General features: G+C 42.5%; 1 protein-coding gene and 1 long non-coding RNA gene across 2 annotated transcripts; both read right to left on the reverse strand.

The window, feature by feature from the left end:
• Positions 1-22,133: 22,133 nt before the first annotated feature.
• Positions 22,134-25,604, reverse strand: LOC121461089 (alpha-1B-glycoprotein-like). Its single transcript, XM_041671853.1, has 4 exons — positions 25,139-25,604; positions 24,354-24,650; positions 23,271-23,558; positions 22,134-22,177 (listed from the first exon to the last, which is right to left on the reverse strand). The coding sequence occupies exons 1-4, from the start codon at positions 25,602-25,604 to the stop codon at positions 22,134-22,136; spliced, it is 1,095 nt and encodes a 364-aa protein (XP_041527787.1).
• Positions 25,605-25,868: 264 nt separating this feature from the next.
• LOC121461114 lies at positions 25,869-26,751 on the reverse strand. The gene is made up of 3 exons (XR_005976159.1): positions 26,730-26,751; positions 26,592-26,654; positions 25,869-25,934 (listed from the first exon to the last, which is right to left on the reverse strand). It is a non-coding gene; the product is annotated as an uncharacterized LOC121461114 (long non-coding RNA).
• Positions 26,752-72,089: the final 45,338 nt, after the last annotated feature.

The following is a 72,089-nucleotide window of genomic DNA, read 5'->3' on the forward strand; positions in this document are numbered from 1 at the left end:
GTAAAATCAACAAAATAGTTTGACTATAATTATCTTCGGGAGCAAAAGGTGTGTGTTTTTCATGTTCATTTAGGTTGTATGTGGATTCAGTATCTTGCAGTTGTGAAAGGGAATAGCTTCTACTGGATCTTAGCTGATAGAGACCACCCTCAGGTCCTTATCCTGCCTTGGAAGCTTATTCTGGTCAATAGAAATCTCTCTCCACGTGGGGACCACGGGAGAGGGTAGAGGAAGGGAGAAGAGTGGAGAAAAATAAATAGCTCAATAAAAACAAAAAGAAACCTCTCTCCATCCTGTTCAAATGTGTAGACCTATCTATAACATAATATAACAATGTGTTACATTTGAATGTGAAATGTCACCACAGGCCCGTGCATTAATTAAACACTGTCCCCAGTTAGTGATGGTATTTTGGGAGGTTGTAGAAACTTTAAGAGGTGCAGCTTAGCCCAAGAAAGTGGGTCTCCAGGAGGCCAGGCTTGAGATGTTACACCAACCCTCTGGACCATTTCTACTTTATCTATGATAGGAGGCAAGCAGCTTCTACAACATGGATGCTCTGCCTTCCCAGGTGCTCTGAATCAGTGGGGCAGAGCTTTGTGGACTGGAATCTCCTGAAGCAGGTGACAAAATTAACAATTATTCTAAGTAATCCTTTCCAATGTTTATTCTATATGGTCACAGAAAAGGTGACTAACATACCACAGGGCCACCATCCTATCACAGTCCCAGGATTTGCTCACAAGGGGTAGGGGATGAGGGATTATATATCAAGAGGTCTGAGAGTCATCTTAGAATTGCACTTTCCAGAGTCGTAATTACAAATTCTTGGGCATTCCTACTTGAGAGGTAACTTCCAGCTCTTTGCCTTTTTTGTTTGTTTTTTGAGTCAGGGTTTCTCAGTGTATAGCAGCCCTGGAACTAGCTCTGTAGACCAGACTGGCTTTGAACTCAGAAACATCCACCCATCTGCCTCTGCCTCGGGAGTGCTGGTGTTAAAGGCATGCGCCACCACTGCCTGCCTGCTGATTTTCATTTGTACCAGCACTGATTTATGTAGAAATTTTCACTTGAATGAATCCAACTAATTCAGATAAGACCCCTTAGGTATATGTTACAGAGGCATTCCTAAGCTCAATTTAGAGATCCAAATTATAAAAAAACAAAACAAAAAAAAAACAAAAAAAAAAACAAAAACAAAACAAAAAGACCAGGCAGAGTGTATTGCTTGTTCTAAGTACTCAGCTGTTGAGCATCGTGTTCACAACTCTGACTCTAAATAGGGAGACCTGTGTTCTGCTTCTACCAATCCGGCAGAGCAACGGCCAGTCCTCTTGCGCTCTGGTTTTGTTCACAGAGTATCTTACTACCTAAGTCCTCCTCAAGTGACTCTGTCTACTGTGCTATGTCTCCCCTGGGCTCCTGCACCTCCTGCCTGTGCGTTTGAGGGACATACCTGAGCACGGAAAATAATATTAAGCAGCAGTTTTGATAAAATGGAGTTTTCAGGGGTGAATCGTAATGAAAATAGCTGTAAAAGTCCATTTACTTCCAGCAATGTATTCTAGAAGCTCCTTCTGGCCCAGCTCAAAGCGGGCAGGCCGTCATCCCCTGCGGAAAGGAAATGGGATTTTTTATTTTCATTTTCGGAGTGCCTTGAAATCAGCAGTCGTGAGCCAGGCAATGGGACCTTGGTAAAGACCTCATCAGGAGGAAGAGCAGAAGGTTCTGGAGGAAGCCAGGTGTGGAGCATGCGTACTTTCACTTGAATGCGCTGGCTTTGAAAGAAATTAACCATTTACAAGCTGTCTCTCCCTGCCTCTGTTTCAATCCCCTGGTTCAATGTATCTAATCATCAGAATGAACGGAGTTCTCTAGCGGTGTAACTCAAGCCTTTTCATTACTTCTCTGTATATTGCTACAGCAGTGCAAATGGGTATCGTGTTCCTCATCAATTAAACTTTCAAATACGGGAAGGGCTTAAGGATGTTGGTTTCCAATCCAGGGTCTGGTTTCTGGCTTCTGCGTAAAGCCCCAGCTGTTGGGAGAAGATGTTCCGTTCTTCTTTAAAGACGTTCCATGTCCCAGAGCTCGCGAATGCGCATGCTCAACTAGAGTTCAACACTCACGTGCCCTTCAGCATCCTCCCTTCCGCTTCTGTCCGCACACTTCTCTGTCCTAAGGGAGCTCCCACTGTACCATAGCTATGCCAGGCCAGTCTCAGGTGCTGTTCTGCAGGCACTTCCCTAGACAGAAAGTGAAAAGGCTCTGTTGCAGCCTTCCTCTATGCTGAAGAAGAATCAAGTCCCACCTCTCGTCAGTATTTCAAGGAACTTTTATAGTCTTACTTCCTTTGCTTGTTGCTATTATAAAATAACCAGTCAAAAGCAGCGCAAAGAAGAGACAGTTGATTTTGGCTTACAGTTTAAGGTTATGGTTCAGAAGCAGCGACTTGGGGCAGCTGTTCACATTGCACCCACAATCAGGAAGTAGAGAGCACACTAATGCTCAGCTCACTTACTCTGATCAGTCCAGGACTCCAGGAAGTAGTCCGGCCATAACTAAGATGGGCCTTCCCACATCTGTTAACACATCCAGTTTAATCCCTCCAAGGCGTACCCAGAGGCCCATCTCTCTCAAGTGATTTTAGAGCCGGTCAAGTTGGCACCTAACACTATCACGTTTATATTTCAACTTTAGCTGTCTGGAATACGGTCAGGAGTACAGAAAATGACTGTGGATAACTTACCTAGATATGATAAAATGAAGGCTAAACTGTACTTTCACTATTCAGAAAACGAACAGCTTTGAGAACTTGGCAAATAACACATGTGACCAGCCCACTCCTAAATATGGGAAATACATGTTCCAAATCTTAATTTCCTTTTCTGTAGCAAAGGGGCCATGCAACATATTGCTAATTGGGTGACATACTCATGCCAACAATTATATATGTATGTCAGGTCCTTAAAAGTAGAACCACTGTCATAAAATCTTCATGTGACAGGAAGTACACTGTTCTAGTCAAGCTACAAGGACACTTTCTAGCTCTGATTGATGTCTAGATTTTGATCCTTTTGCTTTTTTTCTTCAAACATATAAGACCAAACCTTGTCCCAGCTTAGTCTTCCAAATGCCATGAAATCAGCAGTAACACACAAAACAAAGTTCATTGTTGGCTTCTAGTTGAGTTCTTCTTGGAGAGAAAGGCCGTGGGTTGCTATGCTAGAAGGGAATGTAGATTGTGGTTCTAGAGATACAGGGAGGTGAACATAGACAGTGGGTGATAGTTTTCTAGTGGACAGGTTACGATGAGTTCATAGATACACACCAATAGGCTGCTCCCTACCCCAGAGGACTGGAGAGAAAGGTGGGGGAGTGGTTACCCAAGCACACCAACACTCAGATGATGAGGAGTATGTCTCATTGAGTACTTTTTCTCCCCCAAGACAGGGTTTCTCTGTGTAACAGCTCTGGCAGTCCTGGCACTCACTCTGTAGATCAGGCTGGCCTCCAACTCAAGATCCACCTGTCTCTGCCTACCTAGTACTGGGACTAAAGGGGTGCACCACCACTGCCCAGCTCTCATTGAGTATTTTTATGGTACTCTCAGTTTTCTTGAATAAATGATGATAATTATTTTGTGGTAAAATAGATTGCAGGGTAATTCAAAGCATTTGCTATTACCACTCCCAGAATCAAGGAAAGAAGCAATTCTTGCCAAAGCCATACCGTTTCAAATCAGGGAGACAAGAACAAGTTAGAGTTTTAGATTGCAAGGCTGCTCTTCAGAGATGTTACACTCCAAAGTTCTAGTCTCCTTCTCCTTGGATTATCCCTGCAACCAGACTGTCTTCCTCAGCTTTTGGGGAACCCTTCTGACCTACTCTATATCCTTGATTTCTCTCTTAATGTGGTCTTAGTCCATGACCATAGCCTTAAGAAACTTAAAAGGCTAGGAATTTGAATTTCCTGCAGGTAAACGGGATAGACAGAGATAAGAATCTAGAATCTGAAGTGACAGAAAAAACTATGGAGACCAGACAAAGATAGTTCCCTGTAGCTTGGACTTCAACCTAGGCAAAAGAGAAGAGCAAAGTTTACAAGCCCTGCTTGGAACAGCTGCAGAATAACAAATTAAAGATGAGCGTATTATCACTTTAGCCCAATAAAAGCAGCTACTTTTTAAAGCAGTGCTTTTGTGTTCAAAGAAAGTTTTTAGCTGTTTCCCCAATGACACTCTCATAAAACTGACAGAGGGGCTAGAGAGATGGATTTTCCTGTGTAAGCTTGAAGACCTGAGTTTTGATCTTAGAACCCAAATAAAAAAGATGGGTGTGGCTTCAGTCTGCCTTAACAGCCCTGGGGATGTCAGAGGCAGGAGAATCTCTGAGATTTGCTGGTCCCAGCTTATCCAGGTTCTGTGACAGATCCTGAGTCAAGGGAATAAGGCACTGATAAATGAATATAGTTAAGGTTCCCCTTTGGCCTCCATGCATGTATATAGGTTTGTGTATTTACACACCTGTGTGCTTATAGCACAGACACATTCATCCCCCCCCACACACACACAAACAATCAGAAAGAAATAATTCTCTTTCACAGAAACTTTTCACAAGGCTACAGTCATGTTTGGTAGCCAAAGCACAGGTTGGTGCCATGATGGGAGGTGGTTATTAGGCAGTGGATGTCCAGAGAACAATGCCTTTTCATCTGGGGACGTCTTGCACTGGTATTGTATGTACCTGGATCTAGGTAGCCTATATCAGCAAATGTAAGTTGAATGATGAATCAGAAATAATATAAATAGTCGGAATCCTCAGAGGTTTGAGATCCAGTGATGCCACGAATATTATTGCAGTTCTGTTGCTCTTTGGCAGATGGCTTTGCAGGAAGTCCATTGGTGTTTCTGAGCTTCAGACTTCCCATAGAAGACAAGGAAGTTCCGGGTGGTGGTGGTGCATGCCTTTAACTCCCAATACTTGGAAGGGAGAGTCAGGTGGATTTCTATGAGTTTGAGCTAGCCTGATCCACAGAGTGAAGTTCCAGGATAGCCAAAGCTACAGAGAGAGACTCTGTCTCAAAAAACAAAAATGAAAGAAAGAAAGAAAGAAAGAAAGAAAGAAAGGAAGGAAGGGCGGGCAAAAAGACATGGAAGTTAAAATAAGTCCCTCTATGGTTGCAGGGCTATTGAGAAAGTCACGTACCCAGCTCAAATACACACCACATACCATAGTGAAATAGTGACAGTGGCCAGGAAAATGAAAACAGAGCTTTGCTTGGGGATGCTACATTGTTTTCCCGTCTCTATTATTTGAACGCCTTCGTATCTACACAACTCCCCCGAAGCACTACACTGGTCTTCAGCTTCCCACCTGAGAAGAAAGCAAACAAAACGCTATCCACGTACCAAGGTGACCTCTGTTATTAAAGCACACAACAGGGCATGCTCACTCTCCCCCATCTTCGTATCATAAAGAAGGGCTCAGAATCTATCTCACTGAGGTCCCTGAGGTAAAAACTGACTTTTAGGCCTTACTGAGCCTTCCTAAGCCAGGCGACACCTGGGATGTGAGCTGGATGCTTAAATAGTTCTAGGCTAGTCGCAATGATTTTTTTCTTCTTTTACTTTTCCACCTTGCCAATCATCTTTTCTCAACCTATGAAAGTTAATTTTGTTTCTGTTGCTCTCCCCTGTTGGAGGCTCTGATCATCAGTCTCATTAGTGGTATATGACCACTACTAATTTCTATAAATCCTGTTCATTTAGTGGTAAAACTGTCATTATGGCATTTATTAGAAAGAAACTGATTCCCTCTCCATGCTAAACTGAAGCTCCCTGCCTAATACACACCTCTGGCGTGACAAGAAGCCTGCAGGCGGGGCTTTTTTTAGGCTGTGTGCATGGATAATCCAAGATGTTTTTCTTTACATCTCATACAACCTGAATAGTGGAGGCAAGGAAGGATGCTGCGATGAAAGACATGGAGCAGAGGTTGTACAACCACTTTCCTTCTTCAAGGACCCTACAAAAAGGATGTACAGGACTAGGACTATGGTTAATAGTCCTGCTGCCCTTTTTCCATGCCTACATTCTTGTTCATGTCCCATAGTATTTTTTAAAATTTACCACGGATCACGAAAGAAGACCTAAATTTCAAGCATTTAAAAACAAAACAAAAGTTTGGAAAAGTGTGGGAGACTTTCCTAAGGGACCCTGCGGATTACTCAGTGTTCCAATAGGAATCTGGGGGCCACACAACAGAGACAATCACAGAGCACATGGAAAAGAAGATTATGGAAGTAGGCGTGGAGAACTGGAGCTCTTCATATTAGGTAAAATAAGCTGGAATCAGAAGCATAAATATTCCATGGTTTGTCTCATATGAAAAGTATATGTATATTATCTACAATATGGTTATACAATATAAAAACAGAAGAGAAACTATATGTGGGAAAAAGAGGCCTAAAGGGATCTCTTTCATACACACACACACACACACACACACACACACACACACGTATATATGAAAGCATAAGGGGATACTTTTTGTGAGGAAGAAGAGGAAAGAACCAGCAAGGAAAGGAATGAAGGAGAAGGCAATAGTGACAAAGGCAAAAAAAATATATATATGCAGGATAGATATGCTTGAAAATAGCATAATGGAATTCATTATTTTAAATGGTAATTTAAATTCTGAAATGACAATAAAAAATAAGTTACAAAAAATACATGGACTCCGTTAGAATGTCACAGTGACATGTGGTGGTTCAGCACTAGCTAGCAGCAGCACTGCACTATGGGATTATGGGAGAGGGATGAAGAAAAATGTGTTACGAGGAAGCTTGGGTAGGGCAAAAACTTTAGGTGGCAGGATATAGTTAGTCCCAAGTTACACCTCAGGGAGAAAGCTGTCCCTTCAAGGCAAACCCTGGTATAGAACAGATAACCCCAGAGTTTGTTGGAGGTGTTCCCACAAGTCAGTCTTTCTGTACAGAAAGGAGGAGAGTGAGGTTGACCCACACATTGGGCAATGGTGGTGACAAGCTTAGTAAATGTGGGAGCAGTCCCAAACCTCGAGCAGTACCTTGTTGATTGTTTCTTCATTTGTTATGTGTCTGATAGTTTCTTTCTTTCTTTCTTCCTTCCTTCCTTCCTTCCTTTCCTTTCTTTCTCTCTCTCTTTCTTTCTTTCTTTCTTTCTTTCTCCATGAACAGTCTTAGGTAAGGACTTCACTTATCAGTGCACGTCCGCTTCAAATATCCATGGGCACTCAGCAAAGCATTTTCATAAGGATCAACACAGGGAGAAAGTCAGGCTACAGAGAGGCTTCAGATTCACAGTGGTGGATGAGGAAAGGGAGAAACACACACATACACACACATACACACACACACACACACACACACACATACACACACCCATTATGATGGGAGGTAGTGCAGAAAGTTTCATACAGATGTGGCAATTCTTTCTCTCACATGACTTCTGAATCATGAGCCTCCTCCTCCTCCATCCCCAAGTCTTTTGACTGAGGCAGGACATAAGTGTGGTGGCATTTCATCTGCATTTTAATAAATAAAGCTTGCCTGAAGGTCACAGAGAAAAACAGCCCCACTGGCCAACCTAACAGACCAGGAAGTGGTAACACACATCTTAAATCCCAGTAGCCACATTAGTTTGCCATAACAACCGGGTAGTGCATGCGTGTAATCCCAGCCCTAGAGAAGATTCTAAAACAGGAGGATACAGCTCTCACAGTCTCCTTCTGAGATTCCTGAAGGCAGGATCGCCATTTTTGTACTGAGGTAGACGTAAGAGCTGGTGACTGGCTGCTTTGCTTTTCGGATCTTCAGGTTGAACCCCATTTTCCTTCTCTGAGTTTTTATTAATCATGCATCACATAGACCCCGGTCATCTGTGAACTGGCCCATTCTGGTGTTCTTTTAAGTTGAGTATGTCGGAAGACATCAGGATGGCCACAGTCCATCTCATGAAGCCCATGTTTCTCTTCATCAGTCTACTGCTGCAATCAGCCGTTTGTCTTTCAAGATGTTCAACACTCAACCCTCCAGATATCTCACTGCTTCCTTGTATTTTATTCCATTTGTTTGTCCATTACAGTGTTTACTGTGTGCGAATTTAAGGCTGGATTATCTTAAAAAAAAAAAAACAAACCGAACTTCTTTTTTAGACCATAAACTTCATGAGTGATTCTGTGTTCCATAGGACAGCTCAGGCTTGTTCTTGATGAGAATACAATTCATCAGGGGACTTAGATGCCTTGTGGGAGCCTTTGTCGTCATTCTGTTGAGTCCACACAATAACTTCATGAGAAAGGAATCCTCAGCCTTCATTTTTCAGATGAGGAAATTGAGGTTCTGAGGGTCTCATGGATGGCCTAAAGTCATTCAACTCTTGAGTGGCGGAGTGGAATGTGAGTCAGATGCTGTGGGTTCCGAGTCAGGGTTCAGAATGCCTGCGGGGTACAAGGCATCCTTCCAGTTGTCCTCTGCACATCCTTACCAGACAGCTTCCAGACCTGTTGATTCTTATGTGTTTGTCTGCTGTGCCTCAAAGGCATTTACACATTTAACTTGAGAGGCAGTACTGGGAAAAGCGCTAAAGGGGACAGAGTGTTCTTGATGCCACCACGACACAGATGAAGGTGGCAGAGATAGGACCAGTGGAGAAAGATCCCCAGGGTTCACCCCCATCTGCTGAATAGAGGTTTGGTTCCCACTGTGGCAGGATCACTAGGAACTCATGATCTTTGAGTAACCAGGCCATGGAGGCCCCACCCCCATGAAGGACAGAGAGAAGTTGTTGTGAGAACAGGGTATTTATTTATTTATTTATTTTGTGTGTGTGTTTGTGTGTGTGTGTGTGTGTGTGTGTGTGTGGTGATGTGTCTTTTCTCTCACAGGCATTAGCCTCCTGCACACACCCGCTTCCCCTCTGTATTCCTCAGTGCATGGAACAATAGAGAACTCCCACCAACAGCTGACCAGACAGCCCAGCAGACCTGAGTTCAATCCCCAGAACACACACTTGGAAAAAAAAAAATGTCTGAGCACTTCCTATCCCTACCCAGGGAATACCACCGCCACTCTCCCACTCACTCCCAATATGGACAGTGCCTGACATCCAAGCTCATCCTCTTGCTTCCACAAGCATGTGTGGGCACACGCACCTGCACGCACTTACAAGACTGGAGAGGTCCCATCAGCCTGGCCACAGGGAGTGTGTGGCTACTGCGGGTTTCTGTTTCCCGGCTATAGGGATAGTTTTCAGCACACCCAATAGGTGCTCTTTGCTGTAATTTTTCTCACTGGAAAAAAGGCCATATGAGAAAACATGAGTTACCTGTAGCCTTACTTCTTATTCTGTGGAGCCACCAGCATAAAATAAGAAATAGGCATACATGAAGAGCCAGAGCTGGCTGGGAACTGGCGAAATTTTTACATGGAATTCTGAGGCTTCCACCCAATGGACCCAGTGTCCAACTCACCTCTGGCCTTTTACATCTGGTCTTTCTCTTAGTTTGGTGACTTAAGCATATTAATTAGCCCCTTTTCTTAAATTGGTTTTGATTTTGCTCTTATGAAATACAACTAAACTGATCTAATCTTGGCATGAATTTATTGTTTCTGAAACCAAATACCCAAGGCTGCTAATTGATAAGATAAGGGGTTTGTTCATTCCTCCCTAGTTCTGAACGTCCGAGAATGTGCTGGGCTGTCTGGTCAGCAAGGTAAAATCTGTGTTAGGTCTCAAACCCAGGACAAGTGCCACTTAACACTTCTGGCTCTACCCCATACTCTAAGCCTCTCCCCGCCAGGGGCTGGGCTTCAGCCTGCCTTCCTCCAGCCTGGTTTCTATATAACTCAGTCTTCTGGACTATGCTGGTCTCTTAATCTCTTGGCCTGGGTTGCCTCTCTTAGTGGGTGGCTTCTCTCTTGCTCTTTCTCCCTCTAAGCTCTCATGGTCTGGTTTAGTCTGACAGCCATGTTCAGCCTGGACTCTCCTCTCTGCCTGCTTTCTGACTTCATATCTCTGTACTTTAGGAGTGGGAATGTCCTCCTTTTATTTTGTGTTTTCGTTTAGTCTCGAGGATGTGTACAGCCAGTCTTTCTCTCTCCAGGACAGAGAAGAGCATCTCTTATAAGATGTAGGTGCACCAATATCTCAGAATTACTATAGGGAAAGAGTAGTCTTGATTTGTGTAGGAATGAGGATTCTCCTGGATGAATAATAATTCTAAGACGTAGAACTAGGCTAGTTTCTGACAAACCAAGAGAATTGTCCTTTCGTAAGACAAATAGTAAGAACTTTTAAAACAATAGTTCAAGATGTGACGATTATAACAGAATACATCTTCTCTTTGGGGAGTTTTTGTGGGTCCACGTAAGGCTAATGTATTGCCAAGAATCACTGGGTTGTAACGGATAGAAGGGCTGGAGGCAGACACAAGGGGAGAAGAGGCCCAGTCCAGACTTCTCAGAACACTGATGAGTAAACCCTGGTCTTAGTGCACAATGGCTGAGAAAAACAAGATTAAAGCACTCACCTTTCCTACATTGGTTTTCGCATCCTCCAAGCAGGAATACTACTTGGTTCCCCACTCCCAATTTGTTTGCCTCAAAGATTAGTAACTCAGGTGATGTTCTGAGTCTTCTCCTCGGAACATTACAAGAAGTTATTCGGATGTTGTTGTTGATATTATGAGCAGTCTGGATTCTTGGTCCTGGCTTCATGTTCCAGGTAGTTCAAGGCCTCATCTGTACATGGATAAAGAGGTATTTACTTTACTGAGGGCTTGGGAGGATTTAGTCAGACAGAGCAAGTCAGCAGTAGAGAGGAGATCAAAGCAAGGTGTTTTGCCAGTTCCTAAGGTGTTCTGGGGCCACATTCTTCTTGTCTCATGTTTCACTCCTGTAATAAACCATGGGGCCCCTGGACTTAGAAGCTGGGTCTTCATCTTGACTCTGCTGCTAGTGTCTTCAGTTAGTAGCATTCCCTTTCAAAAGAGGCTCTGCTATTTGGGGGGAAGGCTGAGAATCTGCTGTGGAGGCAGTAATCCAACAGGAGTGTCAGTCATGTTTTAACAAGTGCCATAGGAATTGAAAGGAGCACGCACGTTTCCAGAATTACTCCTTCTGCAGCCCACATGTTAGCTTTGTTCCTTTTCTCTCCAAATGTGCCCACTCATGGACGGTCATTACGGAACAAAAGAGCAGACTAGAGGTATTTTTAGGCACAATAAAGCGGAGGCCACACAACACTGCTCACACCAAACTCCTTCAGATGTATCCTTTCTTCTCTTACACACTTCTTTCTCTTTTAGGCTTGCTCAGGCTTCTAATCATTTTTTAAAATATTTCTCATCCCTCAGTCTTTGTGGTAGTCACCTGTTCCTTAAAAAGGTGCTTTTCTCTTGTTCCTGGATACACATCACATTTCCCAGATTCCTTAGCAGTTAGGTGCAGCCTCAAGAGGAATCTGATAGTGGGGTGTGGGTAGAGGGGATGGATGCCTACTGCTGCTGCTGCTCACAGCATCTTGGGTCAAGTCATCTCTCTTCCACCCTCTGCTGGCTGGTTATTAAAGTCCGGGGACCTCTCGACCCAGTCAGTACCTCTGAGCAACAAAAACTAATCTCAATCCTAATTGGAATTTCCACCTTTGGTCTTTTGGGACTTGTGTGTCCCATGACACACAAGCAGGAAACAAAGTTTCAAATAAGCAAAGAAAACTTTGTGTGGATGAAAATGTTCCCTTGTACTTCAGTCTCTGCTGTTTCCCCGTGTGTTGTACTTCAGTCTATGCTGTTTCCCCGTGTGTTGTATTTCAGTCTCTGCTGTTTCCCCATGAGTTGTACTTCAGTCTCTGCTGTTTCCCCGTGTGTTGTATTTCAGTCTATGCTGTTTCCCCGTGTGTTGTATTTCAGTCTATGCTGTTTCCCCGTGTGTTGTATTTCAGTCTATGCTGTTTCCCCGGGTGTTGTACTTCAGTCTATGCTGTTTCCCCGTGTGTTGTACTTCAGTCTATGCTGTTTCCCCGTGTGTTGTATTTCAGTCTATGCTGTTTCCCCGGGTGTTGTACTTCAGTCTATGCTGTTTCCCCGGGTGTTGTACTTCAGTCTATGCTGTTTCCCCGTGTGTTGTATTTCAGTCTCTGCTGTTTCCCCGTGTGTTGTACTTCAGTCTCTGCTGTTTCCCCGTGTGTCTGGAACAGTCCTGAGCCTTTCATAAGGGAATGCAGCCACCACCCATCCCCAGCCTCCCTCAAGGATTTCTCCGTAGCTGATCTTTGGTTCTTTTCAATCTACATCTTAATAATAATGAACACCACAGACTTCAGGCTGCTATTTCTATATTTGCAGGCTCGAATTCCATGCAGCAATTAGCAGAGACTCCTTCAATGACAAAACCCAACACAAACAAACAAACAAACAAACAACCTGACCCCTTTAAAAGGAGGAGTAGGCTGCATGATTTATTTTCTGTGACAGACATTATTTTTCATTTGGAAAATAATCAAAAACCACTGACTGCATGCTCTGCACTTCTGTAGGCACTAATATTACATCTCTGAGCATCAGGCACTGCCCTCCACAGCTCTTCATGCGGTCCACTACAATGAATGCATACTTTGAAGCTGAGGACTCAGTAGAAGCCAGATTGGTGTGTGTCGAAATAGTCATTAAGAACATAGGCTTTAATATCAAAGGAACTCTGGGTTCACTACCTGCATATTAGTCTACCTGGAAAGTCATTTAGCTTTTCAAGTCATCAGGTATTGTGTGTGTGTGTGTGTGTGTGTGTGTGTGTGTGTGCGGTGTGTGTGTGTGTGCGGTGTGTGTGTGTGTGTGCTGTGTACGTAAGAGAACTTTCCTCACTAGCTGTGTGGGAGCCACATGAGTCCCTGGAATGCAGAGTTACAGAAATATGCCAAGGGTTGTTACCACCTTGATTTTTTTCAGTTATTTTTGCTTCTATTAGGAAAAAATGCAAATGTATCCAAACCATGGAGTTGAACTCTTTGAAAGGTTTAGAAGTACAATTAGGAAGTGCGACCTTGTTGGAGGAAGTGTGGGGATAGGTTTTGAGGTTTCAAAAGCCCACATCAGACAGAGCTGTTCTCTCTCTCTTTCAGCTGACAGATCAGGATATAGTTAGTTCTTAGCTACTTCTTCAACAACACACCTGCCTGCTTCCATGACCCCTGCCATGATAATAAACTGAGTCCCTGAAACTGTAAGCAAGCCCCCAATTAAATGCTTTCCTAGATAAGAGCTGCCTTGGTCATGGCGTCTCTTCACAGCAACGGGACACTGACTACGGCGACTTCTTTCTGCACATCACTCAAAAACGGACTTCAAGTATCATATGTGTCCATCTGGAAATTACACACTATGTGCTTCTGAAAGAGACTGAAAAAAAATCACCCAGGACACAGTTTTAGCATCCACAAGAACACATCTCTTAAGAGCCCCTGTATCTGAATTTGTTATTCTGCACGGCTGAGGATAATTAAGATGACACGTGTAATCCTGGTTTCTAATCAATTGGCCTGAAAATAAGGCAATGAACCTTGGTTATCCAGATTGCCCCAATATAATCTTACAAAGTTGACCCTTAATGGAGAAAGAAGGTAACAAAGGGGTAGAATCCTAGAAATAGCAGTTAAGGTCTTGATCCATTATCATGTGCTTTGAACAAAAGAGAAGGGGCTACAAACTAAAGAATCAAAGAATATGGGTAACCTTCATACGTTGGAAGAAAGACACACACACACACACACACATTTCTTTAATCCTAAAGACATCAAAAAATGCAGTCTTGACAACACCTTTTTATTAGGCCAACAATAGCCATTTCAGACTACAGGACCATAAAGTAATAAACCAGGAATGCTTTAAACCTCTAAATGCTCCGTAATTTACTACAGCAGCAATAGGAAATGGACACAACAGAACTCTCTGCGTGTTAGCAAACATGCAGCCCATTTAGTTCAGCATTTAAACTTGTAGGTGAGGTGATAGTCTCCTATCTTCCCTGTTTTGTGGTGGACGTTCCATTTTGTGGCACTGTCAAAATCCAGCAGACTGTTTCTGAAGAAGGCAGTACCATTCCCACTCTGGGTTAGCATGCTAATCCTTGGGAAGGCAGACATCCTAACAAGAACCTACCCTCTTTTTTGAGGTGATAGGAGTAGACAGTGGAGCTCAAAACTCTACATTCTGAGATTACAAACTCAGGCTTAACTTTAGCCTCGATACTTGCCAACTGTATGGACTCAATGGAAGTTGACCAGCCTCTTCAGCTTTCAGTTTCCTCACACAAAATGATGTTAATGGTGATACCTGTGGAAGAAGATGCAAGGAAACTGTCTATTTGGGGACTGAAGGGGAAATGCAAGGACTGTAAAAGTGGTCCCACTGTGTGCTCCTGCCAGCAGCAGAAATCCAAAGGTAACCCTTACAGAAGACAGGGAAATGCAATACTAAAAAGCCCACTTTCCCAAGCAACATTGTCTGAAAGAAGGACGAAGAGCTTGTGTGGGAAACTTTGGAAACAAAAGCAAATATCTACACTCCCGCACAACTGCACATAGGCAGCAGCAGAAGATTATGCAGTCAGGAAATCTTTCATTTTGACACGCACATTATGTTTACGTTTTGTCATTTACAAAAGAGGCGAGAGAGCAGCCGCTGTGAAATTCTCTTGTGCAGGGATCTCAGCCATCACAGAAAGCCTATTCAGGCCATTGTTATACCTACCAGGGCTGAGCAATGCTCACTTTCGTGGTGCTTTAAGACCCATCCCAGCTCTGACAATGAGGTCGATTCCTGCTCAGCTGTTGTCTGTTGTTCTTCATCTACCTCCCTCCACTCTATGAGATAAACAGACTTGAGATCACAATCAGCTTAAGGAACCTTAAAAAAATACCTGGGCCATTCCCACTACTCCACAGAAGGTGCAACCATACTCTCCAGCAGGGAACTGATTGGTTCTAGGTCACATGACCACTTAAATGAAGAGCTAGGTACATTCGTTCCAGCAGACTCCACTTTGATCCCTTGCCTCTTGCCTCCTAGCCTATTCTGGATGAGAAAGTGAGTGTGTGTTCAAGGAATGGAAACCCATGCTCATGTCCGAATATTAAAATTTAATATTGTAATTTTGGCCTAAACCCAAACTGAATTTTAAAGGTGCATCTGTTGCAAAAAAAATTAAATAATGCATTTCTGGCTTCAATGAGCATGCTTCTGAATAATTTGTGCCACGGATCTATTTGTGGAAGCAGGGCTGGTACAGGCAGAAAGCAAGCCAGCTTCACAGACCCATGCCCTAAACCCGCCTTCTCTTCCATCTGCCTTTGAGCTTACAGCTTCCACTCCCACTATCCCAAATTCTCTGTGCATCAAAGGGTATCTTTCTGCCACCAAAATTGACTTTGATATGTCTGTGGTGGTTAGGATAGGTATAACCCCCACAGACACATGTATTTGAATGCTTGGGTCATAGGGAGTGGCATTATTAGGTGGTATGACCTTGTTGGAGTAGGTGTGGCCTTGTTGGAGAAAGCGTGTTTCTGTGGAGGCGGGCTTTGAGGTTCCATATATGGTCAAGCCACGCCCAGTTAGACGGTTCACTTCTTGCTGCCTTCTCTAGCACCATGTCTGCCTGCATGCTGCCATGAAGATAGTGGACTAAACCCCTGAAACGGCAAGCCAGCCCCAATTAAATGCTGTCCTTTTTTAAGAGTTGCTGTGTTCATGGTGTCTCTTCACAGCAATAGAAATGCTAACTAAGACAGTATCCTATTGGGTTGTTAGGATTTCCATAACAAAATACCATCAAATAAATGATTCAAACAATAGTTTATTTTTTTTCTCTCTCTCAGAGAGGCTGCATGCATGGACAAGAGTCCAGGAGGACATGTGGTTGGAGGAGGATTGTCTGAACAGCACACAGAAAGCGGAGCCTGAGAAAGGAAGACCCAGCCATCTATATCATAAATATACAGGCGGGCTCCTACCCAGAAAGGGCTCTGGAGATCAAGACTGCCTTCAGCAAGGAACTGCTTTGTCATTCTCTACCTGTAATTCTAGCATTGTTGAGCTGTGTGACACAGGGCTGGGGACAGGTGCCCAGGAGCTTGGTCCTGGAGCTTCAGTCGATTGTGTTGAACCAACATAAGAAAATCAGCCACTGTCTCAGGCTGAGCTTTTGAAATCTGTAAAGATGAATTAGAAAATGCACATAATCCTTCTCAGATTCTAGTAAGAGAAATTATAGCTTCTCAAGATCTACCAGAGAGAAAAGAATGGAATGAATGAATAAAGAGTTACAATACAAGGGAAGGGAGAATGGAATGAATGAATGAAGAGTTACAATACAAGGGAAGGGAGAATGGAATGAATGAATGAAAAGCTACACCACCAGGGAAGGGAGAATGGAATGAATGAATGAAGAGCTACAACACAAGGAAAGGGGTTATAAGCACAGAACAGGGATATTGCCAAACTTTACTAGGCATTTTCTCCTACTTCTGCTATAATCCCATCACCCATGTGTTTCCTTCCAGCGTCCTGTCAAATTACCATTCACATCAACTGGCTAATTCAGTCTGAAAAGGGAATGGAAAATCCCCACATCATCTGATACACTTTACTTTGATGGATGAGGCTGGAGTTGCAGGGAGAGTTAGGCAGCAAAATCTGGCTCTTTCAAACTAATTACTGCATATCTGATTTATTTCCCGCCTTAATGTTGCTTATTTTGTTTTTATTCAAAATATAAAATTACTTCCTGTGTTGGGAGATTAATGGATTTTTTCTCTTTTAGCAACAGATCATTTGTGGTCCCAGGTTATAAACAGGTTAGAATCTGTGACACATTGTTTTCCCTCTTTTCACAGGAGCTCCCCTGAGATTGAACGAGTTGTATTTTTTTTTCAAGTTAGAGACATTAATGTCTAATTATTCACCGACTGTTCTGTTAGAGGCCCTATTCATTGTTGTTTTAGGAAAATGCAATGGTTTGCTTTTGCACCTTATTCCTGGAAAACTGTTTATCAATACACTGGAATTGTCAACATCATCACACAGTTGTGTGATTGATTGCCCATTTGATTGCTTTTGTGATTTATTTGTTTAACAAATATGTGCTTATGGTCTATTTATACTATATAATGGATGGGAGTATTCGGTTTCTTAGGCACAGCCAGGCTCTGGGTCTGAGAACAGCAAGGGTATAGAGGTAGGGAGACACACATTCCCCAGCTTGATTAGTTCCAGACTTGGAGCATCTTCATTTGATCATTATGTATTCATTCACTGACCCAACATTGACTACAGCTGCTGATCACAGTGGGGGTTTACATGGAGCTTGTGTGAGTGATGTATACCCATCCATTTATTAGCAATCTCAGCCACGTAGCAATCCCTTTGAGAGCCCCCCTTCCACTCAACTGTGGGATGTAGGTGGAAAGAGAAAAACAGCAACGGAGTCTTCTCATATATACTTAGAGGACCCTGGCTTGGTTTACATCTGGGTTTTGCCTCTTTTTAAACTGGGACTTTAGGTTACTGCCTGGCTGTTTACTTTGGAACACACTACTTAACCTCTCTGTGCATTCAATGAGTTACTGGAGCCCAGTGAAGAAAGTAAGACGCCCTGCAGATATTTCTAGCAAAGAGACACTGGAGGGTGAGAAATTGTGGCAGCGCTTTGGTGGAGATACAGAAGCGAGGGGGAGAAGGGAGCCACTCTGGTTCAGCGAGTGTGGCTCAGTATTTAGGAAAGACATGGGAGGTTTCTGTTGCTGAACTCCTGGAGGGTGGTGATGCTGTTTCTGCTCTCCGGTGATCCCTACAGTAACATACACTAGAGAATCCGCTTCAACTCCTACCACTGGCAAAGGCACGGGAAGAAGAAACTCATTGCCCATTTCTTGGACTTCTACACCAAGTGTCAGGGAAGGCAGCTGACACACAGTTTGGGAAGTGCAGCGCACAGGCCTTCATACACCTGCATGGTATTATGGAGAACGTTGGTGGGCAGGAGCGAAGCTGTCCGTTAAGGGATAATGAATGACTGTAAGTGAAGCTAGTTATGAAACTCACCTGATGAATCAAGTTAGGGAAGGCATTAGGACAGTCACCGACACATAGGAAGGAGTTGATATTAGCTATTGTTACTGTAATGATTCCCAGAAATCAGGGAAGATCGTGTAACAGGGTGGTAACCTCCATAGCAGCAGCCAGAACTTTTGAGATTACGTTTTGAACATCCAAATCTAGTTCTTGAACCAATGAGTGTGTGGAGTTATGGAAAAGAGCATGGGTGAGGGGGTACTTATAGGTACATGGGTGACTTAACGAGAACTGTGTCTTTGGGAAACTCCATGCTGGTACTGGTGACAACTCACCAAAGGGGCACTTTCACTGGAGTTCCAACTCCACCCCCTATCGTCTCTAACTCTAGCACTGCCCGTGCTCAGGAAGCAGGAGAATGGTGACTGGACTCTCCGCTGAGGGGCAGATGACTCCTGTCATACAGTTTTATGTCATAGGCCTGATCATTTGAGGCTTGGAGAGTAGATTTCAAGCTCTGCTGTGATCTCAAGCAGCAATGGTCACATCACATCTGGAGGATGAAGTTCTAGGCTCCCAGTGATGCTGCTCTATCTCACCATCTTTCCAAACAGTTTAATACGGTTTTTCCAGGAACGAGGTTTACGCATGTGATTTTGTTTTGTTTTATTTTGTGCTCGGAGGATTTACCCATATTTTGTGCTTGATCTGTCTCTTCTAGTCTCTCATAGTCACTGATATGTAAGTAAAGAAAGTGTGTTTCCTTAGCAGCCTCAGATTTTTGTTGGCAAAACACATGGAGTTGAGCAGCTGTGAGACATGTTGTGGCCCAAGGGCTTAACACTAAGTTCCAGAATAAAACCGATTTCAACTATCATACCAGCTGAAAAGAAAATATGATTTCTTGGTACTGTCTCTTGGGACATTGTTAGAATAAAAATGACAAAATGGGATTTCTTGTGTTGTTATTTCCTTGGGTAATTGTACTTATTTGAAGACAGACTTGGTGAAGGGCTGAATACCCACCAGGGCTTAATGGCCTCTTTTTGTCCAGTGTAACTTGGCTCTAGGAAGCAGTGAGACAGCTTTTCTCTTCATCAGACATTGTGAAGGCTGAGCTTCTTCACATCCCTAATTCAGAAACAGAGCTCTTCTCTGACACACCCAGTCATTCGTTTTCCAGGATTTGGAGCAGAATTAATTAGCTTGAGAAAGCACTGGGACTCTGCTAAATATTATTAATGATACAATTAACTGTTCTTTCCCTCAGGCGGATGGGTGGATCCTTGCTCCCTTGGTCTATTGCTAAGGATGAACCCCATTTCTCCTGTCTTGTCTCTAACAAGCTCTGCTCGGTGCCCTGCGGATCTGTCCCAAGCCACTCCACAACAAGGTTGTGACCAGGATCTCCCCTGACATATGGAAAAGGGTCTCAGCCTCTTGCCTGATCTGTGGCAGGGGAAATGAATGGGCCCAGATCCACCTCCTTAGCAGGGTAGGAAAAGTTCATGAGAATTCAGCTAATGTGATGTATCAGGAAATGGATTTGGTACTCTCTCACTTATTGTTACTTAATTTGACCTTTATCACAGTCCTATAATATGTAAATCAAGTTGTCACCATTACATAGAAGAGAACACCCACATTATGTTTTCAAAAAAAAAAAAAACACTCCCCTACTGAAGTCATCTCCAGTTTGTTAAACTTTCAAATCATTGATGTTCATCTTCTATCTCACACATGCTCTCCACGAACACCATGGCACTCCTGCTTTAAGGTAAAGTTTATCCAGTCAGGGTTATTCCCAATCTCACACTAACTGGCTTCTACCACAAACCTCTGTGCTTAGGGTTTGGCCCTGTGTAGAACATCCCATACCTACCTGTTCTGCTCTGTTTCTTCTGGTTCTTTTGTCTTCACAGTAGGACTGAGCACAGTGACATATGACTGCATCCCCAGTGTTTTGGATGCTGAGGCAGGAGGATTAAGAAGATCAGGAGTCCAAAGCTAGCTTGGGATGGAGAGTGATATCTGTCTCAAGACAAAAAAGAAAAAGGTCACCCCTGGATTCTTTGTACCTGGATTCCCAGGGTAAGTTAAAGCCAGGCTGAGTTAATGAGTTAGAAAGTGCTTTAGGCTGCTAAGCACTGGGAGAGGAAACAGCCCTGCTGCTTGTTAACTCAGCATTTGGGGACACTCACTCAGTGCTTGCTCATCTCTAAACTGGGAATAATGATATTAGGTGAAACGGTTGCTATCTTCTAGAATTCCTGTCTTCTTCTTCACATCTCAGGCTATGTCAGAGGCCAACAACCCCAGAGAGCCTGTGTGACCTATTATGATATTCTAAAAGAGTTCAAGATGGAGGTCTATGCGCAGCACTGTGAGCTCTCTAGAATTCTTGCACTGCATCTCTTGCTATCAGTGCATCTTACTGCACATAACTAAACTATTGATTTATTATTATATGTGTATATGTGAGCAGGGTTGTGTACATGGTTGTGTCCAGACAGATCAGAAGATGTCTGTGGAGAGTTTATTCTCTCAACGTCTCCTGTCAAGACAGAATGTCTCTTCCTTTAGATCACTCTGTCCTCCAAGCCTGGAGGTGTTCTATTCTCCTGTCTCCCCTCCATCTCACTGTAGGAGCACTGGTATTACAGATGCTTGCCACCAACTACATCCTTCTTAGTTATCCATTTCATTATGACTCTGGGTGTTGACTGAGATGGTCTTGCTTGTGGGTTAAGAGCTTTTACTCGCTAAACCATTCGTCCAGTCTTAGAATGAATTTTGTTTAAGAACAGGGACCTTGTGTTGTTCATTTTTGCTGTCTCCATGAACCAAACTGACTTCTGGATCATGCTGCTGAACTTCCAATTAAAACTTGTTGTAAAAAATAAATAATGGAAGGATCCTTCAGCTTTGAAGCATGAGTCAGTATTTTAGTATGCATGTGAGGGGTGAAGGAGAAGGAAGGGCCCTCTCAACAAAGGACTGAAGCAGCAGGGGTTACAGGGAGGCATGGAGTGTCTCTGAGTTATCCTGAGGACCAGAAGCAGCAAGGGACTGCTGGTATACAAGGCAGGGGGCAGGGCATTTTTGAGCTGAGGGCCACTTCTGCTTCAGGGATCAGCCCTTCAGGCTTTAGTCTCCGGCTCCACTGAGGCTTGAAGGGAAGGAAAGATTGGCTCAGCTCTGAAGATGTTTTGTTGTTTTGGTTTGTTCTAGCTGAGTCACTTCAGATAATGCATTGATTTGGACACACTCCGATGACACCCATCAGTGCTTATTCGTAAAAAAATGAAAACACAGGCAGAACTCATTAATGTATCATTTTTCTAACCTACTGCCAGGGTGGGGCTAGACCCTTTCAAGCTAAGATAGGTAAGACCAGCATTCCAGGCTACACACACATATCTGCTACAAGTGGGCAGAGTGCCTGGAAAGTAAGAGGCAGCCAGACAAAGGAGAGCAAGAGAAAGAGATCTTGAGAAACGTGCAATCAGGTCCAGGCCTCCACCTTTGTGCCCTTAGGATCCAATTCTAAGCCTACTCCCTTTAAGGACACTGGATCCCAGGCTGGTGTGGGAAGTCCTTCTGAACACGTGTTGCTTTTATTGGTTAATGAATAAAGCTGTGTCTGTGCAGCTCATTTAAAAATGTAATGTATATTTAAGAAATACAGGTTAATATATAGTCATCTATAATAGTCAAGCTTGTAGTCATGCTAGTTAGGTTTTCTAGATATATAGAGATATATTTCAGTTAGATAACTAATATTCAAACCTTTCAAAGACATATGGAATATGGCATTTGAACTTTTAAAAACTTAGGACTTCTTATGACAATGAGACACATCTATTCTGGCAGCATCAATTACTTCAAGAGAAGATGGGCATCAAAGAGACTTCTTATGGAGTTGGTTAGCCACTTGGGCAAAAATTTGCTCTTTCCTAGATACTTGATATTATGCTTTATGAACTGGCTATGCAAGACCCATAGAAAAATGACTACTGAACTTGCCTAAAGGTGAGGCTCCTGCTTCATGATAGAGTCTGACAGACATTCTGCAGGAAACAGAAGAAAGTGACTGACAAAGTGCCAACATAGGTGGAACTGTCTTTGAAATTTCTTGCTTCATGGAAAAGTTTGCTGGATACTATGGGCCTGTAGGCTGAAGATGAATGCCCCAATGTTATAGAAGAACTTTGGGTGACTGTCCATGCAGTGTGATGTCTCTGTCAATTCTTGAGTTTTGGAAGTTGCTTACAATGCACTTTCTGTTTATTTAGGTAATATGTCCTTCTGGGGTCTCTGAAGGAGTTGAATAGATAGTTATAATTATAGATTTCCTTAGTTATGATAAAAGATAAATTATTCTAACTGTAATTCTTGCTTGGTACCTGTTTTGTTATATGAAATTGTATTATGTCAAAGTTAAAATTTTTCTTTTATTTAAACAGAAAAGGGGAAATGATATGGGAAGTCCTTCTGTATATGTGTTGCTTTCATTGGCTAATGAATAAAGCTCTTTTGGCCAGTGCTTAGCAGAATAGAGCAAGGCAGGAAAGAAGGCAGAGTCAGAGAGACGCCATGTAACCACTGGATGAGACAGATGCCAGAAGTTTGCCTGGTAAATCATAGTCATGTGACAATACACAGATTATAGAAATGGATAAATTTAAGATATAAGAGCTACCCAGCAATAGACTTAAGTGATTGGTCAAGCAGTAATTTAATTAATATAGTTTCTAACTGATTATTTCAGGTCTAGGCAGCTGAAAAATGGACAAGCAGCCTCTAACTACACCAGGCATAGAATAACAGCCCCCTCCCCAGGCACACTGGACCCACAAGTGGAAGACACACACTTTAAGTAAACTATTGCTTGACCTTTAATAAGTACAGGGTGATTGAGGGAAATGCATCTTGCAGTGGGAAGAAAGCATAAGAGTTCTGCCCATCTTCGCCTCTTTCCAAGAATACCATCGTGTCCTGTGTCTGCGGCTACATCACCTTTCTAGACAAAGAAATGGATGAATTGATGCAGCACATTGCCATAGGGACTTTGCATACTAGCCTGGATTACACAGTTAACCAGTGCCCAGCACAGCCAAGACTGAGAGGCAAAACCCAACCTCAGCCCCCTGCAAGTCATACCTTCTACTATGAGCTCCACAGGGTTGCTGGGTTCTGAGTGGAAGGGATAAGGATTCCAGGAGGTATAGCGGCAGGTGTAGTTACCCGTATGTCGGGGACCCACTAAGGGTAGCCCCAGGTCACTCCAGGAGCTTGTTATTTTGTATATCCGGTAGGGGACAATTTTGCCACCGCGCAGCAGCTCCATGACGACCCCGGGCACCTTGCTCTGGCAGCGTAGAACAACATCACTGCCAGCAGGTACTTTACCTGTCCATAGCGCCTGGAGCTTTGGTGGTGGTGGTGGCCCTGGTTGTGGGGGGTGTGTGTGAGGGAAGATACTCAGTTTGGGACATTTCTTGTCAGGCCCCATGGTGACTTTACTCTGGCTACTTTGTTTGCACTACCCACTCTGGGTCAGACAACTCCCTCTGTTGCCTCTCTCCTTGGGTATCCATTTGTATCTCTTCCAGGTATGCAGCTTCCAGCATCACAAGCTATGAGATCTGCCAGGCTTTAGCCTATCCCAGGGCTTCACTGACTTCCCAGATAGATGAAGAAACCTTTCAGGATACTGCTTCTGGCAGAAGCACAGTTCAAAGGTCTGGGGTCAAATTTAAGCCTGACTGGAAGCTCTGTGTGGTCTCTCTACCTGGCTGACCTCTGACCCAAGGAGACCTCGATGAGGAAATCAGAGGAACAAATAGACCCCAGGGACTCGAGGGCTCTGGAAAATTACACATTAGCTCAAACTGTGGGGACAGCCCCAGGCCAGAACAGGCAGTGGCTGCTTCTGAGTGGAGCTGATGTACTTGCAGCACAGGGAAACCAAAGAGAGCAGGGTGCATCTGAACAGGAACAGCTCAGACCCTAATCCTCTTGAACACGGTTTCGCCTGCCCACTTCTAGTTCCAACTCCGGTGAAGAAAGACCAGAGTTCCACGCCTTATCGGAGGGAGGCAACTTCAAGGACCTCAAAGTCCTAAGCCTTGTTAAGGTGCAACATAAAAAGAATGGCCCCTCACAAGATCACAGCCCAGGAATCCGATCCCTTATAGGAGCACCCCATGGGACTTCCTAATCACGTGGCTATGCTCAGCTCACCGTTCACAGTCAGCTCCACGAACTCGCTGGGAGCAGATCCAGAGAAGGGCGGGGCTAGTTCCATGTAGATGCAGCTGTAGTCGGCAGAGTCTTTTGCTGAGACGTTGTGCAGCTGGAAGACAGCCTCGTTGCCAGCTGTCTTCAGCGTCTGCAGCAGGATGCTCTCATCCGGGTCTTCACGGTGCAGGCCGAAGCGCAGACCAGCCTTAGGGGCGGTGCATCGAAACTGCACCATCAAATCAGGTTCAGTGGTCTGATTCGATGGCTCGGCAGTGAGCACTGGTGCCGGCAGTGTCTCTGTAGAGGATCAGACACATTGGCCCAGTTTGAAGGCACAGCAAGGGACCCATGCGTGGTCCAGCCTGTGATGTGGCGAGTCTTTTGCCTAAAGTGACCTTCCCTCCTCCTTTCTTGTCTGCTTTTGAAGGACAGCCAAGACCATACTTAATATTGTGCCACTGCCTCAGGCTCTTAGCCTTGGCAAGCCGTGGACGTGCAGTTGAATTCTTTCTAGAATACTCTGACAAGAGGCATCCCATCAAAGTCTGAGCCTTGTGTGATCACTTTTGTGGTGATCCAGTTCTTTGCAGATCTTAAGGTTGCTGTGTTAATTGTTCTATTTGAGGCTTGGGAAACTGAGGCTAACTGGATAATTTGTTCTGGTTTGGGGATTCTGCCTACCTATCCTGCTTGCTTCTGACTACCCCTCGTGCCTTACCACCTGCTCTGGATCTGCAGTCCCTGTCGACCCCCCTCTACTCCCACCCCCCCGTCGTGAGGCTCACCATCACTCCACATTAGTTCTACGGGCTCACTGTCTTTGGACCAAGCTGTATTGCGGTGTAGACGGTAGCGACAGGTGAATGGGCTCTGGTCCCCCAGATCCGATCGTTTCAGATAGAACTTGACCTGCTCTGGGCTGGTGCTGATGGAGGGGAGCTTCAGCTTGTGCTCACCCTGCCTCAGCTGAAATTCAACATCCATCAGTGGAGCCTCACAGACAAGGGTCCTGTGGGCCTTCTCAAGTAGGATCACCGTGACACTTCCGGAAGAGGTCAGCACCGGTGGAGGCGGTATGACTGCAAGGCAGGGGAGATCCCGAGGCAGGAATCCAGGACACCCGGTATTGTAGGGTCCCACAAAGAACTGCCCTCTGTCTGGCCCCAAACCCCCAGGGACAGCTTGTCTTCGGACGCGATGCATCAGGTCTTTCCACCCAACTTTTCTGTGTTGGGATCGAGCACTCACCATACTCCTTGATAGTCACAGTATCACTGGGTGCAGAGGGCACAGCTGATGTATGGATTAGGTAGCTGCAGCTGTAGGTGCCCGGTTTGTGGACTAGGAAGGTGGCCCGTTCCTCGTCACCTTTCCTGGCTTTAGCTGTCCCCAGGAAACCATCGGGTCCAGCTAGTTCCAGGAAGCCATTGGGTTCAGCTACTTCCGGGAAACCAATATCTCCTTCCCGCTTCAGCAGGAAGGCTACATTTGGCAGCGGCGCCTGGCACGTCAGGAATGTGCTCAGGCCAGGTGTGATCCAGGACACGGGCTCAACAGAAAGCCAGGGTCTGGGCAAGAGCTCTGTGGAGCGGGGAGAGCAGGGTCAGTGAGTGCTTCGGTCTCACTCTGGAAGCAGCAAGGGTATGAACTCCAGACTCAGAAAATAGAAGGGAGGCAGGGATGGGTGGGGGTGGAAGCTGGAGACAGGGAGCAGAATACTACTCTGTGACAGGCCTGTCCCCTGTCCCCAGCACTCTACAGGACTTATTCATAAGCCTCTGAGGACAGCACAAACATTCCCACTTAACAGATGAGCAAGCAGGGATAGAGGCTCCTCCATCTACTCCTTCCCATTGTCTTCTTACCCCATTAAGATCCTGTCTATCCGTCCCTGTCGCCTCCATGAAATTTCTCATCTCCATCCTTCCATCAAAGTGGTCCAAGCCTTACTGAATTTGGTCGAGGTCCCTATTGTCACTTGCAATTGCTCCCAATGGGAATGGGTCTGATATGGGAGGTAGGTCAACATGGACAAGCTACTGGAACATCCCATTTCTGAGCAGCTGGAGGTTTTTGGTAGCCTCAGGGCCTTATAAGTCAGAGTCAGGTTTGCCCAGATTTCTAGCAGGGACCCAGTGTCTGCCCATAGCATAGGCTAACTGGTGGTGTTTGGGGTGCAAAAGAGCCAAGGTTAGCATGCTGCTGTTAGGAAAGGGGTTTCCTACAACCCATGCTCACTGTTTCCTGTGTTATCCTTCAACACGTTGGTGGCTGCATCAGTTGCTGGACCTAGAAGGAAGCCTGTAGGAACAGAGTCTGTGAGTTTCCATCCATACCACACCTGCCCCAGGGGTTCCATGCCCCAGGACGTCTTACCCAGGAGAAGCAGCCCAGCTGCCAGCAGAGACATGGCTGGGCCCTCAGTCCAGCTGGAGTGTCTGTCTGCAGGGAGCACCTGCAGCGGCGAATTAATCTGTGGGGCCGACCTTGCACTTTGTTTGCCCTTCCTGGAAAGTAGGGGCAGAGATTCAGCTGCTTGGCATGGGGACAAGGAGGATTCAGCAATAATGCTAATCAATAATAATGTGTAAAGTTTCAAGCCTAACATATAGTAACAGTAAAAAATCTTCTCTTCTTCTGATTAAAAAAAACACAAGCAAAACAGTATTTTAGACTCAATAAAAAGACCAAATTTCCTTAATGTAAGAGAGTGTTTTATTCTAGGCCAGCCCGGGCTACACAGTGAACCAGACACTGTTTAAGAAAGAGCAAGAAACGAAACAAAACCCAGGAATACATAAACCCATTTTGGTATCCAGAAATTGTCTTTGATCGTTAAAACTATTGTGTGCAAGTTTGGGATCACAGTCACCCTGTGCTTTCCCACTCACATTCCCGTGGCTCCTTCAGTGAGAATTTCTTTCCCTTTGGGAACAGCAGGAAGAGGATGTCGGCATTTCCTCTCTCTCTCTCTCTCTCTCTCTCTCTCTCTCTCTCAATTTCCATTGCCTTTCCAGCAAAGAAAGAATCCTTTATCTCACAGATGACACGGGAGTTTGACTTCCAAAATCTCTCAAACTGTTCACACTCTAGGGTCTATGAAATCAACAAAGGCTGAGAGCCCAATGAAGTAAAATGAATAAAACAAACAATTTTGAAAATTTTTGTATTTTTGTGCTTGTCTCGTTATGTTTGTATGTGTGAGTTCATGTGTTGGGTGACAACCATAAAATATTTATTGTGGTTCTTTGTCAATACTTCCAGTCATTAGTTTGTGTCCACTGACTGTGAGCTTCCCAGGCCCCTGCTCCTGGACACGTTTCCTCGAGAGAACTCATGGTCTTTCATAGAGTCCTTCCCTAGTGACCTGGAACCAGGAAAGAGTTTCAGCATACAGCTGAATGAGCCTTGCCTTGCATGTTGCCTACAAAGAATCGGGTCCTGACACAGGGGTGGGGACAAGCTAGACCTCAGATGCAACCCTCATTGAGTGTGCTAAGTACCAGCCATGTGGCCACTCTCACCCAAAGAATAAATCCTCTTTTATTACTTTGGAAGGTTCCAGAGAGGCTGGCAGTCCTTGCTGCTCTGTAGACTTCAATAGGGGAGCAGAGTGGAAATAAGACTAGGGAAGGAACTCATGTAAGCCCTACTTGTCAGTGGGCCCTTATGGTTCTCCACAAAACCTCCTCCATCAGGAAACTGACAGTGTATCTCCTAGCTGGCCACGGCTTCCCACTTCAGTGGATTCTCCACTGAGAAAAAAAATGAGAAGAAGGCTGTTATTACAGTGCTTAGGCACAGCAGCTCCCATGGGCACAACTGAGGAAGGCGTCGTTCTGCACTCCATACTGTCGAGAAATCTCTTGCTGAAGCTGTATGTTCTTCCGAGTGGTGATAGCTAATGGAGAGTTGAGACAGGGAGGGGTGGACTCACGCCCATTGCAGGGGGTTCTCTAAGCTGTGCTCCATTCCCTGGTGCTCTAACCTGGTGCCTAGAGACAGGACTGAAGGCCCTGCATCTTGAGATGTTTCTTTCTAATAACTTTTGTCCTGTATCTTATCTTAAAGCTACTCATTTCTTCCTCTCTGTTTTTTCTCCTCACATCCTCCTGTCCAGTTTCTAGAACTCTCAAGTATGACACATATCACACTTGACTTAAAATATGCCCTTATCTCATGAGGACCACGACATTCCCTAGAATACCCAGAGAGAAACAATCAAGATTGGAATTTAAAGAAAATTGTGGACTCGTTTTTTTTCCTGCACAGTGTCCATTTCTCTTTCCATTTTACACAGAGAACCTGCTGTGTAAGGAGCCAGACTTAGATTACAATAAACATGTGTCACCATGAATGTTCCATCACTGTGCATAGGTTTGTCGCCAGTCTCCTTTCTTGCCATCAATACACAAGTAACAAGATGGAAAAATTTTGGAGACATTAATTTACTTTTCCTCTTTCTGGTGAAGCTGAGAAAAATGTATCTTGATACTTTGAGAAGAGGTAGGGGGTAAAATGGCAAAAGAAAAATCAGTGGTTGTTAGGGTTTTTGTCAGGTGTGCAAGCATATGCCAGGTGACCCCACCCAGAAGGAACGGTGAACCAGAAATAAAATTCCCACTACATCCTTCAATGAGGACTCCTGCTTGCTCTTCCCTGTGGTATGCAGGGCACAGGGCTCAAGTTACGACAGACTGATGCTTCCTCCCGTCCCTTTGCAAAGATTCCAGGAAAGAGCCACAGAGCAATGGAGCCCTGACTCATCTGAAGTCAGCACACACGGTGGGACCAGTGCTAATTGCTGGCAAACCTTCCTGTATCAAGTAACCACATAAGCGGGAGCTTAAAATAGCAGAAAGGTATTCCTCAGAGGTCTAGAAGTTCTAAATATTAAATGAAGACTTTGGGAAGGTCCTGGTCTGTCCTTGCCTTTTCTTAGGGCCTGTGGGCTGTTGGGAATCCTTGGCAGTGCCTAGCTCACACACTCACCACTTGTGTTTCCTTGGTGTGTCTTTCCTTCCCTGTGACTACATTTCTCCCTTCTTATGAGAACACCAGTACCTGACCTAGGGTCCATTGAACCCAACGCTTGAAGGTGTCTGTACATCTACTCCTCTCTCAGGTCACACTCCCAGCTGGATTAGAAGTTGAACATGTGAAGAACACAGAGCAGCCCACAGTCAGAAGACAAGAATGGGCCTGGAGCTAATTAAGGGTCTCTTGGGATCACAGGTAACAGATCCAGTTTCTCTCATGTCTCTTGAGCACCTTGGAATGTCTTTTCTCTGTGTGTGAGAAACCATTAGCAAAGAATGGTGCCTTGGGTTGGAGCATTCCAAAGAGGAGGACACTTTCCACAAAGTATAAACTTGAAGAGTTACCCAGCTTATGTCAAGAGTACCATTTTTCAGCACTTCGAAGGCGGAGGTGGGTGGGTCTCTGTGGGCTGAAGAGCAACAATAGTGCGTTTCCAACCAGTGGACCAGAACTCCATTGTGAGATGCTGCCTCAATTTTAGGGGTAAGAAGGAGGGCTTTGGGGCTTGGATCTAGATCTGACATTTGGACCTGACACTCCTCGCCACCCCCATACTTCTATTTATCAAGCAACGTTTTTTTCCATGTTCCCTCTTTTTACCCATGACAGATGGTGTTCAAATAAACAACTATTTCCCAAATCTGCCTCATATTCCAATAGTTCTGTTAGGTAATGATGACAATAGCCACCACCACAATATTAATAACTACAGCCTTACTCGGGTCATCCATTATTCAAAGTATTTGTGTGGATTCACTCACTTTAACCTTTGGAAGATGGCCTTGATATCCCCATTATCCAGGAAAATGAGCCATTTCTAATGGGAATAGAAACTAGTTCTGATGGACCCAAAATTGCAGGCAGACAGTGAAGGTCAGTACAGCTGTCTGAGTCTCAATCCCACATGCCCTACCAAGCTAGAGGCTCAGTGCTCCAGCTCTAGTGGGAGACCCTTTGGGGCAAAAAACCTGAGTGTTGGGAAGAGAAGCAGTGCTGATCCCAATTATACACTTTCTTATCTACACCATAGGCCCAACCAGCAGAAGGCACAGTTGTCTGCAATACCTAGGATCTTAATCCCCGTGTTCCCCCAAGACTGTCTCCCATGAGAAGCTTTCTAGGTCACAGTAAATGTGATTTTCTTTATTCTCCCATGGTCCTACTTAGCTGGCTGTGTTCTGGGTTGCGTCTTTCCTTAGGGCAGGAAGAAGGCAGTGTTTCCTCAAGTTCTCTCATTTTCTTCCTCCTGTTCTGCCAGTTTCTCAGGCTTCTCATCGACTTTCAAACACTTTTCGGGATTTATTAACCACTCAATCATTTTTCTGCCACTAAAACTAAATAGTTTCCTAATAATAAATAAATAGAATCCTCTTTTGAGTCACTTTCAAGCTTCTGGGTATTCTTGCAGGCTTCCATTGGGGCAGAATGTGCTTTGTCAGGGCAGAGCTGGACATAGGGACTATTTCTTATCGCTCTACTGTCTGATAAATGACTAGGAGACACTATCTATAAATCAAAAGCAAAGGGGGAAGTCCATGGCTAAGAGATAATAATCCCTTCCAGCTTTCTTGGTGCTTTAGAGGCAGGGTCCTTTTGGTGTTCTTGGCTTCTTCTGCTTCCTGCCAGATCATCCTTCCTTTAACATCTACACACATGAACTCCAATCTTTGTCATAAATATGAAGTCCAATATGTTGCCTCCGGTTTTCTGAAGACTTTTATGGGTCAATGCATGTAGGACCTGTAGTTCGCAGCCTGGCTTCCCAGCATCCTTTAATTTCCATTTTTGTTTCCATTTTCTGAAGTACACTATTATAAGAAAGTTTTTAATGCTTTATTTAAAAAATATCAGGGGGCCATATACCCGGGCATACCTTTTGAGTGAATGCAGTATGAGCTATTACTCTCCCTAAGTTTCCTCCTCCATAGCCAAACACAGGGCATTTTACAGCCTTATTATATCCTTTTCTGATTCGTTCTATTCACTGAGAACTGATTTTTCCCTGCAGCCAATTCCTTCTATTTCTTCTTTTCTCTAATCCCAGAAACACACCTAGAGGATTTAGCCTCCTTTTCTGGGAAACAGAAATGGAATTCATTTAAAAACCATGATACTATATTTTCAGAAAACCTTTTTTTCCTCTGATTCAACTTTCTCCACTTACATCATGGTTTGAAACTCCTCTCTCTGGACTAAGCCAAAGTTCTTAAATTTATTGGTCACTTATTATTTATACTAACGGTTGATTAATCAGTACTGGGTATTGAACACAGAGACTGGAACATGCCAAGAGTACGTTCTGCCACTGAGGTATATCCCCAGCCCAGGCAAGCCTTTATTTTGCTGTCTTCTGGCTTCAGTCTCCCAAGGAGCTGGCATCCAGAATGTGCCATTAGATCCCCTATACTCACTTTTAGAAAGGCAGGGACATTGGGAAAAACATTTAAGCTCCCCCACTGCTAGGCTCTTCGCTTCAACACCTGCTGGTAGAGGCAAAAGAAGGGGATGAAAAGGATACATTATTTTCTACTGTCCAGAGCAAACCCTCGCAACTCCAGGGTTCTTTATTGTTGTCTTACTTAAGACAAAGCGTTTGCGGCATGATTGCAGTGAGTCAGAAGGTGCTGGCCCTCCAAGTGCACCTTTCCCTCGTGTTCCTCGACATTAGGATGATGCTCACCCAGGTGACTGGCTTGGTGCTAGGGATCTGAGCAAACACTTACCACACACTGCTAACAGGTAAGGATGGGTTACAAAAGTCCTGCCGGAAGAATTCAGGAGTAATTTGCACACATAAGTTTGGCAACTGTTTGGAGCATCTGCCACTAAGCTGACGCTTTTGACAATTCCCTTCCCACCCCAACAGCTGTTGGCATCAGTCTTTCTGGGAAGCCTGTTCAGTCATTTATGCTTCCTTTCTGCCCGTCTGCCCTCTCCACCCGCAGTACATCCTCCTTTCTTAAATGATGGTCATTTTGCTGGAGGTGTCTGGCTCATGTAACACCATCTTCAGACTAGCAGACTTGAAAGAGATCAACAGTGAAGAGCCCACAGAGGAGGGGGTTGTGGGTGGTCATCTCTGACTAACTCAGCTTAACATGGGTGGTCATGAGAAGGAAGCAAGGTGAGGAATCAAACTAGCTAGCTCACCTTAATATGGTTGGTCATGAGAGAGAAATTGGGTTACCTCTACTCTTCCTTCAATTTGCTTCTATGTTCATTAAAGTGCTCCATGAACATGCTTAAAGAGTCAGATAACCCCAAGGCTTATTTCAATAAAGCAAACGCCTGTATTCTGTACCTCTCCAATCCGTACACTCCCAGAGACAGCCATTCAAAACCTGGTAGCTGTTTCCTCTTGAGGCATTCTCTATATGTCTCTAAATTCTATTTTTGGTAAAAATATGTACAGCATATTTAATTGTTTTCTATCTACTATAGGAACTGAGGGGTGAGCTCACTCTCCTACTCAAAATGTAACCACAGATATGCTTTCTCTTGCTCCTGTTCTCCTGTTTAATAATAGTGAGCCTTCCGAGTTTCCTTTATCAAAACATGTGAGCATACATTTATATATTTAAATGCATCCATGTAAATATATACAGCAATGTGTCCCTTGATGAGGATACATTTTGAGAAAGACATCATTATATAGTTCCATAGAGCAGATGTCACAGAGTGCCTGATATTATAGTATTGCCCGCTATACACCCAGGTTACATGGCAGGGTGTGGCTTCAAAACTATATTCCTATGCAGTATAGTCCTGTGCTAAATCCTGTAGGCCACTGTAAATTGCATTTATGTATGTAAATATGTAGATATAAACATGAAAAAGGCACAGTAATGATAATGTTATTGGAAGTTTTCCTTGTCTTCAGACTACTGTTCTGTATCAGATGTTCCTGACTAAACATTGGTATAGTATACAGAAGTATGTAAAAATGATAGAGGACATCATTGTCCCACCGTTTTTCTTACACAGATTTTTACCCATGCTGGAGCTAATGATTGCCTTTTCCTGCTTGTTTCCTTTGCTGGATGTCTTGGTAAGCAATTCTTACTGTGTCTGTCCCTTTCATTTAATTCTGAGACGTGAAAGGAGCTTTCAGCTGTATCTTAGTGAAGAAGACTGCCTCAGAGCCTTTGGGACACCCGTGTCTGTGTCCCCCTTACCATCATTCTAGGGTGTCACACTTTCTGCTATGAGGTTCAACTTCTACATCCCTTGAATCTTCTGTTTGTTTGTTTGTCCCTCCCACCCCCATGTGTGTGTTTGTGTTACATGGAGAGGCCTACATGTTCCATCCTGTCTGGCTAGCTTACACCCAAAATAAGCACACAGAAACTGTATTAATTAAATTATTGCTTGGCCCATTAGCTCTAGCCTTTTGTTGGCTAACTCTCACCTTTCTATTAATCTGTATATCACTATGAGGTTGTGGCTTACTGGGAAAGATTCAGCATGTCTGACCTGGTGGCTCCATGGCAGCTCTCTGACTCTGCTCTCTTTCTTCCAGAATTCAGTTCTGTCTTCTTCGCCTACCTAAGTTCTGCCCTATCAACTAGGCCACGGCAGTTTCTTTACTCATTATCCTATGAAAGCAACACACAAACAGAAGGACTTCCTACACCATGTATGTGTGTGTGTGTACATTCTTGAATGTACCATAGAATGTTTGTAGAGATAAGAAGATGACATTGGTTGTTGGGCCTTGCTTGAGACCTTGTTTGGCACAATTTTCTTGTTGACTGTAACTGTGTATATGAGCTGATTGGTTTACAAACTTTTAGAGAGTCACACATCTCCAAATCTCATCTCTGCTTTTAAATGGTGTTCTGGGAATTAGAACTCAAGGCCTCATGGTTGTGGAATAAGTGCTCTATACACTGAATCATCTCCTCCCCAGCATCCTTGGTTTGTTAGTGTATTTTCTTCTTTTCTGAACTCTCATCTTAAACTTGGATACAGAAGAGTAAGGAACATGGGATTTAACAGTTTACATGATGTAAGCTTAAAAGCTTATTTTCTGAACATTGCCATGGGATGAATGCTTCTCTCTCTCCACACATTTGCATCTTATGTCCTAACTCCCAGTGGGATAATGCCAGGTGCTAGGACCTCTGAGAAGTCTCATCTTAAAAAGACCCACAGAACTGACTTGCCCCCTGTACTATCTGAAGATCCAGCTAGGATTTTCCATGTATGAACCAGAAATTAGCGCCTATAGTAGACATTGACTTTACTGGACCCTTCATCTTGATCTTCAAGCTTCTAGTGTGGACCAAGAAGAGAAATATTACTGGCATTTATGAGCCAGTCTGTATATGGTGTTCTGTGGTAGACAAACAAAATAAGGCCATGCATCCATCCTGACTTAGACTTATACAATACATAAATAAAACATTAGGAAACCTGCACTCTCAGCAGTGTGCAAGGCATGAATGATTCACAGTGAGAATCTCTTCTTAATGTCATGTGCATGAAACCTTTTGATTCTGGACCCTCTGCAGAGAAAAGGCTCTCATCTTTTCTAGCAAATTTATGCTAATTTATTTTTCCTTGATTTTGGTGTTTTGACTGTAAAAACACCCAACTATTTGTTAGTAATTAGCTAGGTATTAAATGTCAATTAGATAGTTATTATTCCATTCTGGAAATACTTTTCAGGTTTTCTTTATTTAAAAAAATATTTATTTACTTTTTCTGTGAATGGGTATTTTGCCAACATGTATGTCTGTGTATGCATTAACCATGGAGACCATAAAACTGGAGTTAGGGACAGTTATGAGTCACCCTATGGGTGCTGGGAATTAAATTTGGGTCCTCTAAAAGAGCAGACAGTGATCTTAACCATTGAGACACTGATGTAGGAGGGTCTTCTGTTTTGTGTTGATTTCATTGGTTAAATAAAAAAACTGCCTTGGCCTTTTGATAGGACAGAAAATTAGGTAGGTGGAGTAGACAGAACAGAATGCTGGGTAGAAGGCAGTGAGGCAGATGCCATGATTCTTTTCTATCTAGAATCTCTTCCCAAGCTCTCTCAGGCTTTATGTGGATGCAGTTGTTCACACATTGAGCTCTATATCCGGAATAGATTCAAGACTGCTGCCTGAGATGATCAAGCCTCATAGGACTTGATCATAACTCTAAATTTTCTTTAGGCCCCTATAAAATTATCAGTGCTCCCAATCAGCAGGAAGTAGCTTGGATAAAATATGCCCATGTTCCCAAAACATGGACTATGGATATTTTCCTTTGTTTAGAATGTTGGTTATAAGTTGTTTAAATAATAGTCAGGAGAAAAGCTATATGAAAAATATTAGATTCAGAGTTCTTGCTCTTTAAAAAAAGGTGTGGGGGGATTGCTGTGGGACAATGTTTTACCATGTAAACATTTGTTTCTTGTACTTGTTTAATAAAATGCTGATTGGCTGGTAGTCAGGCAGGAAGTAGAGGAGGGGCAATGAAAACAGGAGAATTCTGGAAAGAGGATTCTGCAGTCTGCAGTCGTGATCCAGACATAGAGCAAACAAGATGTTGCCTCGCTGAAAAAGGTACTGAGCCACATGGTTAACATAGACAAGAATAATGGGCTAATATAAGTTATAAGAGTTAATAAGAAGCCTGAGCTAATGGGCCAATTAGTTTATAACTAAAAAAAAAAAAGAGAGAGAGAGAGAGAAGCAGCATCAACCAACATGGGCTCTTTATACAGAGAGCTTAGCCCTCCACACTAACTAGTTTGTTTTAAAGATATGCTTCTGTTTCTCTGTTCCTGTTTTATCCAAACCAACCGTTCTGAAATGCTGGGTGAAGCATTTGTATGTGTGCATGTGCACGTGTGCTCACTCACACACACGCGTGCGTGCATATGCACACACTAGTTTGTGGAAGGAGGTGTCTTCTGATACCAGCTTTGCAAGCAATGACCCATTCAATCTTCAAACGTGCTGTTATGCTGTATCTTGAAAAAAACTAAAGTTGTTCTTTTTCAAGATGTGGTTTCTCTGTGTAGCCCAGGCTGTCCTGAACTCAGTGATCTGTCTTTCTCTGCCTCCCCAGTGCTGGGATTAAAGGCATGCTCCACCACTGTCCTTCTCTTCTGTCTTTCTTAAATGTCCTATCTGATTGTACTGTAGTGGATGGACTCTTAGGACCAGGTCTGTGCAACTGCATTTGGGTAAGCTTGGAGTACAAGGCCAGTATCACCACAGTATTTTCTCCATAGTTCACCATTTCAAACCTCTGTGTGCTTGTGAGCTTAGAGTCAGGCTTGGGTCATCTTCGAACACTAGTGAGCAAGTGACCTTGCTGAGACCTCTCTGAAACTTCTTCATCCCCTACTCTTGATCCTCAGGTGGATGAGGCTGTTCTTAACCAGCTGCCACAGAGTGCTAGAGTGGTCTTCCTGTTTGTAAAAGATATGCCCCAGTTCTGGTCTTTGCTCCACTTGGTCATGGAAGATACCTGTATATTATTTTTATTTTTTATTTTATTTTATGTATATGGGCATTTTGCTTACATGTATGAATGTGCATCGCATGCATGCCTGGTACCTGCAGACAGGGTCAGTCAGCTCCCCTTCAACTGACATTACAGATGGTTGTGAATCACCATGTAGGTGCCAGATAATTGAATCTAAGTTCTCTGGAAGAGCAGCCAGTGCTCTTAACCACTGAGCCAGCTTTCCAGCCAGTAAGAGCAGGAAGAAAATCCAAAGAGCCAGTGCAAAGCCCTGGGGAGCAGACCAGAGTGCCTTAAAGCAAAGTCCATTTGGAGTAGCTTTCCTAAGTAACTGTTCTAGTCTCTGAGCACTGTTTTATGAACTTGGAGTCACCCCTAGGATTTGCAGCCCCTCCCTCTCCCATGTTCGTAGCTGCAGCAACTGTCTCCGCCTGTCTTCCTTCCCCACAGGTCACCACTATGAGCTATTTAAGCCCTTTAACTTTCCTTGTTACCTCTTTAAACGAGGTCTTTTCTCAGCAATTTGGTTTTGCAGCGATAGGGAACTTCAAGGGCTTTCCGATGTAGATGATAGATCAGGGTGAGGTAAAGCTAAGAACATCACCAGGGCACTGTAGTTTTCAAGAGGATTGTATTAAACATAATCACAGAAACTAGATCTTCATTCTGCAGGCTGCGTCCTGCGGTCACCTACTCGCTAGCTCATTATACTGAATTGGGCCAACTTTCATCTCCAGTTTGAGTGACATTATCAAAGTCACCAGGCCTAGAAAAGGCAGTGAGCAGAGGAAATATGCAGAGAGGGAACCCCCATCTAATCACAGGCCATCATTTTAGACACCTGTCTATCCCGTGAGACCACATTTTCCAACACTACACACCTCTATTTAAAAACTAGTCCTTGTCTTTTAGCTTGAAGAGGAATTTAATCACTTTAAGAGTTAAAATTCCGTAATTTAAATTTAATTTCTGTAAGCTAAAATTGTGAAAATAAATTTTAATAAATTTTAACAGGGTATCACATAGAGAACTTATCACTCAATGGGGCATTCACAGATAATGATTAAAAAAGAAGGGTTATTGTTATTTCTCTCTTGCTGCCAACAGTCATCAGAGAGCTGACATGAAACAGGTGTTCAGTACATCCTTAAGAATTTGAAGTAAAAGAGATGACAAAAAGCAAAAAGCAAAACCAAAAAGTAAACTAGCAAACAAAACCCCTGAGGATTAGGAAATGTATTTTCAAATTTTACTTGTGCTTTGAGAAAAATCTCTGTTCCTTCTAGCATTCCCACCGGCCACTGACAGGATGGACCGTCCTCATATAAAGAAGTGTGCCAAAGTTTGGAAGCAACTATGAATAGCAACGTTTATAATAAAAAATATTGGTTTCTAGACCCCCTCCCTTGGATTTCATAAGGAAACTGATATTTTAACTTCCGATTATAATTTTGGTCATTACCAGGTTGAAAATGGCTACCTGAGAGTCTTTTTGGTCTTCTAGTTTCAATCTCTCAACAGTGTAAGGCAGTAAAGAATTCTACAAGCAGAACTAGAGGAGCACAGAGTGTGAACTCTTCCAATACACGGAATCTGTACATCATGACTACGTCATTTATTATTGAGGGCTTCACTTCCTCATTTGTTCAGTAAACATCTACCCCGTGATGTTTCAGGAGTATGGACGCAGTTGGGGTGCCACGAGGAAGGCAGACCACTCTAGCCTTTGCCCGGAGGAGCTCAAAAGTGGAAGTGTAGAGGGTAGATATGAAAAGACTAAAAATGTCAGTGATCTTAGTGAGGTGCCTTTGCTGCGAGAAGGAAAATTCTCAGACACAGCGGAACTCAGAAACACAAAACTCAGTCCTGGGAGTACAGGAGTCAGTCCTTGGGAGAAGTCGTATCCATGCAATCTTCTCTCCTTTTCTTTTTAACACAATGTGGAGTTATCTCGGAAGCCTCCAGGCTTTGTGACAGGAAATGTACTAAGCTGAGCCATGATCAACAGATCGGCAGGCACCTTAAACTCTGTCTATGCAACTAAATACAAAAAAAATAGCTAAATCTTCATTGCTATGAAATTAAAGGAACAAAACCCTATTTCCTCCCCAATCTAACAGCAAAATTAACTTGGAAGCATGAACTAAACGTACCACGTAAACTAAAGTCAAATTTAGCTTTGGTCTCCAGAGGGGTGAGTGTTAGGTCTGGAATTGCCAGTTCTGTTACTGGGTAGCTTGGGGCGCAGTTGAAGTCTTTGGCTTGACTGTATCAATAAATTTTTCCTAGTATGCACCAAGAAGTTAACTTCCAAATGAAAAAGACCTAAATTTCATTTAAAAGTTTTGACTCCTATAATTCTCTTTACTGATGTAAAACTCAGCCCTAAACTCTGGTTCTGAGATTGCTTTTTTATTTATTTATTTTTAAAGAAGCCTTTGCTGGACGTATCAAAGACTTAATTTCCATATTTATTGCCAGATCCTGCTTTTCAATCACTGTTGCGTTTTGCCAGCTATGTTTAAGAACTATTCTTTGCCTTCTTTGGTCATAGCTTCTGAGCTAAGCTTGTCACAACATTAATCAGAGAACCTTCTGGACAATAAGGGGCCTGGGCAGAGGCAACCCTGAAATATGTCACATGCCAGAGCCGGAGAGAGAGAGAGAAGAGATGCTGCATGCTGACAGCAATCAATGTTGGCATCAAAGGCGCTATGGTGCAGCTGTAATGCATATGAACCAAGCTACATAAGCAATCTGGCTCCTGTCTTGCTCAAATGGCTCAAGCCAGGAGCCCTCCTCTACCTTGCTGGGGTCCAGAGAGGACCTATTTGTTATCCTTCTGTCCATATAAGGTTTAGTTACAGCTCCTGGTACTGAGGAAGACAAATTAAAAGCGGCTCCTCTTTAGACATCTTGTGATTCTATCCAAGTGAGGGAATGGTTGTGATTCTAGGATCGTTAGGTGGACCCTGACTTGATTCATGGATGTCAAACTGTAGTTTCACACAGTCCAGTAAGCACGGCAATTTGTTTCTTTGGGGATTGGCGGGGGGAGGGGGGTGGTCACTGTGAAAAACAGCCAGTCTCTAGGCTGGGTAAGTAGCTGACTTGATAAACTATCAGCTGTGCGAGCTTGGGGACCTGAGTCTGTCAGGCTCTAGAAACCACATATGAAAGTTGAACGTGGTGGTGTGTACTAGCAACCCTGAGACCAAAGACGCCGAGGAAGACCAAGTCCTTGGGGTGACTGCCAGGCAGCTTACGTAATTACTTGACGAGTCCAGTTCAAGATCAGTAAGAGATCCTGAGTTTTTGTTTGTTTGTATTTAGAAAAAAAACAAAGCAAGTAAGCAAACAACCAAACAGTGCTCCGAGAATGACACCTAACCTATGGCTCTCCCATGTCCTTCCACACATGAACACACGGTTAGTCTCCCTTTCTGTTTGAAATTTGCCCTGTGCCACTCATGAATTGAAAAGCACCCTAGTTACTGAAAGTGACAGTTTAATTTAGCCCTGTCCGACTTTATTTTGTTTGTTTCTTCTCGTCAAATAAAAATAAAATACACACGTGCACACACACGCACATACACACACACACTAAACTAGAAAGTCAATTATTTAACATGCATTTTCTAATGAAGCATCTAAGAAGATTCCCTGCTTGCATCCTGGAATGGCAAGATAGTTGCCACATCTGCTTCTGAATTAAGGCATTATTAGTAAGTTTCCTTCGAGATTACTGCAATGTTTTCATATATCCTTCCCCTCCTATCCTGACTGAGTTCTTCCACAGGCTCCATTTATTTTCCTGAGACACGCAGCTGTACTCCCAGTGGCATACATTGCATTCAGCCACCTCCGGTGGGGTACTTTTCACTTCCAATGTGCAAATGGAAATTCACTCCCCGAAATATGCTACAATGGAAGGAAAAAGGACAACAACAACAATAACAAAAACATGTCTAGTAGGCAAAAGTACAAAAAACGGGAGCTGAGAGCTTATTGGAGTACTCAATTATAACAACAAACCAACGTGTAAATAATGATGATGTCATACACCTCAGAGGGCCAATTGAAGCTTCTGTGTTTGGAAAATGAGTAGGTGAAAGTTTTCATCCCTAGGAAGGAGCCATTGACAGAGACCATGAGCAGAGTTGGGTGTTCTTCTATTTTAGTATCATTTATTGCTCAGCTAACTCCTTCAAGATAATCCCTAGTGTGCCAGTAATACATATCCAATCACTGACCCATTCCTCATTTGCATTCTGTTATAAGATAAGAAATATATTTGCTCTTTATTCTTAGCTCTGGACACATAACTCTTAAATTTTGTAACATTTTTAATAATAAAAGTAACAGGGATTTCTTTGTTCAAAATGTTTGGAACACAGAACATTTAAATTCTCGGATTTTCCAAAATAATGAAGTGTGTTTTATTATTCACAATAAGAATTTAATGATACCCGGGTTTGTCTAATTTGGAGATTAGTATGGTGCCATTATTCAGTCCCAGAATGTGGCTGGTCACTAGAGAAACCAAGTAATTACTTGGTTAAAAATTGTATTATCATCCACCGACCTTAGAAAAGGGAATATTGAGATTCACTCTTTATACAAACTTACTATATTTTATTTTTTACTTTATGTGTATAGTTATTTTGTCTGAATGTATAGCTGGGTTCCACTTGTGTGACAGGCATGTAGAGAGCCCAGATCAGGGAATCAGATCCCCTGGAACTGAAGTCATAGATAGTTGTAAGCCACCACATGGGTGCTGTGAACTGAACTCTGGTCCTCCAGAAAAGGCTCCAGTGCTCTTACCTGCTGACCCACACCTTCAGCTCCTCTATAGAAACTCTGAAACAATGAGATTGATGGACTTCTGGTTGCTGAAAATATCACGCTTTTGGGAAGGTGTTTCTCCCTGAAGAAGGCTGGAAAGCTCCCAGAATCCCGTCTCTCCATTACCTGCCATACTCTGCTTTACACAGTGCTTCCGTTCCTGTGTTGGTACATCAGAGTAAACATAAGTCAAATGTTTCCACAAGTTCTGTGAGTTAATAGAGCACATTATCAACCATGAGGAGAGAGTTAGGAGAACCTTCAGAGTTAATGAACTATCAATCAGAAATTCTAATTATCTAGAGACTTATGATTGGCATCCAAATCATAAGTATATCCTTATGGGGCTGAACCATTGTATTATGGATGTGATGATAATTCTGTGATCAATGTCAGAAATGAATGAAATTCTAATCCATACAGTTGCTTCTAGAGAACCAGGGGTATGGTTATTGGTGTTGGAATACTCAAGATAGCTTTCACACAATTTGTTCATTTGTTTTATCAATACCTACTGGGGTCTAGCCTGAAACATAGGAAACCGGTCTTGAGGGACTGTGATTTCAATAGTTTAGGGAAGGTGTATGTGGAAGTGGCATAGATAAATACTGAGATACTAAGTGCCACAACAGAGATTATATAAACAAGATGTCCATGAAACTAAGAGCAAAACCTGAAGTCACTGAGAAATCAAGACACTTGAGAAAGTCAGTGAGATATGGCCCTATCAAGGGATCTTGGTTAAGAAGCTAACTGAGTCTTTGCTTGGGCCAAATCTCACTGACTTTCTCAGTAATGAATGATGCAGGTATTATCACAGGCTATAGTCTTTTCCTGGCAAGCTGCAAAGAGATCCAGTTTGGGAGGATGGGGAGTTAAAACAAAAGACTAACTTTACTCTGCACGATAATGGTTGGATTCATAGACATTGTGAATAGACAAACACTTCAAATACAAAGCACTTTTAAAGGTTAGTTTATTCTGGTTGTTGTCTAGGAGAGTTGCTTGTAAGGGGCATTCTCAATGGGAAACTGAAGGGGCAGTATTTTAGGGCCGGGGAGTGCTTGGAGCATATGAAGAGACCTCTTACTCCTCTGTAAAGTGAGGGTGAGGTTCACGATGATGCTTGTGTGGTGATTCCTAATACTGTTTCTGATGCTAAATGTGGGTTTCCTTTCTACAATACTTCTTTATCAGCAGGTGGATGTCCAACAATTCGGTTAAGTTCTGATTCTAACTACAGAGCTAGTACAGACCCTGCTGTTCAAAGTTCATGTTCAGTTCCATGGATGATGGTCCCTATCAACACATGCTAGCTACAAATCAGTTACCTAGGCAATCCACATATAGTCTGGCCAACTATAAATTTGAGAGATCTCATGCTCCGACTTCTGATCCAGAGAACCGAGATAACTCTCCATTCATATTTGCTATGTTCAGTAAAGGATATACTTCGGAAACAACCAAATAAAAGGTACACAAGGCAAGGGATGGAGGTGTGTGGAGCAGAGAACTTTGATGACCTCTGGGTTTGTCTCCATCCTTGTAGAGCAGTGGCTCCACTAACCTGGAAACTCTCTGGTCCCTGTACAAAAGTCTTTATATTCTAGTTTCCAGTCCTGTCCTCACATTATCAAGAGATACAGCTAAAACTCCCCACCCTACCATGGGCATGGGCTTCCTGGTGACCATTCATATTACAAAGTCATATAGCAGCGCCATGCTGAATCAACTCATTGAACTAATCTCAATCTTTCTGGAAGAAGCTTATTATGAATAACAAAATATAGTCCTTTTGTTCAGAACTTTTTTAAGAGTTTTAGGAGCTGTGTTTGAAGAACAGAGGAAAATACATATGTTTATTTTAATTTTTACAGTTGTACACAAGTCACTAGAACAGTAGAAGCAGGGAGGTTTTTTCCAAGTATCTGAGTCCTATGTTTTGCTTTGATCCTCTTCTTTCTTGAGGTGCTGGGGATTAAATACAGGGTGTAATATATATAAGGTCTGCTGCTGAATTATATTCTCAGGTCCCCTTGTATTGTCTCATGAAGGGTGAGAAGAGGCTCACAAATTTGCCATGGACCTTCAATTCAGTCTGTAACTCAAGGTGACCTTGATGTAAAAATCTGTTTGCCTTAATCTCCAGTGTACTGGAGAGAACAGGTCTATACCCCTAGGCACACCTTATACGTTCTTCCTAGGGCTCATTATGAATTCTCCTGTATATTGATCTTTTGACATTTCTGCAACTATCCTATCTTTGAAGAAAAACTTCAGAACTTAAATAGCCATAAGTACACTGGTAGAGAGGATGGCCCCAAAGACTCATAGTTGGCATCTTGTGATCCAGGATATAAAGAACAGATATGTGTGCTACAGTTGTGATGCAGTGTTTCAAGTTGTTCACTGAACAAAGTTGTCGACCAAGAACAGATGGAGATTGGTGGCAACTGAAATCTCCTCTGTATTCTGCATGTCTATGGCACACACCATTGTGAGAGACAGCATACTCTAGTTGGAGAGTCTTCCTTAAAAGTTTTTATCTGGGTTATTTGTATCTTATGAAGTTTTATCTAATAATATTTGGAAAAGACTTTAGACAATGTCTTAGTTATGATTTCTATTTCTGTGATGAAACACCATGACCATAGCACCTTTTGAAAAGGAAAATATTTAATTGGAATGGCTTGCTTACAGTTCCGAATTCAGTCCATTATCATCATGGTGGGACAAGGTGGCATGTAGGAAGACATGGTACTGAGAAGTAGCTGAGAATCCTATATCTTGCAGGCAACAGGAAGTGGACTCTTACTAGGAGTAGCTTGAGGATAAGAAACCTCAGAGCCCACCCCCACAGTGACACACATCCTTCAACAAGGCCACACCTACTCTACTCTAACACCTTCTAACAGTGCCATTCCTTTTGGGGGCCATTTTCTGTTTAAATCACAAAAGTTGAGTGAGCATTGCAGTGTGTACTTTCAGACTCTGACTATAAGTGTGGAAGTCTCCTCAGAAATGTAGAAATAAAACTCCCATATGATTCAGCAATTCCACTGCTTGGTGTATAGCCAAAGGAAAAGTAAAATTGTGTATCAAAGAAATATGTGTACTTTCATGTCTATTGTCATATTATTAATAATAGTCAAGATAGGGAATCAATGTGGGCGTCCTTTGACAGATGAATGAGTAGTGTGTGTTCACAATGGAATATTTTTCAGCTACAAAGAGAACAAACTCCTGATTAGGCAAGGGAAGCTCAAGATAAACATATGCCCCAGGTAGAGGAGCAGCGTGGGTAATGGAAGAAGAAGAAGGAGAGGGAGAGAGAGAGAGAGAGAGAGAGAGAGAGAGAGAGAGAGAAAGGAAGAGAGGGAGAGGGAAAGGGAGGAGGAGGAGGAAGAGGAGCAGGAGAAGGAGGAGGAGGAGAAGTAGGAGGAGGAGAGGAGGAGGAGGAGGAGAAGTAGGAGGGGAGAAGGAGGAGGAGGAGAAGGAGGAAGTTGCATCCTTGGAAAATGAAGTGAGAGGACTATTGGCAAATAAGGTGCTGTGATCCATTTCTCTTCAATTCACTTTCAGTTCACTGATACATGATCATGCTCATTTGCTGGGTTGTGAGTCATACGGTTTGCTCTCACTGAAGATGGGGTAGCGTGTGTGTGTGTGTGTGTGTGTGTGTGTACACAAGTATATCAGAGTACAAATATTAGTGTGCCTGCATAATACACAGATGTACCTCACGACTATGAGGGCAGCTTAGTGAAACTCCTGAAGAATTGAGGATGGGAAGTGGGATGTGAGTTGCACCCTAGAGAAACCTGTCAACACCTGCCTCCTGTAGGCGATAGGCGCTAGCATCACAGAGGAGTTCTGTTGGCAGAACATGTCCTTGAAATATTGCGAGGGACGACTCATGCCCTGAAGACTCTCTGGAAAGTCCACAGCCCCAAGCTAACTGACAAAGATCCGTGATGATCTCAAAGGGAACTCCCTGATCTATGGCAGCTCTCAAAGGTGTCAAAGTCCTGTAAATTAAAGCTTCAGGAAATCCCAACAGTCTGGGAAGCCCCGGGAGAGCTGGGGCAGAGCTTGGTGTAGTCACCAATGTGGATTCCTGGGACCGGGACAGTAGGGAAATATTAGTGAATCCCCAGAAAGGTGTTTAATTGATTTTAATTACAAGTCTTAGTCTCTTCGTTGTGACAGATGTGGCATGGTAATGTAATGCTAGCAGCAAGGGGAGGTAGATAAAGGAAATTCCTGTATTATCTTTGCAACAACAACAAAGCCTAAAATAAAACATCTGTTTGTTCATGCTTCTTCAAGACAGGTTTTCTCTGTGCAGGCCTGGATTTCCTGGAACTCACTCTGTAGACCAGACTGGCCTTGATGTCATAGAGATCCACCCCTGCCTCCCAAGTGCTGAGATAAGAGGTGTGAACTACCACTGCCTGACTAAAATATTTATTTTCAAAATACAATATTCTGTCCTCAAATGCATAGGTGATGAAATGTAAATAGGTTGGCAAAAAGCCCACTGCTTTATAAATATCCGAGTATCTGAGAGGAATCCTTGCTGAGAAACTTGAGTAGTGCTCAGATGGGCCCACATTAAATTGTATTGAAGGTATAGGTAGGTGTTCAAAGAGAGATAGCGAGATAGGGACAAAGCAGAAGAGAGCAGAGTGAGGTCTGGAAAGGTCTATGTAAAACTTTACAAAACTGGAATACGTGGCTACCTCTGCAGGCATAAAAGTAGGTCAGAGGGACCGTGCTCCACTAACTAAAATATGCACTCTTGTATGGAGGTTTAAGATGTTAGCAAGACATGACATGTGATATTTGTATAGAACTACATGTAACAGAGCATGCAAAAACCCCCAGACCCTGAAGTTTCTATGACCCCTTGCTTGCTGGAGTAAAAAACTTGTTTTCTATGCTTGCAGCTGCTCTGAGCATGAGTTAATGATTACAATAAAGTCATTTCTGGTGAGCTTGCAGTTGAAAAATCCCAAGAGTTAGGGAGTGGCCAATAGTCAAGGAGAGCACTATATAAGCTGCCCTGGAACACAATAAAATTGGCATTCTTGCTTCAATAGTGACCCCTGTCTATCTGTGTTTTTTAATCCCCAGACCCTTGCCCAATTGCTGTTTCAGGTGGTGCAGGCACCGCATGATGGAATGTGAGGACCCGTATAAGATGGATGGTCCAGGCCTGGGCTCCACACAGCACTGACAGACAATACACATGCCTGCTTCTCTCTGTCATAAAACAATGACTCTGGAATAGTGGGTTTTTGTCAGCCCTAATATTCTAAGATACATTTTCTAAACAGGTGCATAGCATCTCTTTATATGACAAAGTATTTGTAAAGCCAAGAAGAATTTCTAAACAGTGATATAATGCAGTTATGTTTTGAAACAGAATTTATTTTTCTAAAAAAATGAATATGGAGGGATCCACCTACAGGGGCACAACTTCATCATGGCACTAATATTCTCATCTTTTCTTTTGGTTTTATTTTATCAGCTGGATAGATAGGTCTAAGGAAGTATGTTTCTTTCTTTATGAAGAACTCTGCCCAGAGTAAACACTTCTTAGTCTTCCTAGAGCAGAATACTGTGCACAGCCAGCCAGGAGCCCCTGATCCTCTCCTCCAAGAAAGGGGACTCAAGCAGCTTCCCTCACTTACTCATTCTGGTAATTGCTTGCTTAATATTCCTCCTCCCCCCCCCAAAAAAAACTCAAGTATATAGAGTTAACTAAAGTATTTACTTAGTGGAAGCTTACAAAAAACAAGAGCTAGTTCCAGGACAGGCTCCAAAACCACAGAGAAACCCTGTCTCGAAAAACCAAGAAAAAAAAAAAAGTAAATCATATAATACAATGTAAAGCAAGTACACAGAGGGTGCTAAGGAGACTGTGGGAGAAATAATCCATCATGTCAAATCTAGACATACCAAACCTAGTCCTGCCTCAGAAACAGGGTCCCTATAGTCCCATCAGTTCGACACTTCCCAAATACAGTTATTATCTGCTGTGCAGCAGAGTTCAGTTTTCGGCTTAAAGATCTCTCTGGAATAACCTTTCTTAACCAGCCCATTTTTCTTCTTACTGACCTTAGTTTTCTTTAGTGGCATTATTGTATGTATTTAAATTATTTGTTTTTATGCTGCCCATTAGATACTCAGCTTCAGGGAGGCAGAAGTTTCATTGTTGGCCATGATCCTAAGTACCTAGGTCTGTCTTTTCTGAGTTTCTGTTGTAGGTTGAAGAAAGGGTATAAGAGAAAGAGGAAGGTAGGGAGGAAAGAGAGAGGGGACGAAGAGAAGGGGGAGAGAGGGAGAAAAGGGAGAAGATGGGGAAGTCAGGTGATGAATAAACACTTCCTGGAAGAAACAGCAGAATGATGGAGAAGTGGAACATAAATAGCGTGACCCAGACAATGGCTCCATCAGAACTGGAATTCTGAGGAGAGGAAAAGCAGAAGTAGAAACAAAGAGGGTGCCTATGTTCTCTTGTTATCCAAACTGAAAGTGGTTTGGCATTGTTGTAGCTTGGGGTATAATGGTGATGGGAACAGGCAAACTGGAGAAGTCAGAAGTGTCAGCTCCCCAGAATTATGTGTGCAGAACCAAGAAAAGGCTGCTGGGAGCTAGAGATGAAGAGACATTAGAAGAATCCAGTCAGTGGATGGAATATCCACTTATCTTCTCAAAATTTCTACTCTATTTTGCTTCACGTTTGCAGAACTGTAAGCCTCTTTCTGTTGTCTGTTTTTTAGATTGCATCCATTCAATTTTTTTTTTACTATGATCCTACAGTGAAAAAATACATTAGGGCTAATGTGAAGTTCACAGACTTACAAATGAGGAATAAGTAGATATTAATAAATAGTCATCATAGATACAAAACACTCATCATGCCCTGCTAGCCCATTTTATTCTATTCTGTTCCAGCTCACCTCATTCCATCCCAGCCCCATGCCATCCCATTGCACATCATCCCATCCCACGCCATCCCATCCCATCTCATCCCATTCTCATGCCATCCCATCCCACGCCATCCCATCCCACGCCATCCCATCCCATCCCATCCCATCCTGTCATCCCATCCCCATGCCATCCCATCTTCATGCCATCCCATCCTACGCCATCCCATCCCATCCCCCTGCCATGCCATTGTATCCCATCCCCCTGCCATGCCATCTCATCCCATCCCCATGCCATCTGTTTTAAGAGTCTGACTGCTTTTTACTAAATGTACTTCCCTACCCACTGTTTTTAAACACAGCTGTAACAACCTCAGCTGGATTACGGTGTAATTTTTTCCCTTTTTACTCAGGTTTATATTTTCTAACGTCTGAATAATGCTTGACTACAGCCTGTGACCCAGGCCCAGACATTTTAACATCAGAAAACACACTCCAGGCAATTGGCCTTTGACTCGAAGATCACTCAGCTCCCTCAGTGGGAGAATTCTGTGAAGGAGAATGAGGGTGCCAGTTAATGGCCCTTGTCGTCAACAACCAATGCTTAAGGAGTGGGTTCCTTCTGGCAGTGTGCCTCTGAGCATGCTAAGAGCAGTTGCCTTTCAGAGCATAGTTATATTAAATGAGTTCTTTAAATGACCTGGATTCCTGGCAGGGAGCCCCAGGGAATGTGCGTGTGTTTCTTCTGAAGATCATTGCTGATATCAGTCCTACTGAAAAAGGCATTCAGTAAACTACCATTTATTTGTCTTATGCGGGTTATGGGTTGATGATATTAATTTTCAGGATGAAAATTAGGTTTTGAAATAAGTCTTCCTCCAAAGCAATGGTATGTCCTCTCCCCCTCGTGTGAAGGAAAGCTGTGGTCTACTGGGAAGGAACCCAGAACCATGGGTTAGACTCATGGGATTTAACCTACAGCTCTTTCCTTCTGTGACTGCAGTCAAGTTATTTCACTTGTTTCTTACTCCTACCAATCCCTCCTCTTCCCCTCCTCTGTTTCTGTTTAGGAAAGGCCAGGTCTCCCATGAATGTCAACAAAATATGGCATATCAAGTTGCAGTAAGACTAAGCACCTCCCTGTGTATTAAAGCTGGGCAAAGTGACCCAGTATGAGGAGTAAGGTTTCAAAAGGCAATAAAAGAGTCAGAGACAGCCCCTGCTCCCACTGTTAAGAGTCCCACGAGAGGATCAAGCTACACATCTGTAACAGATAGCAGCAAGCACTCTTAACTAACCCCCTGCAAGGATTTTGACTGGGCTTAACCAATATGTAAGTGAGACTTTTAATCCACGAGCACAGAATCGTCATGTATCACTTATTTTGTTCTTCTTAAGTTTATGCCATCAAAGCTTTATAGCTTTTGACACACAGAGACACAAAGTGAAAATAATTTTTCTAGATTTATCCCAAATACTTCATTTTTGAAGTTGTTGGTAAATACTATCATTTTGTACTAATTTTTGTAGGGTAAAAGTTAATCAGTTTGATATAAATTCTAAATTGACTGTCCAATCATTTACTACTATTATAATCATGTTGATTTTTGTAAATTGAATTTATATCTCATTATCTTTTTAAACTTACTTTTTAGTTACAGTAAATTTTTTAGCATATTGTACTATTTACATAAAAAATCTTGCAATCACACCTGCATAAAGTGAATTTTGTTGCTCCGTCTTACTCTCTGAGCCATTTTTTCTTATTGTATTTTGATTTGCATTCCTACGAAGACTTTCGCTGTTAGGCATCTTTTCATAGATTAACTGGCCATTTGTATCTTTACATTAGAGATCATAAGACTATCTTTAAGTTGGATTCACTTTTTATTATTGAGTTACTAAGACTTTTTACAGTGTATTTTGGATTCCAGTCCCTTATTAGATACAGTTTGTTACATTCTCTCCTGCTCTATGTATTTTCATATGTTTTGATATGTTTTTGATGGTGTCCTTTGGAGCACAAGGGGTTTCAGCCTTTGTAAAAAGTATTTCCTTTACTTTAGTTGTGTTTCTTGTGATTCTAGTTTCATGTCTAAAACTCCTTTGCCAGGTCTGATGTGGTGTTGATTTACCCCCGGGTCTTCTTCCAACAGCTCTGCAGTTTTAGGTTTTACATTTATGCCTTTGATCCATTTTGAGTTAATTTGGGGAGGAGGAATCCAACCTCACTCTTTTTCATGTAGCTATTTGATGCCCCAGCACTCTTTGTTGAGAATAGTTTCGCACTAAGTGGTCTTGACACTTTTGCCAAAAATCATTATATATAGGCACATTGTTCTATCTCTGGGTTCTTAATTGTAGTCTCTGTGGTTATACTTAAACACCACTTTACTCTTCTGATGTCCAGCACTTTGTTGTAAGTTTGTAAATGACAAGTGTGAGCTTTCCTCCTTTGTTCTTTTTTAGAATTGTTTTAGAACTCTTTCTAGTTAGTTTGCCAATCTTTGAACATCAGAAAAAGAACATTATTTCTTTTCTTTTCCCTCCCTTCCTTCCTTCCTTCCTTCTTTCCTTCCTTCCTTCCTTCCTTCCTTCCTTCCTTCCCATTGTTCTTTTTTTTTTTCTCAAGACAAGGTTTCTTTGTTTAACAGTCCTGGCTGTCTTAGAACTTATTTTGTAGACAAGACTGGTCTTAAACACACAGAGATCCACCTGCCTCTGCCTCCCATGTGCTGGGTCTAAAGGCTTGAGCCAACACTACCTCTTTTTGGGGGGGCTCTTTGGTGTTCTTTGTTTGTTTGTTTGCGGTAGTATCACTGTGTAGCCTTGACTACCCTGAAATTCACTATGTATACGAGGCTGGATTGAACTCATAGAGATTCTCTTGCCTCTGCCTCTTCAGTTATGGAATTAAAGATGTACACCACCAACATCCAGCAAACAGATTAATTTCTACAAACAGGTCAGCTGGAGAGGTGGGTAGCTCTATAAACAAGTCAGATAGTTTAGCGGATAAAGTCTTGTAAGCAGCAAGACCTGAGTTCAAATCCCCATAACTCTTGTGAAGTTAAAAACAGTGTGTGTGGGGGAGGGGGGAGTCTTAATCCCAGTGATGCTTAGATTGCAGGTGGAGACAGGAGAGAACCGAGAGTTCAGAGACCAGACAGCATGGAGTACACATCACTGAGCATCAAGAGATTCATTCCCAAACAAGGTGTAATGAGGCCTGCACACACATTCACACATGAATACATCAACACCCAACCACACCACCTACCCCCACCCCCACACAAAGTCAACTAGGATTCTGAAGGAGGGGTGCACTGAATCAGCAGGTCCCTTTGGACAGCACTGACATCTTAAATTAGTTTTAAGTCTCTGTGATCATCTGTGAACACGGGAGCCCTACCCATTGGTTTAGATCTCTCTTAGTCTTTTTTTTTTAATTATTGAGGTTTCAGATTATACGTTTTGTAGCATTATCTGTCACAAAATATGTTATATTTGTTCTGTGCATAGCATCCCATCTTTTCACTAAGTCTCTTGTGGCCAGTTGTTCCTCCAGGGTGGAACAGATTGCTGCTGCTTCAGCTGAGCACCAGATGAAGTAATTGGCTTGCATTTAGGGGCTCATGTTGAATGAAAATTATGTTTTTTTTCCCTATTTTTTTTGGCCCAGCTTGTACAACTGAATGTGGACATATTCAATCAATGTACATTTAATATAACTCACCATAGAGTACTGGCTCAAACAGTTTTGCAGGAGCCAACAGGAATAGACAGAAGTAAAAATAAACAGCACAGCCAAATTACAGGCTTCCTGATCCGTGCGCATGTATATGAAATTAATGTGCATGTATTGAAATGGCAGAAGATGATGTGTTCTGAGGCCTCTGCGAAAACGAGTTAGCATGGCAAAGCAGGTTAATGAGCCAGTGGTATCCAACATGTTAACTCTTTCAAGTGTGAGTGCCTGTGTTGAAGCTTTTGCAAAATGATTATGTTTAAAGGTAATTTGAGGCAAACCCTAAAGTCTCAATGTAATAGTTTGATTGCATCCAAGCCTTACTCCAGAAGCAGACAGTAACACAACAGCAATAGCAAGACATCTATTCATTGCTGTTACTAACATCGCTCTATCACTTACCATGCACCAAGAATGGTTTTGTATGTTTTAGGCATGCTAATAAATTTGGCATTATTATCTTCACTCAGCAAATGCTTACTGATCATTTGTTCTGGGTCAGACATTATTTTAGATCCTTCACATTGAAGAAGGAGAGAATTTGCACCCTGGAAAACAGTTGGCATAATATAGAAATATTTAGCATGCTCAAATTAGGACGTTGGTATTGGCATCTAGTGGATAGCGGTCAGAAGTGCCCTACAGGGCAGAGAAACAAAGGACTTTCCTGCTCCAAATATCAGTGCCAAGGCTGAGAAACTCTGTCGGAGCTATAGATACATAATAATAAACAAAAAAAGCAAGATGCATGATTTCATGGAACATATATTTTAGTGGAGTAAAATAAAATTTTTAAATAATAGATAGTTATCATTTATATTAGAAGGTGGTATATGTTTCAAACTATGTTTGCTTATTTTTAGACATTTATCGGCCTGAAGGAGATACAGGGGGATGTCTTGGGGTTGAAAGACGATTCTGTTTCATTTGGACATGTTTCATTTCAGGAGTTGATTTTAACCATGTGGAGGTGCTGAAACACGTATTACTCCCTTATGAAAGAGACATTAGTGCTGCCCCAGTTTGCAGGGGAGCAATTGGGAATTAGGAAGGTAAGGAGCAGATCCGTACGCTTCTAGCGATTGAGTCGTATAGCTTAGAATTTGATGGCACAATTGTCTGTCTTCCTAAAAAATAAAACAAGACAACAACAACAAAAGCCCATTTCCATCTCCTTAGACTATCTCCCTCTTGGGATGGCATCTTTTGGTCTTAATTTCCATAGATTTCCTGGATAACAGCTCTGAGAAAGAAATGTTCTCTGCAGCTAGTGAAGTCTTGAGATAAATATTTTTATGTATTCAGTACCTGGCAGTTAATGTTATGTCTGCCAGCTTTTCCCTTGATGGGTTCTTAAAGCCAGTTACAGTGTAGTGGTTAAAAAAAAATCTATATTTACAATCATGATAATTGAATATTCACATTAAAAGATGACTGACTTTGGCATCTTCCCGAAAGGTCTTTATTCATTAAAACTCAGCCTGTCACCCGGTGGTGGTGGCACGCACCTTTAATTCCAACATTCGGGAGGCAGAGGCAGGTAGATTTCTGTGGGTTCAAGGCCAACCTGGTCTACAAAATGAGTTCCAGGGTGGCCAAAGATGTTACACAGAGGAACCCTGTCTTGAAACAAACAAATAGACAGACAAAAATACACAGTCCCTCTCATCCACTAGATGCACAGTGGCACCAACATTTAATTCTTCTAAGTGTATGCAGAACAAGTGTCACAACGTGCACAAATGTGCTATATAGAGAGATGTGATATGACTGTATCTCCTTTAGGGTTAACTTTCCTTTGTCTGGAGCTTCAGCCTGTGAGGGAGGAAAGTTCCGGAACTAGGTGGTGGTGATCTCTGTAGGACACTGTGATCACACCCAGTGCGACTAGATGCGGCATTTCAAAAATGGTTACTATGGGGTCCATACAGCTGGTTGGTGAGTAAAGGTGTGTGCTGCCGAGCCTGACAACCTGAGTTTATTTCCTGGCAACCCCATAGGTGGTCCTCTGACGTCACACAATGCTGTGGCATATGAATGACTGCTGCACCCACACTAAATAAATAAATAAATAAATGCAAAAAAATGGTTAAAATTGAAAACATTATTTAGGTCTCTGATACCACAATTGAAAAAAATAAGAACAACAAACCAGAAATAGATTCCTTGTTATTTTCCTGGAGGTGAGCTGGAGCTGCAGATTTGGTAGATGTTGTGGGAAAGTAAAATCCTCAATCAGGAACATGAGTACATTCTGTGCTTTATGAGCTCTGTGAGGAAGTTAGTTCTCCAGCACTTCAAAAGGCTGCTGCCCAGCCTGTATGCCTGGAAAGGCTTCTGCAGCCACAGGTAGAGGAAGAAGCAGAGAGTCTCTCGGACCTTTTGTATAGACACGCTCCGCTCCAGGAAACTGGTCATAGAACTTTACTGACTCAGCCTTTGTCACACACACACACACACACACACACACACACACACACACACACACGGAGGAAGGAGAGAGAGAGAGAGAGAGTCCCTAAAATATGTTCAAAAGGTCAATGTTTCCATTTTCTATTTCTGATGTAACAAAGTCCCACAGTCAGTGATTTTGGACAACACATGTGTATTATCATTCCATCCTGTGTCAGTGAATTATATCTGCTGCCTGCCTGCCTCCCTCCCTCCCTCCCCCAACTTCCTTCCCTCTCCTCCTCCTTCTTTCTCTTCCTCCCTTCCTTCCTTCCTTTTTTCCTCTCTGTCTATCTCTCTTTTTGTCTTTCTGTTGTATCCTTTGAAACAGGGTTTCCTAGAGCCCAGGCTAGCCACGAGCTCTGTATCTAACCAGGTTGGTCATTACCCCAGCTTCTCTCTCCATGTTCCACGTGCTAGGATGACAGGTACTCACTGCAACACCCAGCCAAGCTTTGCAGGTTTCTCTGCTCCCCATTTCCCAAGTCCAGATTAAGGTCCCAGCAAGCTGGGCTCCTATTCAAAGTCTTTGGAGAGGCATCTTGATGAGTTTCCTCAGGTTGCCTGGCAAGTTCAGTCCTTTGTGCTTTCTGAACTGGAGTCACTGTTCCTGAACTGGCTGCCAACCAGGGCGCATTTGTAGTAATATGGTAATAATGACACGAGAGTATGCTCCTCCTTGTGTTTTCCTAGCTCCTTCCCTCCAGCAAGCAAACAGGACTCCTGCTTTATTTTCATACTCATAGGCTACTTTCCTCTACATAGTTTTTTTCATGCTCCATCTGGTTTTTGAGAGGAGGAGTGATTCAGATAATAGGACAGTCTCTCTGAAGATGACTCATAAATGGCTTCCGGTGTCACAGAAACACTGTGATAGTGTTTGATCGGTCAACCAGGGAAGGAAGGCCCCTAATTTCAGTGACATTGAGACCCAGCATTCCTTCCCTCCACAGCTTCATAGTTTTCAGTGGTTGGTGTAAGCTCCAGTATACAACACTAAATTTGTTATGACTTTATTTTCTGTGCCCACACCAGCATGTGTGGTTCTTGAAGGAAGGAGTCATGTCTGTTTTCTGCTTGCTGTTCAAGACAGATCTGACAAACAGGGGTGATGCCTTGCTAAGGTCAAAACTGGGTGCTGATCCCAGAGAGGCTGCCCCAAGAGTCCATGCAATGAGTTCTTACACTCTTCCATAGTTACCACAGTGGGCTTTCAAGACTCCAGAACTGTTCATCACCTGACTAGGGTTTGCATCCGGCTAAAGGCAGCAGCACCAGACACCTCCTTTCATTTTTGTCAAGCCTGTGTTGCCACATCTGTATGATGGAGATCAGAAACAGAGCTCAGGTCTAAGACTCAGAAAGTATTCCTTCCCTCAAAAAGTTACTCATTGAGCACTTACTAATACCCGAAGCAAGAGACCGACCCTAGCCATGTGGAGAAGGCTATGGAGTAACAGAGTCTCAAAAACCCACTGGACAGATCTGGAAGAGTACACTGTTGAGTAGTATTTTGATTACATTCTAACAATAAAGTTTGCTTTGAGTCAGAGAAGTGGAGAAGCCACCAGTCACCTCCTCTCTCTTCCGTTCCTCAATCCAGAAGGGGAACTCCTTACTACCACCTGTCTCATATCTGTCCTCAGTCCTTCAAGCTGCTATGGTTAATTTTGGTCCATTAATGCTTAGCTCCAGTCTCTGACTTAAAGCAATCTTTATTGTCAGAATGTATCAAAATATCCCCCAACAGTATAAGAGATCACCGCATGGTTTCTGGAGTCAGGATTTCTGATATTAGCATCTAGTAGGTTCACGTAACAGTTTCACCTCGGCAAAGCATTCACCTCTTACGTCTCCATTCTCCCAGAGTCAGTGGAAGATAACAGCAGTGCACTTACCTCTGAGCTGGATAAAATGAGTAAGGAAAGGATGGCACTTTCAGTTGTGTAGAAAATGCATGCTATATATGACTATATGCCTGTCTTTAATGGTGTGGATAAATGCCTTGTTCCAGTGATCTACGTCTACCGCCATCTAGGATCTTTGCATGTCCTAAATGCATTCACATTCAATAGTGTACTTGTGTGTGTGAGTGTGCGAAATTGCCCATTCTATAATTGGCTTCAGTTTAGCTAATTATGGCAGAGTGGGGCTCCTGGAAAATCATTTTGTGCAACTTGGAAAACAGAAGAACCACAAAAGAACATCCTGGAGATCAAGCGAGAAACATATAACTAATAAAATTTGCAGGTTTTGTTTTTACATAATAAGCAATCACCAATGGCCCAGAGAAAGAGCATTGATTTTGCCACAGTAAGGTGGACTGGGCTTCCTTCCCTCTTTCACTACTGGCTGCTGTCACTGATGTCACACTTTTTCGTTTTAGCCCAGTATCCGTCCATCTGGCTTTCCAGTGGAAGGTTTGGAAACTGTGAAGGATGTGTCACGATTATGGATGGGTGCATGTGGGAAGATGTTTTGTGCTTTGCCTAGTTAGGGCCATTTAGTTTTTGCTGAGCTTGGACCAAGCCTGCTGTGTATGATGTACGGGGTGGTCAGATTCCTTGGCAGAGGGTGAGGCACATACATTCTTTCAGGAAAAGACTCTTGTCTTTGAATCTTCTTTGGTGCCTGCTGCTGCCTCGGGTGGAACTCCCATTGATCTTTGCAAATCTCTTCAGTCTGAAAGCACTGGCTCTTTTATGCTGAGTAAGGACAATGGTATTCCGTGTAAATAGATCATAGCAGAACAAATCCCCGAAGAAACACACACACACACACACAATTAGAAAACAGAAATATGTTGTACGAACTTCATGATTTCTTATAATTTATAATAAAATTACTTGCTTGTATTGGTACCTTATCTACAAAGGGCTTTTCATATGACTTTTTTCAGCCTGTGAGAAAGTTTGTTTCCAATTATAATTGATGAGTTTTTGATCATCATCCTCATACATGCTCAAGATAGGATTTTAATTCAAGCCATGATAGGCTCACCTCACTCTGACATAAGTACCACAAAATGAGAAGATTGTTCGATGCAACTAATTTTCAGATCATGTGTCCTCTTCATTGCAAGTATCATGATTTTTGTGGTTGCAGTAGACCATTTTATCCTGTCTCCTCACTTATCACAAGATCATGGACTCCAGAAGGCTGTCTGAAAAAAAAAATCTTAATTTTGAAAAGGTCAAAATTTATTGAGCATATTATATGTCATAGCATTTATGACCCAACAGGTCAAACAAAACGGTAAGTGTCCTCTTGGTCACATACCACAGAGGGTCTGAACTGTGTGCAAAATAGAAACAAAAGGCCTTTTCTGTAGCTTGTTCACAATATGAGGCATTCACAATCTCTTCCTTGTCTCTAAAAGTTAATTAATTAATCATAACATTTCCTTTTCCTCTGTGGAAAAAAAAAGTTGTTTGAAGGAATTATCCATTCAGGCTGTAGTAGAAAAACAGCTGTGATCATATCCCAGGGTGGAGTTCTGCCTGCTTATTTGTTTGTTTGAGTGTTTTGTTTGTGGTTTGCTTGTTCGTTTTCAAGTCAGGGTTCGTCTGTGTAGCCTTGGATGTTCTGGAGCATACTCTCTAAATCAGGCTGGTCTGAACTCGGAGACTCACTTGCCTCTGCCTCCCAAGTTCTGGGACTAAATGTGTTCCCCACCACCACCCAGGCTTTTGTTTGCTTTTTAAATTTCATTTTTTTTTATTTTTTGAAGTTATAATTGTATTATTTCCTCCCTTCCTTTCTTTTTCAAAAACATCACCTATTGCTCTCTTTCAAATGCCCTCTTTTTCTTTATTATTTTCATACACACACACAAACACACTCTATATATGCCTAAATATGTATATATGTTCCTAAATATGTAAATATAACCTATTTAGTCTGTATACTGTTACTTGCTTGTATTTGTTTGTAGGGCTGACTATTTGGAGCTTTCTGGTACTTTGTAAGCTTCCAAAGAGGGGAAGCAACCAACAGTCCTTCCCAGCTGTGATGCTATGAACTGTAGCAATGATCAGCATGGCATGATAGCCCTAAGGGTGTAGTAGCAGCATACATAACTTGGTAGTAGCCAACAGCACTCTAACTGGATGGAAAAAACCTGCTCAGCTAGAGGGAAAATATGTGTGGTACCAGAAAACAAGCCAACTACCAAAGCTGGTGATGTCATGGGTCTTGTAGGAGAAACTACAACCACCACTTTGCTAAATCAGCACAATCCCTAAATATATTAGAAATATTTGTCCTTATAGCCATAGATCAGTAGAGTCCCCTGAAAGAATCTCATTTTTTTTTGCAACATATAGAGACCATTACAGAAAAGTACAACTGATCAAAATGCAGTCGTGACACCCAGTCCTAACCAACGCACAGACAGCACATTCTTGCACCCAAAGCTCAGGGGACCTTGAGGAAGAGGTGGCAGCAAGACTGGGAGACAGAGAATTAAATGTGCTTTGTGTGAGATTTTTGTCCTATAGAAATGTCAGAAACTACATCCATGAAGCCTCACCAACATGAACTGAAGAAGGATGACACCATAAAACATGCTAACATGGACAGGGACATGGATACTAGTTTCTTAAGCCAGAAACCCCCTTCAACTTCTTCTCCAACAAATCTTTTAGAATGGCGGGGACCTGATTAGGCTATAAGAAAGTCAACAATTTTTTCCCCTTTTCTTTCCAAAGTCTTCCTTTCTACCTAAACATCAAGTCAAGTGTCTGAGGAGTCTGTCGGGCTGCAATCAAAGGTGGGGTGATTCGACATTTGCTGGCCTTTCCCTTTAGTTTTCTCTCAGGGCAAAAGGAAATCAAGTGTGGGCATGAGTTAAATTTGAAAACCGATTTTGAGTAAGTTCCCAGTAACATCTATAACCACCCAATAAACCGATAGGGGGTTGTCATGACAGGGTCTGAACCCGCAGCTCACAGTGTTGGGTACAATCTGGCAAACAACAACTGCCACCTTGGAAATAGAAGCACGCGGGGGTGGACACCTCCTCCCCCAGGAACATCCTGAATTTATTTGAACTCTTTAGAGATGCTTATCTACAGTTACAGGGAGCTGGAAGGGACATTTTGTGATCAGTTTAGGAAGCTTTCGCAGGCTGTGATGGGTTGAGATTCGTCCTAAAGCTGGGTTGTCAGAGGACACCTACCTTTTCCACTTAGCTTATAACACTATGTAGGGTGGCTGAAGGAAATGTGCTCCCTCTTCTAGTCATAGCTTTGTGAACCATTGCTGGACCCCTTCCTGCATTGCCTGCAGGCTGGGGACACTCACAACCTGGCAGCATCCATCTCTGCTGCTTTTTAGCCAGATGGGGAGTAAACATGACCAATAAATTTAGTTTCATTTGGCTAGTGAGAAGCAGGAGTTTTATGGACTCCCAGTCACAGGAGGAAGCAATGACAGAAAAAGGAGCAAAAAGAAAAAAGGATTCTCTGTGTGTTGGGGGTGTATGCTGTGTGGGGAAGAGTCCATATTCTAAGCAAAAAATTAAATGTATTTTGTCTAGTTCCCTTTTAACCAAGAATGCATTGCAAACACTCAGATGTTGTGTGTCAACCTCTTACAGCGTACATTGTGTTTTCCCAAAGGCAGTCCTGTCACGGTGTGGGCAGAGTCATATTTTGGGAATGTGTTTGAAACCCAGAGCAGCAGGAACAAAGCTCAGCCCTCAAGGCCTTATCCCGCCACCTGTATTTGTGTTCCTCTAGCAACTGATGTTTTTAATTGATTTGTTTGACGAGAGGATGTGGTGGGGGGTTGGCAGGTAAGGTCAGCTGCTCCAGGCTCCAGAATCAACACAGAAAAGCACCCAAGGCCTTTTGTACCTCAGATCAATTCCCTGGGATGAATTCAAGTTTTGTGATGGGCTCACTGCAGCAGCTGCACTAACCCTGCCACCTCCAGAGTGTCCATCTGAGGGCTGCTGGCTGAATATGTTGATGGGTAGTGTTGGGCCAGGTGCCCAGGCTTAGCGACTCCTTTGTACTCCTGCGCATCTGTTTCCAGAGTCGCCCTCTGCTGGCCAGTTGGCAAGCTCAGGTAGGCTTGCTCCTAATTGCTTGGCTTTTAGATTGCGCTAGAAAACACAGAGAGACCAAAGTTACCTACCATGCGTTGCTCTTGTTAGCCTCTCACCCTGAACTATGTGTCCAAGATCAATGCCACCGGGTTATAGTTAATCTGAGGACCAAACACGTTGCCATGCGAGGACCCACAGAAAAGGATGGGCTCCCCAGTCCCCACCTTTCCACAGTTGCTTTTTAAATTTACAGGGCCGCTCCTGAGATGGCTGCTTCCAGCCTTGCCCTGTCCTGCGGAGGTTGGGGGACAACCATTGAATGACTTCCCTCAGATGAACAGGTTTAGTACAAAAAGGGATCTATTGAGAGTAGCTGTGAGAGTAGCTATCACGGACATTTGGCATGCCAAACTGATTGCTACAGAGAGGAGGGAAAGGTCACTCTGCACGGGGAGTTCCAGATCAAACGGAGTGCTGACCGACAGGAAGCAAGCAGATGGATCAGGATGGATGAGGCCGGTTCAGCCGAAGCTTATTTGGGGATGATCAAAAAGACTCCGCAAAGAGGAGCTTAGATAGTCGGCCAGGCCCACAGAACCAGTTTACTTAAAAGAGGGATGGGGAGGAGAGCCGACTGTGGCTAAATTATGGCCGAAGCTACGCCCGCGCACGTTGGTTTGGAGCCAAGTGGGCTAAGCTGCTCCAGCACATTCGTGCTCTCATCAGTGAACTGTAGCAACCAGCCTGCTGCGGGCGCGCACTAATTGCCCAGTCATGCAGGGAAAGTATGAGAGTGACATAATGTGGCAGGGAGAAGACAGGTCAGGGCAGACGATTCATCTCTTTGTCTTGCTCTTTACAAACAAGAACAACTTCATTTAGACGGGGCTGGATCTGTTGACAGGCTTGTACCACAGCTGCGGGGCGGGGGGGGGGGGGGGGAGGGGGGGTTGGGTCTTTCTGTCTTTCCGCTTATGGAGGAGGTGGGCAATCTTGTGATTATTCACAAAAACGCAAGCCAGCGGGAACCATATTTGGAAGCCACACTAAAGCAGGCCTATTTTGTCGTTTCACCTCATGTACCCCGAGCCTGACAGAGGAATATAGAGCTGAATTTTTTAAGTTATTTTAGGAATGACGTTCCCAGTTTCTGTCTTTTCTGGTTGCAATCTCATCTGCCTTAGCCCCCAAATATTTTTTTTTTTTATTGGAGAAAGCACACTCTGAGAAATCCAGAGAATAGATACAGTAATAAGGAACCATGGTTTCGGTTGCTGTTGTTTTGTTTTTGTTTTTTTCCCATGAACATTTCTGTGGAGATTAGTTCAAAGTCTCTAGCTGTTGTCTGCAGAGTATACACAGCATTTCTGCATTTTGGGGATTCTCCAAGCATCCAGAACTTCAGATCCCCTACCAGCAAGCACAGTGCTCCTATCAGAGCTGATCCTAGGCTCCAAGGAGAAAATCACTTCTGTGGATTAAAAGAACCCCAATTAAGTTTGCATTAGCGAAAGCAATTTCACTTGAGGTCATGTTAAATCAGGCCACTACTGCTAAATGAGTGTAATGGAATTTGCCTCAGTGGTTCTTTGGGGCCAGTGCTCAGGGTGTAATCTGAAGGGGTGGGGGATGGGTAGAACATGGAGATGCTAGAAGTCTTAACCCTGGTCCAGAATGGTTGAAGTTCTGATGACTTCTTGTTGGCACAGAGGCTGCAGCTGGTTTGGTGTGCTTGAGAGATGTGTTTCTTTGTATTGTAAGGATTGGCTCTTCATAAAAAGACCTATTCTGCTGAGATAGTTTACAAATCATGGTACTTATTATTGTTTATTGAGTGAAGAAGAACATAAAGCATGGATTATGCAAGTGGGAGGACTGGGCTTCACCCCAACCTCCACAACATTGGCCTTGGTTACTATGGTCAAAGGAGGCCCAAGCGCTTACCTGCATTAAGGAAAGAGGATACATAATACTACATATATACATATATATATATATATATATATATATATATTATACACACACACACACACAGTTTTTTAGCTTACTCCAAAACTGTTGTTGAGAGACTCTCAGTTTGTCTATGCCTTCCCTGCCTACCGTAATGTCATCACAAGCTGCAGAAAAGATTAAACAAAGAGCCAGGAAATGCATATGGAAAAAGTCCTTTTCGTGGGATGTGAATATTTCTTCTGTATCCCGATCCCTGTAAGGCAGCTACCTTCACTCCCAGTGTGGAATTTCCCTGGAGGAATCCTAATTCTTGGACCATCCTCATTACACCCTGCCATTTCTCTCATAAAACATCTTGTGTTTTGTTATTGCTTTGAACTGTAGTGACCTGCTGCCCATGTAACTGACAGGTGGGGTCCTGAAGGAGAAGGGTTATGCAATGCCTTACTCAGCTCCAGAGAGTGAATGTTCAACAAGGGACTCCATTTGTTATTATTGTTTCCTGGGAAGAAGAGAAGTTGTGAGATCATGTCCTGATTATTCTCATGACTAGCTGTGTGATCCCAATTTCTGAACCTCAGTTTCAGGGTTAAGATAGTTAGTGTTATAACCAACTGATGTGGGAGATTCTTCTGTCTATGCGTTGCTTTCATTAGTTAATAAAAGAACTGATTTGGGCCTATAGCAGAGATGTAGGGGAACAAAGCTAGGTGGGGGAACACTAAACAGAATGCTGGAAGAAAGGAGGCAGAGTCAGAGAGATGCCACAGAGCCGCCAGAGTCAGACATGCTGAATCTTTGCTGGTAAGCCACTGCCACATGGTAATATACAGATTAATAGAAATGGTTAAATTAATATAAGAGTTAGCCAATAAGAAGCTAGAGCTAATGGGCCAAGCAGTGTTTCAATTAAGACAGCTTCTGTGTTATTATTTCAGTTCTGGGTGGCCAGGACAAACAAGCAGCTCCTTGCAACAACCAACCTCACAGAGCCAAGAGAGAATTAAATAACCAACAGATGTGAAATGCTTGGAACACCAAGGTAAACACGAAAACACAACTCTTACCTCAAAGAGGGATAAGGGATGGTTGGTTCACTTGCTAAATATGAGTGACTGTAGTCCCAGAGACACAGATTTAGGTCACTTCCAATTCCACATTCCAATGTGGAAGCAGTTACATGATGTGTTTATAGCAAAAAATAAAATAAAATGAAATAAAGTCATCAATCAGTACATTGGTGGGTACTCTGAGTGGACGAGTTCTACTAAAGTGGGTTAGCAGTGGGAAGCTCTAATGCCAGCTGTGGATGTTGTCTGACAGCCTTCTTGGCTCTTTGGTGGGAAATGGAACACTGTTCACGTATTCCAAAGGACTTTTTCTGTTAGGCACGGGTGTTAGTTCTGACATAGATGTCAGCAAGTAATGCCTGTTTAAGGGCTAAAGATACCCTAAGAGAAATAGCAGTTCGGCTTTGGTTCTGCAACATCCCAAATGTTCCACATCACTGAAGTTTAAATCAGTCCATCAGCCTCAGCTGACAGAGCTTCTTTCCAGAAATTCTTGTTCAGAAAACACACTATGTCTCTCTGTTTCACTTAAAGGGTCTCTTGTAATCTGGACTAATTTTGAACTTTCCATGTGGCCTAGGTTAGTCTTGAACTCCTGATTCTCCCATCTCTACTTCCCAGGTGCTATGATTCTAGGCATGTGCTAACTTGCTGCTGCGCTCAACTTGTTTTCTTTATTGTCTTGTTGGTGATATGTATGTCAGTAAGAATACCGATGCTATCAGTACCGGCTTTCTTATCCATAATGTACAATCTTTATAAAATAACATTGATGATGATGACAATAATACCTTACAGTGCCTTTGGGAGGATCGAACTTGACATGTCTAATAAAAATGTTGAAGCCCTGAAAGCATTGCATACCTCATTTCTCATACTGCAGCCCAGAAAGAAGGAATGGCACACACAGTGTTACAGTCTGAAGGAGGCAGGGTTAAGCTGGAATGTTCTCCCTGCTGCCTTGACTGTTAAAAGTCCTACTCTGCTATGATAGAAGTGCTGGAGCCTCTGGGGGTTCTGGGTCTTTCCTAGCATTTATCATAAGGTACAGCCACTTGTCTTGGTATAAGACTGATTTTAAGCACAACTAACTGTCTTTATTGCTCTTTCCCTTCCGATTGGTTAACTGCCTCCCTTCCCATGCCACCGAAAAGCCTGAGGAGGCTCTCATTTGTGCTTGGACTCTGAAATGCTAGGTACCAATAGCTTTTAGGTGGCATCATTGAGAACCCAGAGAAGCAGAGATTAAACAAATAGAGACAAGAGTTGGAATGTGTGGATAGAGGCCTCTCTGAAAACTCTGAAAAAGTCTTACATTTCTTCCCTTTGTTGGATGCCAGAAACCTTTCGCTTGTCTTTGGTGTTCTTTTCTGGTGTCTGTCTTCTCTGGTATCCTTCTTCTTGTAGACATATAAATCATATTTATTTTATAGCACACTTTAAACCTGTGTGAATTTATCTTGATTATATCTAAAAATATTCTGCTGCCCTAAAATCAATCTCTCTCTCTCTCTCTCTCTCTCTCTCTCTCTCTCTCTCTCTCTCACACACACACACACACACACACACACACACACACACACACACTCACACACACACGGGGGCGGGCTTAAACTCAGTGCAGTCTTCTTTCTACTTAAATAACCAAATTAGGGTACAGTTTGTTATTTCTGCCTTGATCTTCATGACCTTGCAATCTTGAGCACTGGAAATACATTTCTTCATAGGCCGGAGCTCAGTTAAACTTACTGAAGTTTTCTTCTTGAGCAACAGGTGTGGACTAACTGGTATACCACTCTCACTAGTGACTTACATCACACTGGGCACATAGTTGAAGGCTCAATAAACATTTGATACTTTAACCACTGTAGGACCTGTTGCCTTCCTGTTCTTATCCTAAACTAACTTCCTCAAATATAGCCCTATAACCTTTCCTTTATGTTAAGTATGACAAACCTATTCACACTGCTAATGTTCAACTACATTTTTATCATCTAGCATTATGTCAAGTGGTATTATAAACATGACACGAGCATGGTGGGCTTGGCAATCCAAATAACAGGAAAGTGCAGGTCATCTGTAAGAGATGAGCCAGGCATGAATGTTCCTCAGCTTGCCAGTGTCCACATGAACAGACAGATTGCTCTCTTCTTTTGTAAGATATGAGCTGTGAGAATCCAGTTCTTTCAATGAATATTAATGACATCCAAATAGACAACCCTCCTTCATTTCATCCTTCAGTTCAATTTAGGACTAAAGGGAGAGCATCTATAAATTAGTGCATTGAAAATTAGGAAATATAGACTGGTTGGATATTTGAATGCTTATTTGCTTGCATGTTTGCTCACACATTAATATATTCATCCTAGGAGCACCAAGTAACCACCATGGGATAGAAAGAATGAGTACATCACTCAGCAAAACAAGTTTCTTTGGGCTCCTTCCTTGCTTCCTTCCTTCCTTGCTTCCTTCCTTCCTTCCTTCTTTCTCTTCCTCCCATCCCCTTCCTCCCTCCCTTTCTTTCTTTCTTTCTTTCTTTCTTTCCTTCTTTCTGTTCTTTATTCTCTCCTTCCCTTTTCTGGGTTTCATAATGTGTACAATTAAATCCACACATCATTTCCCCTCAAACTCTCCCTAAATCCTTCCTAACATATTCCCCTTCTAATTTAATATCATTTTCTCTTTAAAAATAACCCACTAGTCCAATTAGTGCTTGTATGAATATGAGACCATCCACTGGATCATGGAACCTTCCCTAGTGTCCATATCCTTGAAAAAGAATGACCCTTCCCCTGTTGTTATCAATTGCAATAACTCCTCTGGAAAGGGCAGGGCGTTGGAAACTCTTCTACAGCTATGCTGGAAATTTGTTTAATTTGCCTTAAGTGGGACATATTTATCACTTTCTCCCTCACCCTGACACATACACACCATGCTCAGGGAAAAGAATGGAAGAGGAAAAAGCTGGAGGGTGGGAGGAGTCCTGTGAAACACTGTTCTGAATATTGTTGACAGAGGTATCTGTTCTTCTGGTCTTTCAATCCCAAAGAAACACACAGAGGCTTACACTAATTATAAACTGGTTGACCTATTAGCTCAGGCTCCTTATTAATTCTTATATCTTAAATTAACCCATAATTCTTGTCTGTGTTAGCCACATGGTACCTTTACTCAGTGAGATATTCTCATCTTGCTTCCTCTGCATCTGGGTAATCACTGCAGACTGTGCCTTTCCTCTTTCTAGCATTCTCCTATTCTGGTTGCCCCATCTATACTTCCTACCTATACTTTCTGTCTGGCTACTGGCCAATCAGTGTTTTATTAAACTAATACAAGTGACAAATCTTTACAGGCCACAAGATCATTGTTCCATAGAGAAAGACCTCTGTGTGTTTCTTTGGAACTGAATGTTTGAGGGACCCAGTGGGACAGAAATGGAACCAACGTGATCACCTACATTCACATTAAACCTGAGAGAGCTTGGGAAGGAATTCTAGACACGAAAGAACAGAGATAAACACAGCTTTTTGGTAGCAGCATTTCCTCAGGTGGGCTCTGTTTGATAGAGGCAAGTGTGTCTCATTTAAGAGAGGCTTCCTGAGTCAGCTTTAGCTACAAAAACCTTACAGCTCTTTTAAGAGCCCACACCACAAAACACTTAAGTGGTGTTTATGAATAGCCAAAAGCATGTTTCTTAGTGGTGGCAGGGACCTTGAAACTCCATAGAGTTGAGGCAATAAACATAGCTCCCACCAGCACCTTCACCATGAAACTAAACTCTCAGAAAGCTAAGGAATGGGATGTATCCAGCCGTCAAAACCATGGCATTAATTCCTATTTTAATTGCTTGGCAAATTAAAGACTCATGTAGTCAGAAAAGGAGAGATATACAGTAAAGATAGATTCAGACAAAAAAAAATCCTTAACTAATTTACAGTGGGCTTAAAAATATATGTAGGCTTGGGAGAGAAAAGAAAAAGGATAAAGTCCTTTAAAAGAGAGAGAGAGCAGTTGGGTGTGGTGGCACCCTGTAATCCAAGTACTTGGGAGGCAGAGGTAGGCAAATCTTTGTGAGTTCAAGGACAGCCTGGTCTGTAGACTGAGTTCCAGTACAGCCAAAGATACACAGAGAAACCCTGTCTCAAAAAACAAAAAATTAAAAATAAAAATAAAAAATAGAGTTTAAAATACACAGAAAGATGAAAAGTACACAGAGAGTTTGTAAACTGTATTTTATTGTGTTGTCTTTGAATTGTTTGATGGGAGGAGCAACAGCTGCTAAAAGACATTTGTTTATATATGTTGCTGGATTAATACAACATATATATTTTGAAAATGCCTGGACTTCAAAATTTAAGTCAAAATATATGTTACTTTGGGGAACAGGTTTTGCTTTTGTTTCCACAGGACTGTGGATTCATTCTGGGTTAAGAAAAATCAGGTTTGATCAAGGAAAACCTCTGAAAAAAAATCTTTAATATAATAGGAGATGATGGCCCAGATGATTCAACATTTCAGAGGACCTCTATTGGAGTTTCCTCTGAGTTCTATATCCAGAACAGCCTCAAAACTGTGGGCTGAGATTATCAAGCCTCACAGAATATTCCAGTCAGTACTTGACCATAATCCTAAATTTTCTTTAGGTTCCCATAAGAGTATCAGTACACCCCAATCAACAGAAAGTAGCCTTGAAAACTATACCCACATTCCCCAAAAATGGATTATGGATGTTTGTCTTTGGAGTGCTGCTTACAAGTTGTTATGGACAATGGTCAGGAAAAAAATCTAAACAAAGAAGATTAGATTCAGAGTTCTTGTTTTGAAAAAAAAAGAAAAAGGTATGAGGGAAGTGCTGTGGGACAATGGCATTGTACCCTGTAAAGATTTGTCACTTGTATAATTTTAATAAAAAGCTGATCGTCCAGTAGCTAGGCAGGAAGTATAGGTGGGGTGACCAGAATAGGAGAATGCTAGAAAGAGGAAAGGCTCAGTCTGCAGTCATCACCCAGCTGCAGAGGAAGCAAGATGAGAATGCCTCACTGAGTAAAGGTACCAAGCCATGTGGCTAACACAGACAAGAATTATGGGTTAATTTAAGATATAAGAGTTAATAAGAAGCCTGAGCTAATAGGCCAACCAGTTTATAATTAATGTAAGCCTCTGTGTGTTTCTTTGGGAGTGAATGGCTGCAGTACTGGGCAGGACAGAAACCTCTGTCAACAGAATATGACATGGCTATAGCACCCATAAACTCACAGCTTCAAGTTACCTGAACAGGATAAAGCCCAGGTTTCTTAAGTTACCATATGTTGCTAAAGTTCATTTCAACAGCTTCAATATGGGAACAAAGCTTGTCCTTGTAGTGCTATTTTTTTCCCTTGGTTAATGTTTCTGTTCATTTCCTTGGAAACAGGAATGAGTACTATGATCTCAAGAATGTGTTAATTTTGCTGTGGCAGGTGGATTCATTATCACAAAAGTGTATTTGCTGCAAAAGTGCTTTGAGTTCTTAATGACTCTCTTTTGCCCATAATATCTTTCACAGTGCGAGAGTACAGAAAGACGCCCCCCAATAAGTGATATACCTTGATCATGAGCTTCCTATTTTCCAGGATTGTGATAAATTTCTATTGCTTATAAATTACCAGTTCCATGATATTCTGCTGTGACATCACAATTGTACTAAGACACACCCCTATGAGATACAGTTGTTAAAGGGTATTTAAGGTTTGACAAATTTGTTCACCTAAACTGTAATCCAGTGTTTGATGGTATGATGTTCTTACAAAAATAGACTAGATATCTTCTCCAATTTGTTTCTTCGAAGACTTACAGTTCTTGTCATAAAAGCCTTTCACATGTTTGGTTGGAGTTACTCCACAATATTTTATTTTGCTTGTGGCTATTATAAAGGATATTATTTCCATGATTTTTTATCAACCCATTTATCATTTGTTTATAGGAGAACTAGTATTATTTTCAGTTAATCTTGTATCCAGTCATATCACTGGAGGTGTTTATCAGCTGTAGGAGTTCCCTGGTAGAATTTCTGGGGTCACATATGTACACAATTATATCATCTGCAAATAGTGCAGTTTGCTTTCTTTCTTTCCAATTTGTATCCCCATGATCTCCTTTTATTGTCTTACTGCTCCAGCTAAAACTTTTGAGTTCTATATTGAATAGATATGGAGAGAATGGACAGCCTTGTCTTGTTCCTGATTTTAGTGAAATCATTTTGAGATTTTCTCCATTTAATTTGATGTTGGCTGTTGGCTTGCTATATATTGTTTTTTATTATGTTTAGGTATGTTCCTTGTATCCCTGATCTCTTAAGACCTTTATCATAAAGGGCTGTTGAATTTTGTCAAAAGCTTTTTCAGCATCTAATGATATGATCATATGTTTTTTTTTTCTTTCAGTTTATTTATATAGTGGATTACATTCACAGATTTTTTTTGGGGGGGGGATGTTGAGCCATCCCTGCATCTCTGGGATTAAGATCTACTTGATCATGATCAACAAGTCTCTTTGGTATGTTCTTGGATTGTGTTTGTCAGTATTTTGTTGAGTATTTTTGCATGAGGAAGATGGGTCTGTAATTCTATTTCTTTGTTACATCTGTGTGTGTCTTGAGTATCCAGGTAACTGTAGCCTCATAAAAAGAATTAGGCAGTTTCTTCTGTTTCTATTGTGTAGAATAATTTGAGGATTATTGGTATTCCTTCTTTTTCAAAAAAAATTTATTTATTTATTGTGTATACAATATTATGTCTGCGTGTATGCCTGCAGGCCAGAAGAGGGCACCAGACCTCATTACAGATGGTTGTGAGCCACCATGTGGTTGCTGGGAATTGAACTCAGGACCTTTGGAAGAGCAGGCAATGCTTTTAACTACTGAGCTATCTCTCAAGCCCTTGGTATTCATTCTTCTCTGAAGTTCTGGTAGAATTCTGCACTGAAACCATCTGGCCCTGAGCTGTTTTTGGTTGGGAGACTTTTAATGACTGCTTCCATTTCCTTAATAGTTATAGGTCTATTTATACTGTCTATCTGGTCTTAATGTAGTTTTACATTATTTACATTTATAAAATGGCAATTTTATAAAAATCAATTTACAGATTTGATGCAATCCCTATCAAAATTCCAACATAATTTATCAAAGACCTTGAAAGAACAATATTCAACTTAATATGGAAAAATAAAAAGCCCAGGATAACTGAAATAATTCTGCACAGTTAAAGAACTTCTGGAGGTATCACAATGCCTGACTTCAAGCTCTACTATAGAAAAAGAGTAATAAAAACAGCATGATTTTGGCATAAAAACACTCAGATGGACCAATGGAATCGAATAGAAGACACTGATGCAAATCCACACACCTATGAATACATTATTTTTGACAAAGAAGCCAAAAATATGCAATGGAATAAAGAAAGTATCTTCAACAAATGGTGCTGGTATAACTGGATGTTAGAATGTAGAAGAATACAAATAGATCCATATCTATCATCCTGCACAAAACTCAAGTCTAAAAGGATCAAAGACCTCAACATAAATCCAGTTACCCTTACCCTGATAGAAGAGAAAGTGATAAATATCCTTGAATGCCCTGGCAAAAGGAGACAACTTCCTGAATATAACACCAGTAGCACAGATACTGAGTCAGACAATTAATAAATGGGACCTCCTGAAACTAAAAAGCTTCTGTAAGGCAAAGGACACTGCCAAGAAGACAAAACAGCAGCCTACAGAATAGAAAAATAGCTGCACCAACCCCATATCTGACAGAGGGCTGATCTCCAAAATATATATAAAAAAAACTCAAGAAACTAGACATGAAAAACCAAATAATCCAATTAAAAAATAGGGTACTGACCTAAACTGAGAATTCTCAACAGAAGAATCTAAAATGGCCAAGATATAATTAAAGAATTGTTCAATATCCTTAGCCATCAGGAAAATGAAAATCAAACTGACTCTTAGATACCATCTTACACCTGTCAGAATGACTAAGGTCAAAACAAATAATGACACCCCATGTTGGACAGGACGTGGATGGAGTAAGGGGACCACTCCTTCACTACTTGTGGGAGTGTAAACTTGTACAGCCACTTCGGAAACTGATGTGGTGGTTTCTCAGAAAATTGGAAATCAATCTACCTTGAGACT

Source organism: Microtus oregoni, unplaced genomic scaffold (assembly GCF_018167655.1).
Source record: "Microtus oregoni isolate MIOR12 unplaced genomic scaffold, Mior012 000022F_ref0000154, whole genome shotgun sequence".
Taxonomy (NCBI): domain Eukaryota; kingdom Metazoa; phylum Chordata; class Mammalia; order Rodentia; family Cricetidae; genus Microtus; species Microtus oregoni.

Excerpts from the sequence above, each read along its gene's own strand:
- LOC121461089 (XM_041671853.1), bottom strand. The coding sequence starts at position 25,604 with ATGGTGAGTGCTCGATCCCAACACAGAAAAGTTGGGTGGAAAGACCTG. Across the intron at positions 24,651-25,138 it reads AGAACTAATGTGGAGTGATG|AGACACTGCCGGCACCAGTG; the intron begins GTGAGCCTCACG and ends GATCCTCTACAG. Across the intron at positions 23,559-24,353 it reads CGTGGAGCTGACTGTGAACG|GGCCACCACCACCACCAAAG; the intron begins GTGAGCTGAGCA and ends CCCCACAACCAG.